Source organism: Xyrauchen texanus, chromosome 9 (assembly GCF_025860055.1).
Source record: "Xyrauchen texanus isolate HMW12.3.18 chromosome 9, RBS_HiC_50CHRs, whole genome shotgun sequence".
NCBI classification, from domain to species: Eukaryota; Metazoa; Chordata; class Actinopteri; order Cypriniformes; family Catostomidae; genus Xyrauchen; species Xyrauchen texanus.
The window spans coordinates 20,268,132-20,340,220 of record NC_068284.1 but is presented as its reverse complement, the minus strand read 5'-3'; the positions used below and the strand labels follow the sequence as shown (position 1 = coordinate 20,340,220).

At 39.9% G+C, this 72,089-nt stretch overlaps 3 protein-coding genes across 4 annotated transcripts; 1 reads left to right on the top strand and 2 right to left on the bottom strand.

Annotated features, from left to right (window-relative positions):
* Nucleotides 1-16,843: 16,843 nt before the first annotated feature.
* olfml2bb (olfactomedin-like 2Bb) lies at nucleotides 16,844-23,835 on the bottom strand. 2 transcript variants are annotated; one of them, XM_052134395.1, is made up of 8 exons: nucleotides 23,431-23,835; nucleotides 22,688-22,954; nucleotides 22,391-22,498; nucleotides 21,836-21,997; nucleotides 19,657-19,849; nucleotides 18,672-19,142; nucleotides 17,841-18,017; nucleotides 16,844-17,750 (listed from the first exon to the last, which is right to left on the bottom strand). In XM_052134395.1, exons 1-8 carry the CDS (start codon nucleotides 23,578-23,580, stop codon nucleotides 17,152-17,154), a joined length of 2,127 nt encoding a protein of 708 aa, XP_051990355.1. In that variant the 5' UTR covers nucleotides 23,581-23,835; the 3' UTR covers nucleotides 16,844-17,151. The 2 variants fall into 2 exon arrangements, with proteins under 2 accessions (XP_051990355.1, XP_051990356.1); XM_052134396.1 differs by having other exon boundaries at nucleotides 18,672-19,139.
* A 4,834-nt stretch (nucleotides 23,836-28,669) lies between these two features.
* LOC127649608 (ADAMTS-like protein 2) lies at nucleotides 28,670-52,529 on the top strand. Its single transcript, XM_052134803.1, has 18 exons — nucleotides 28,670-28,768; nucleotides 31,205-31,347; nucleotides 33,347-33,422; nucleotides 33,658-33,760; nucleotides 34,056-34,201; nucleotides 34,993-35,116; nucleotides 37,137-37,217; nucleotides 37,340-37,515; nucleotides 38,162-38,591; nucleotides 40,290-40,647; nucleotides 41,996-42,099; nucleotides 42,206-42,332; nucleotides 42,668-42,881; nucleotides 44,188-44,343; nucleotides 44,481-44,651; nucleotides 44,742-44,918; nucleotides 51,423-51,567; nucleotides 52,326-52,529. The coding sequence occupies exons 1-18, from the start codon at nucleotides 28,670-28,672 to the stop codon at nucleotides 52,445-52,447; spliced, it is 2,952 nt and encodes a 983-aa protein (XP_051990763.1). The 3' UTR covers nucleotides 52,448-52,529.
* A 1,625-nt stretch (nucleotides 52,530-54,154) lies between these two features.
* Nucleotides 54,155-56,202, bottom strand: si:ch73-14h1.2 (putative defense protein 3). Its single transcript, XM_052133265.1, has 5 exons — nucleotides 56,151-56,202; nucleotides 55,457-55,655; nucleotides 54,814-54,938; nucleotides 54,587-54,681; nucleotides 54,155-54,397 (listed from the first exon to the last, which is right to left on the bottom strand). The coding sequence occupies exons 2-5, from the start codon at nucleotides 55,653-55,655 to the stop codon at nucleotides 54,193-54,195; spliced, it is 624 nt and encodes a 207-aa protein (XP_051989225.1). The 5' UTR covers nucleotides 56,151-56,202; the 3' UTR covers nucleotides 54,155-54,192.
* Between the last annotated feature and the right edge of the window lie 15,887 nt (nucleotides 56,203-72,089).

Below are 72,089 nucleotides of genomic sequence, written 5' to 3'. Positions count from 1 at the left end.
CGCCCTGCATGCGATGGCCCTCCTGCAAGTCCACCAGGCCAAAGCTCTCAGAAACATGCACGAGGGTGGACCTGATCCTGATGTGCTGCAGGAACTGCGCTCAGCGACCGACCTCGCCCTGAGAGCGACGAAGGCCACAGCGCAGGCACTCGGACAGACGATGGCCACCCTAGTGGTCCAGGAACGCCATCTTTGGCTCAACCTGGTCGAGATGCGTGAGGCTGACAAAAACCGCTTCCTGGACGCACCGCCTCAACCCGGGCCCAGCTCTCAGCCCCAGCGTCGAGCACTCCGCAGGCGGCGCACGCCCCCTGTCTCACGAACTCCCTCCAGGACCCGGAAGGCTCCCAAGCGTTCCTGAGACAGCCGACCCAGAGCCGAAGACGTTAGCTCCGGAGGTGGTAAGACCGCTCTGTCCTCCGGTGGAGGGCCGGGAGGAGAATCCTTTGTTTTTCATTTGCCACACCCCCTGACGGGGGCTGTGGTACCCACATTCTCAATAAAAGAGCTATTTCCTTTGCCTCTGGGTCACCTGGCCCGCAAATGCCGTTTTCACGGCAATGTGCTTTCAGATCACAACAGTCCCGGTACACCGGACGCAGCGATCCCGCCTTCCGCCTGCCCACGACTGTCCCCCGGCCGGCCGGTTCAGACGAGTCCAGAGGACGCCAACATCAGACCTCCTCCTCAGTCAAGAACCCGCCCCCTGCCGGGTGCGCGGAGCAAGGTAAGTGCTTTGAGTCTATTCTCAGCTCCTCAGCCATCACGCTGGCTGCACCGGACCATTCGACTCGGTTACGCAATTCAGTTTGCCCGGCTCCCGCCCCCTTCAGGGGCGTTCGCTTTTCCACAGTACACGGCGAGCACGCCAGTTCCCTGCGCATGGAAATCGCGACCCTCTTAGCCAAGGGCGCGGTAGAGCCCGTCCCTCCAACCGAAATGAGGAAGGGTTTCTACAGCCCTTACATCATTGTACCCAAGAAAGGCGGCGACTTAGGACCAATCCTGGACTTGCGAGTTTTCAATCGGGCCTTGTTAAAACTCCCGTTCAAAATGCTTACGCAGAGAAATATTCTGGCTGGCGTTCAGCATCTAGATTGGTTCGCAGCGGTGGACCTGAAGGACGCGTACTTCCACGTCTCAATTCTGCCACGACACCGACCCTTCTTGCGGTTCGCGTTCGACGGCCAGGTGTTTCAGTACAAAGTCCTCCCCTTCGGCCTGTCTCTGTCCCCTCGCGTCTTCACGAAAGTCGCAGAGGCGGCCCTTGCCCCGCTACGAGTAGCCGTCATCCGCATTCTCAACTACCTCGATGACTGGCTCATCCTAGCACACTCTCGAGAGTTACTATGCACACACAGAGACCAGGTGCTCCGGCACCTCAGCCACTTGGGGCTTCAGGTCAACTGGGAAAAGAGCAAGCTCACTCCGGTTCAGAGCATCTCTTTTCTCGGGTTGGAGTTAGACTCAGTCTCAATTCACGAGCGAGCATGCTCAGTCGGTGCTGGACTGCCTCGCTTCCTTCAAGCCAGGCACAGTGGTCCCTCTAAAACTTTTCCAGAGGCTCCTGGGGCATATGGCGTCCTCCGCGGCGGTCGCGCCGCTGGGGTTGATGCATATGAGACCACTCCAGCACTGGCTCCAGACTCGAGTCCCGAGACAAGCATGGCACCGCGGCACGCATCGGGTAAGGATCACCCCCGCCTGCCTCAAAACACTCCGACCCTGGACAGACCTCTGCTTTTTACGGGCAGGAGTGCCCCTGCAGCAGGTGTCCCGACGCGTCCTGGTCACAACCGACGCCTCCCGGTCCGGGTGGGGTGCCGTCTGCAGTGGGCACGCAGCAGCGGGCTGTTGGAAAGGGGCCCCGCTGCATTGGCACATCAATTGCCTGGAGTTGCTGACCGTCCTTCTTGCTCTCAGGAAGTTCCTCCCGTTAGTTTGGGACAAACATGTCCTCGTGAGATCGGACAGCACCGCGGTGGTGGCGTACATAAATCGCCAAGGCGTCACAACTCGCCCGCCGTCTCCTCCTATGGAGTCAGCAGCGACTCAAGTCACTGCGTGCCACTCACATCCCCGGCAAGGTCAACGTCGTAGCGGACGCGCTATCACGACAACGCCTGCCTGGCGGGGAGTGGAGGCTCCACCCCCAGTCGGTCCAGCTGATTTGGGAACGGTTTGGCAAGGCCCAGGTAGACCTGTTCGCCGCCCAGGAAACCTCCCACTGCCTGCTCTGGTACGCCCTAACAGAGGCTCCCCTCGGGACAGACACGCTGGCACACAGCTGGCCCTCGGGGCTGCGCAAGTACGCATTTCCCCCAGTGAGCCTTCTTGCACTGGTGCTGTGCAAGGTCAGGGAGGACGAGGAGCAAGTCACGTTGGTGGCCCCCTACTGGCCCACTCGGACTTGGTTCTCGGAACTCAGGCTCCTCGCGACAGCTCCTCCCTGGCGAATTCCCCTGAGAAAGGACCTCCTCTCTCAGGGACAGGGCACGCTCTGGCACCCGCGCCCAGACCTCTGGAACCTCCACGTCTGGTCCCTGGACGGGACGCGGAAGAGCTAGCCGGCTTACCGGCGACCGTTGTGAATACCATCAACCAAGCCAGAGCCCCCTCTACCAGGCACCTTTACGCCCTAAAGTGGCGCTTGTTCGCAGATTGGTGTTCTTCCCGAGCCGAAGACCCGCAGAGATGCGCGATTAGGTCAGTGCTTCTGTTCCTACAGGAGAGGCTGGACAGGAGGCTGTCCCCGTCCACCCTCAAGGTGTATGTTGCCGCTATCGCCACCCACCATGATCCTGTAGACGGCAAGTCTTTGGGTAAGCACGACCTGATCCTCAGGTTCCTGAGAGGCGCCCGGAGGTTGAATCCCTCCCGGCCAGGCCTAGTTCCCTCCTGGGATCTCTCGGTAGTCTTGGCAGGACTCCAGAGACCTCCCTTCAAGCCGCTCGAATCAGTTGGACTCAGGGCCCTCTCTCTTAAGACGGCCCTGCTGATCGCGCTCGCCTCCATTAAGAGGGTCGGGGACCTGCAAGCGTTCTCTGTCAGCGACACTTGCCTGGAGTTCGGTCCGGCAGATACGTCTGTGATCCTAAGACCGCGACCGGGCTATGTGCCCATGGTTCCTACCACACCATTCCGAGATCAGGTAGTGAACCTGCAAGCGCTGCCCCGGGAGGAGGCAGACCCAGCCCTTTCGTTGCTGTGTCCAGTGCGCGCCCTGCGCATTTACCTGGACCGCACACAGAGCACCAGACGCTCTGAGCAGCTCTTTGTCTGCTTTGGGGGACAGCAGAAAGGGAATGCCTCCAAACAGAGGCTCGCCCACTGGGTTGTCGACGCCATCACACTGGCTTATCACACCCAGGCCGTGCCCCTACCCTTGCGGGTCCGAGCTCACTCAACAAGGGGTGTTGCGTCCTCGTGGGCACTGGCCAAGGGCACCTCCCTAGCAGACATCTGTAGAGCCGCGGGTTGGGCAACACCCAACACCTTCGCGAGGTTTTACAACCTCCGCGTTGAGTCGGTTGCGTCTCGTGTTTTCTCAGGTCCGAGCCCGTAGAACTCGGTAACACGTAGACCGACCGGCCGGGTGGATCGCTTGCGCCCAGCGCCCTTTTCCTGACGTCAAGGTAAAGTAGTGCGCATTCTTCCCAGGGCGCCCCACTCCGAGTCGGGCCCATGGTCGATTCCTCCCCAGCCCTCCGGGTCCGCGGTTCAGCAGAGGAACTCGCCGACCCAAGCCACTGCGGGTACCCTGATGGCTACCCTGTACTGGTATAGGTGCTCCACAGGTAAGGCCTCCTGCTCGGACTCCCCCTGTGTGTAATTCCACGGTTCTGTCCCCTTACGAGCGGACCCCCGTGTCTCCCTTAGGCCCCGTGTCAGCTGCCTCAGTCGCCGTGCTGTAGCAACTCCCCCCTTTCGAGGCTGGATCTACCACCGCACCATACTTTCCACACGAGCCCTAAGACGGCCGTGTGACGTGTCTACCACTTTTCCTCCCCAAGAAAAAGGGCAGGTGTGGTCTCCGCAGGGTCTGGGTAAGACCCCCTTCCCTATATGCATGTAAGGGCCCGGCCGTGATTGCTCTATGCGAGAAACATAGAGAGAAAAGAGGCCCAGCCAGGCTGGCCCGTTCCCATGTTGGCAAACATCGCCTTGTTCCCCTCCCAGGGTAACTAGAAGGACTCCCATGTTCTTATGGGGCATTGGGGAAGGGTACGTGCAGCCAGGTACAGACGATGCGTGGCACTGGATGAAATCCCTGCCCGCCTCTATATCGGCGGTCCACGTACAAGGTTCAGTGCATGGCAAGATTGGAATGGGTCCCCTAGTGTCGCTTCTCCGACACAACGTGGAGAGAGCGACAGAAGGGGAACGTTTGGTTACGTATGTAACCTCCGTTCCCCGAGGGAGGGAACAACACGTTGTGTCTTTCCTCCGCCATGTCGCTGAACCGAGCCACTGTTGTGGCCGGACCATTTCCGGCTCCTCAGAAAAATCCTGAATGAACTCCTGTATTTGCCCCGCTTAAATACCCGTATGTCCGGAGGCGGGGTATGCAAATACTGACTGCCAACTCCCATTGGCCCTTTTCAGTAAGATCAGAGGTGAATATCGGCGCTCAAGAGAGACCCCTAGTGTCGCTTCTCCGACACAACGTGTCGTTCCCTCCCTCGGGGAACGGAGGTTACATACGTAACCAAATGTTATGTCAGAACAATATGAATAAAATATTTTTGGGTTGCCAAATTTGCTTTTTAATTAAAGTTAAAAAAAAACAACAATGTCCCTCCAATTTGTCAGCGATTAGCTTGAATTAAATAAATTAAAATCTATTTGAAGCTTATTATGGTTTAAAAAAAAAAGCTTTTTGTGTTTATAACCTCCACTGCTTAGTGCTAGTTAAAGCATGCCTTCCTTTCAGCCCAAATGAGTATAATTGCATTCACTTCAAAGAATGATCTGTAATGCCTGATCTAATACAGATACAGCGTGTTGAGTTCCCCTCTGAAAGGTCTCCAGGAATGCTGTGTTTGATGGCTGCATAAATAGTCTGATGAGGTTTGGTAAAAGCATTCTCATGATGCTAATCTGATAAATCACCATTCAGTCTGCTCTCTGTCTCACAGTGAAAGGAGTCCTAATGCCATGCAGGGATAACACTCCCACAATTAGCCCTATTCAGACAGCTCCTCTGAAGTTTCAGACCTGATTTTCAATGTTATTTCAACCCGATGACGACTAGATGAGCAGACGAATGTGTTTCTGTCTGATGATATGCCAGAATGGGTCTTGTAGGAACTCGAGAGAAAAGTCTAATGCCTGATTTCAATCTCTTAACTAAAGAAGTCTCCAAGTCTTTCATGCTCAGTTGGTAAAGGCTTGGACCAAAGGGTGCATTTACAGTTTTTCCCAAGAACATGTACCAAATATATTTATGACTCATCTTGCACTAAAGGCCGTATCCAAATGTTTGTCTAATAAAATGATTTGTAGTATGAGAAAAGCTTGCATAATCAATGTTTTCAAACAGGTTTTACCAAACACTCCCCCGTCTTCCATTGGTCAGCAAAAAGATACTCACTCCATTAGTTGAGCCAGTGTTGCTGTGTCAGGTTGGTCGGAATGCTTAAATAATCAGAATAATGATTTGATAGTGCCACAGACACACAGTGTTCACAATTTTGGTGGAATCAACCTACAAATGGCTTACTAATAGCTGTATCTGCATATTAAGCTGGGATAGGAGAAAGTATTTTAACATATATACAATTACACACTTTTAATAAATACTTATGCTCACAAAAAAAAAAAAAAAAAGAAAACAATTCACTCAGTTTCCAACTTGTTTCCAAACTAATGACTCAACTCTAGAACAAGATTGCCCAAAACAATAAAACAAAGTCTAAACTAAATAAACAATTCCAAGTCTGGCTGAACAGCTGTTTTATTTGTGAGTCAGAGTAGACAAGATACTGTTCCTCTTTTTTGAGTCAAAGCTCACTGACGCCACGGTAAGGAAATGAAGCTCTGTTCCCAAAACCTTCATGGGCTGATTTAATAGTCAGAGCACATTCACATATACAGCACTGATGTAGTGATAGAAAGCACAGACGGGACCGCACTGGTTTGGGTATGACCCAGCAGCTGTGGGAAAGAAAATCTGGACCTAAAGGCTTTGTTGGAAAGCATTTGTAAAAAATATGGCAGAATGGAGAATGCTTACATTACCTACAATTTCATCGAAGCCAAATGACTCACTAAGTAAATTAATAGTCATGTTCTAAATTGAGAATAAACAAAAGCATAACTGCTACAAAACATGATTAAGCACAATGTCTTCACCCTGGTGATTTATTGGCTTGTGTTCTTGTAACTCCTTGTAATCGGACGATCATTAGAAAATCTCTTGAAAGCAAGAGCACTAACACAAAAAGGTCAGCAAAACTGCATCAGACTCGATGCCTCATTTAATGTTAACAACCGTTATAAGTAGGGAGGGTTTTGTTATAAAACTCTGCCTTGTTGCAGGAAGGCAGGGTATGGTTGGTGTTGGATGAATGGAATTATATTTAACATACACTGTACTATCCTGATATCAATTTAACAATAAGTGAACAAAGTTACCCTTTCTTAGAGCCTTAAATAGAAGTTTTGTGGCATTTAGTCCATAATCTCTGAAGCCATCTGTATGCAAGTGCACTCTTAAAAGTTGACAAAAACTAACCATAGCAGATGTACACTATTCAAATTTACAGTTTTTCTCTTAAAAAAAATAACTTTTGGACACGCAACTGACGGGCATGTCCAAATTTTTGTCCAATAAAATGCTCTGCAGTATAAGAATTTCCCCTTGCCATAATACAACCAGCCACTTATTAGCAAAGGGAGTTAGCAAATCATGACAGTGATGCAAACTAAAGGCTATTGGCTATTTAAAAAAGGGACAATCCCTTCTATATGTACTGCCCCACATTTCTGTTTTAATAGGAAATACGTCGACACATCAGAAAAATCTGCTAGGCAAGCCATTTCATGGGGTCTTTAAAGAGACGCTTGAATGTTTGAAACCATGTTTTTACATGGCCCATAGTGTTAGTGGTCCATGGAAAACACCTGGTAAAGAGGGTTGAGTAGGCCCAGAGAAAGGACAAGTCAAAACTCTGTGTCCTTGTAGTAGTTCTTGACAGATTTACTGTATGACCCCCTCTTTCATCTTACCTTGTTTTTCTGCACACCATTCTTAATTGAATCCTTCTGGAGTTCATCTGAAGTGTGTTTGAGAATTATAGTTGAATTTGGCCTGTGGGTCACTATCTTTTTGGCATGGACGTGCCATCCATTTCAGCAAGTTAAGCAGTGCATACCTATCAGAAGGGTGAAAAGGAAAATATAGATAAATATAAAATTGATATAAACTACTGTTTTCATTCAAATTCGTCAACTTTTATCTCAGTTGGGCAGCACAAACAGTTATTCATTTATTCGCTCAGCTATAAGCACTTTATGTCATGCTTTTTCTGATTCAAAGCATTGTTTACCTTTCATTCAAAACTGTACGTTCATTCAAATTGAATCACGCCCACAACTACCAGTGGCCAAGGTAAGCATGCTTACCAAAATGAGTAAGCCAATCAGAAGCTCCTTCCTTCAGTCATGCTATATGATAGGCTAGATTTTAGTTTTGTCAACACATACAAGTTCATGTAGCTAATGTGTTATTAAGCACTAAAATGAATATTGTGTTAACATCAGCAACCTATGGGGATTTGGCAAAGTTAATTAAAATTAAAAATCGAGAAAGAGAGGCTATTTAAACTTCAACAAGCAGACGACTTTTACAACAAAGTGACAGAGACGTTCTTTCTCAACGAGAGATGGATTTTGTGTTCAAGTAAAGGTAAGTTAATGTATTTATTAAAAATCTGCGTCATTGATACTAGTCATAGATACTGGATCATTGGTTCTGGTTAGTCTGAGGCTATGAAGTGGTGATCTGGCAATCACGTCCTTCTTGTGTTATGTCTGTGTGGCAGGGCGGAGGGCAGGGCCAGGTCGTGATCATACACACCCAGTCCCTTATCAGGCTAATCAAGCCTCCGAGAGGGATAAAGGCCGACTGTGGAGGATTGTGCGGGAGAGAGAGATCGTTTATGGACATGTCCGTCATGTGTGTGTTTGTGTCTTTTAAGTTTATAATTAAAATATTATTTACACTGTCAAGCCGGTTCTCGCCTCCTCCTTTCCATTGACTGCTTTACAGTCTGTTTTATAGTTCTAACGTTAGGGCGCAGCTGTGTCTGCCTTACATTTGCCTTGTCCATTCAGGTTAAGAATGTTGTCTTTGGTGGTCAGATTAGTTAACTTCTGCTGTCCATTCCAGTGTTTCTGAACTGTGGGAAGAGTGACGTGTGAGGCCTATTTTAGTGAAACCAGTAACTGGCAATTATAATTTTTTTGCTGTATTTCAAAACAAGCTCTTCTGGCACTATGGTTCATTGTACGATTTAATAGGCATAAACATACTCGATTCAATATATGGCTAACTTTAATTTGTGTGACATGAGCAATATTACTGTCCTGAATTTAAAACAATTTGGTCATGAAGTTTGCCACTGTGACATAATTGTTTCCATTGATTAATGGGTTCTAAGGCAACAAATTACGTCTATACCGTTTCTGCAACATTGCACTTACCCATATAATGCATTGTGTATTACAAATCTTAGATGCTTGCCCAGTCTCAAAGCCCACGGAACGTGCCTGCTGTATGGTCTGTTATTAGATGTTTCGCTAGGAGTCATGCCACTCTCAATGTTTAGTGGGGGCATGCTGTTGTGATCCCGTTTGCTCCTAAAAATGTCTTCTTAAGAGGGAGCATGTATGATGGGCTTAGAAATTCCCTGTGGCCGCATTTCTCACTCTGGCTCACTGCATGACATAAACATCCCCTCACTGTATGTTAAGGGTCACCTCTCTGTGGGGCGTTTCAATATGTTAAGAAATCAAGTGAGTTCACCTTCCTATTTCTTTCATCTTGGTTATAATGCCATCATACCCTACCTTCTCTTGAGATACACAACATAAAATGCTAAAAAGATATTAACTCATTAAGGCTATTGTGACATGTTTGACAGAAATCTGTCAAGGATAACTGGGCTTGGTTATAATTTATGGAGAAGAAATTTCAATGTTGGTCTGTACTGTATATGATTTTTAACATTTTACCATTAATCTGGGAAGGAATAGCTTAGAAAATTAGGGATGTTCCCATACCAATATCGGAATCATGTCTGACACCGCACTCATACTCGTAAAAATGCTTCGATACCATCTGACAAATGAATGTCATTACATAAACATTCAGAGCACATGTTAAAATCACGTCATGTCATAGGGAGATTATTAAACAGCAAAAACTGCAATTTAATGTGATGCATATATACTTTGTATGTGCAGCGCATTAAATGTGAGGCTTATGAATGTGTGGAGCCGGTGTTGTGTTGACATTAAGACACAAAGTGCTCATACATTTTAGAGCTTGTAGGCTCATACATGAAAACACATTCATGTGCATCGTATTTTCTTTTTGTAGCAGATTACAGCAATCAGAGTGCTAATTAATTTTTTAGCCTGAGTCATATACAGACTACATATTAATTTATTTATATAGTAACCATTTGTTTAATAATCACTTGGAATCATGTTGTGACTGGCCTTTCTGGTATGGGAAGCTGTTATTTCTTCAGAGTACCTTGGTCAAAACAATACAGAAACACTCCAAAATAAAAGCTAAATTTATAGGCAAAAAGTCTAACAGAAATAGATCACTACTGTATAGTTATGCAATATGCATAGAAAACTACTAACAGTATATTAGCAGCCACACAATAAACTGTACTGTACAACATTTATTTGGACATTTACAGTCGAAGTCAGAAGTTTACATACACCTTAGCCAAATAAATGTAAACTCAGTTTTTCACAATTCCTGACATTTAATTGTAGAAAACGTTCCTTGTCTTAGGTCAGTTAGGATCACTACTTAATTTTAAGAATGTGAAATGTCAGAATAATATTAAAGATAATTATTTATTTCAGCTTTTATTTCTTTCATCACATTCCCAGTGTCTCAGAAGTTTACATACATTTTGTTAGTGTTTGGTAGCATTGCCTTTAAATTGTTTAACTTGGATCAAATGTTTTGAGTAGCCACAAGCTTCTCACAACAAGTTGCTGGAATTTTGGCCCATTCCTCCAGACAGAACTGGTGTAACTGAGTCAGGTTTGTAGGCCTCCTTGCTCACACACAATTGAGGTCAGGGCTTTGTGATGGCCACTCCAGTACCTTGACTTTGTTGTCCTCAAGACATTTTGCCACAACTTTGGAGGTATGCTTGGGGTTATTGTCCATTTGGAAGACTCATTTGTGACTGAGCTTTAACTTCCTGACTGATGTCTTGAGATTTTGCTTCAATATTTCCACATAATTTTCCTTCCTCATTATGCCATCTATTTTATGAAGTGCGCAACATGATGCTACCACCCCCATGCTTCCCGAATGGGATGGATTTCTTCAGTTCGCAAGCCTCAACCTTTTCCCTCCAAACATAACTATGGTCATTATTTGTGTTTCATTAGACCAGAGGACATTTCTCCAAAAAAGTAAGATCTTTGTCCCCATGTGTACTTGCAGTTTTGGAGCAGTGGCTTCTTTCTTGCTGAGCAGCCTTTCAGGTTATGTCAATATAGGACTAATTTTACTGTGGATATAGATACTTGTCTACCTGTTTCCTCCATCTTCACAAGGTCCTTTGCTGTTGTTCTGGGATTGATTTTCACTTTTCTCACCAAACTACATTCATCTCTAGGAGACAGAATGTTTCTCCTTCCTGAGCTGTATGATGGCTGCATGGTCCCATGGTGTTTATACTTGCGTACTATTGTTTGTACAGATGAATGTGGTACCTTCAGGCATTTGGAAATTGCTCCCAAGGATGAACCAGACTTGTAGGGGTCCACAATTTTTTCTGAGGTCTTGGCTGATTTATTTTGATTTTCCCATTATGTCAAGCTAAGAGGTACTTAGTTTGAAGGTAGTCCTTCAAATATATAAACAGGTTCACCTCCAGTTCAGTACACCTCCTTTCAGAGGCTAATTGCTTAAAGCTTTGATATAATTTTCTGGAATATTCCAAACTGCTTAAAGGTACAGTTAACTTAGAGTATGTAAACTTCTGATCCACTGGAATTGTGATATAGACAATTAAAAGTGAAACAATCTGTCTGTAAACAATTGTTGGAAAAATCACTTGTGTCATGCACAAAGTAGTTGTCTTAAACTTGCCAAAACTATAGTTTGCTAATATTAAATCTGTGGAGTGGTTAAAAAAGTTTTAATTACTTCAACCTAAGTGTATGTAAACTTCTGACTGTATCATAAACACTGAACACAAACGTTCAATGTTCTCTGTAAAGCAACTATAAAACAGTATGTATTATTAAAAGCACTGCACAAATACATTTAAATGATATTGAATAAATGTCCACACTGTTTTCCAAATCACATTTTCCCCTTAAGGGAAGACATGCACATTCTGCAAAGACACTAAAAAGGAAGTGAATTGCAGGCAGGAAAAATGCAGGAAAGAGGAAAATCATTTGAAATGTGATAAAACATCTCACTACTGTACATGTCTCATCTATGATGGTCTTTCACTGTAGAATTTATCCATTCAGCATCACAGCATGAAAACTGTTGAAAACATCATCACTACTCACATAGTTCAGGAACAACACTGTTCTATTTTATAATAATGTCATTTCAAAACATGTGAAGCATTCACATAGGCCAACGCTGAATAGAAATGTGCAAATTCTCAAAACTTTTAATGAACTTTCAGCACACGTTCACACACTTTTTCAGTCTGTTTGTTATTCAGTGTGCGGACAGCATCTTTTGTGGATTTTGCATAAATTGTTTTTGTCTCTATGCACCTGAAGTTATATAAGTTGCAGCAATTCTTTCTTTCTATTCTAAACTACTGAAACAGCCCACATTTCTACCGCATATACTGACATAATGGGCTTACCCCAACATTTTCTTACACCTTCAAAGCTCAACAGAAGCATACTAATTTGGCCTCCACGTGAAAAGCATGGCAGAGAGGGACATGAAAGGATAATTTTACAATTTATGACTTTGCACAGAATATCAAAAGGCTGAATTATACTAATGCATCGAACCTACACTGTAGGCTGGCGTACACCTCTTTAAACATTTAACGTAAATGCAATTGGTGCACTTTGTAACCAGAGACCGCCACTCTAGATGATTACAATGATATCTGAGGTAGCTTCTCATTTTATCTAGAATATTTGAATGTCAATGCATCATATCACATTCTATATGGACTTGGGGACCATTAAAGCAATTGTCTCATATGGGAGCATCTGCTGTTTTTATGTTTTGTATGTGTTTCATGAAGTTACAAGTGAAACATAACAAAAGATATCTGTGTACAGCTTAGAAACTTAGAAAATATTTTTTTTCCTTCAGGGCTTTTACTTGATATTAATTTGATATGTGAGTGAAAACAATATGTGTTGTATTCCACTTGTGAACTTTACGATCTGCACGATGATTTGACTGTGTGTTTGACAGTATTGTGTACAGTAAATAATCATATTTCAAAAGTTATGGAAATGGAACACTTATAAGTTGTCAGCAAATTAAAAAGCACCTGAAAAGAGTTGGTTATATTGCCTATTGCATAGTACATTTAAAAAGGAACCAATTTAGTGTTGTTTAGTGATGATTTATTTTTCAGCACAGAATGTCAAAAGTATACCAAAATATTTTTGTATTATTATTTCAGTGAATCAAGAGCAAGCATAGAGTATTTTTCAAATTTATTTGCCCCTGCAAGGCAACATGAATAATAAATAATATTTAACCTACATAACTTTCAACATTCAGATACTTTAAACTGGTTTTTAATGCTACAATAATTTAAGAAATGCTTTTGAATCTACCAATTACATAGATTTTTTGTTATTTATGTATAATTAGTATTTTGGCTGTATAATCACACAACGACACAGACACCAACAGTGTTGGCCACCATGCAGAGCCTACGCTGTAGGTTTGACGTAGAAGTATAAATCAGCCTTGTATTATTCTCTGAATTTCATGATATGCCTTTGATATTGTTGTGACATATAACTCGATGTATTATATAGATATTCACAGGATCACACTCTCATCCATCTTGTTTAAAATTTTGTGCCAGTTTAATGCAATATTCAGTCCCCCTATTGAATCGTGTTTCCCTTGGACCTCAAGGGGTAGTTTTTTGTAATGCCTGATCAGACGTTTCTGTTTCTAGTTCCTGTTGTAGCTGATCACGTAAAGTCAGTAAGCACACTATTACTATATCCATTTACCATATAGAATGAAATTCAATGTTGTGATATAATTACATGAAGTATTTGTGGTGAATATTTGCTTAGTTGGATAATTGAATAGCTTGTTTACCCTAGGAAGTTATAGATTGTTTGCATAGGAGGCTAATCGTTTTGCATGCTAACTGAAAACAAAGAAAGTTTTTATCTTGACCATTTGTTTGGTTATATCTTGTGATATACTGTATATAGTTTACACAGCATTAATTAATGCGTTAAGACTACTCATCTTCAACTACGACTGAAAACAAACGTGAATACAAGTAAAGATATGGCATATGACTTGTCCATTAATAGTTGGTGTAATGCTGTAGCTTGACACTTCACTCTATAGTGTTGAAAACTGCATATGGTAGAGGTGACATTAATAGTTTCTGCAAACTCACAATGTAAAAACAGTCAAATGAGCCTCCTCGACTTTACTGAACCTGTTTATTGTCCACCTGGGATTTGAGTTAGGGGGCCCTATTTTAAGAGGCCACAACCATGCGCAAAGCATTAATGGGCTGGGTCAAGTGCAATTAAATTTTGAGGTTCTTTTCCAGTTATTGCTCTGTCTACATCCAATGCAAATTAAATACAAATGAAGACAACACATTCATAAGAATTTGGTAGTGTAAATGGATTGTATACATTGTACACCCCCTGCTCTGTTTATCACCTGTTCTACTCCAGACCTTGATGTATGTGATGAATGTTCTCTATTGGCCTCTCTGGGACTGATGGCTCTCATCCTGCTTGCCCCTGTCTCACATTTAATGTTTTGTTTAATATCTATACAGCATCTTTGAGCTTTGGAAAATAAATGTATTATTATTAATCCATCATCTGCTGGTGGAATCCCCAAACTGCAGGAAGTGATTTTAGACTTTGTGGCAAAACATTTTAGCCCAATGAACGATTACTCAGGAAAATAGTGTGGGCACGAAAATAGAGCCCAGGGTCTATCTGTAATGTCACTGCAAAACGTTTACTGTTAAAATTTCCTCTTTGAAAAATGCTTACGTATTACTAGATTGTTGATGAACAGTAGATAGTCTAGACGATAAACAACTTAATAGTACAGGTGGCATTGTTTGTGTTATATGCTGATATGATACATATAGTAGGGATTATCGGCTGCTTGTGATGGTCCTTGGCTGTTTTCAGACAGAGTCCATCACTGCTTGGAACTACTCAATGAATGTGTTGGCTGACATTTTCTCATTAGAATGAGCATATGAATAACGTTGACTATAGCGTGACACTCTCAGTCCTCCTAGACAGACAGTGGGCCTGGCCAAAGTAAATCCTGTGTAGAAACCTCTGGGGCTTCCAGCTCTACTTCTCAGAAGCTCTGCAGATGTGGCAGCCATTCAGGGCCCTGTTAATATGCATTTGGTCTGAGTGATTCCCCACAGCCCTGCAGCACAGCAGACATTCACATTCTTATAATGGTTTGGTTTTCAATGAGGAAACAGAGTGCACATGTTTGATAAGAAAAAAGACTGAGCATGCAGTTTTCATTCAGAAATCATTTAAAGGGATCATGACATACTCTTTTATTTTTGTCTTTTATAATTGTATTATTTTCCCAGAGGTCCACTTATAATGTTAGTAAAGTGTTATGGTGTTGTTTGTTTTGTTTTGTTTTTGAAACTCAATCAGAATAGAATGAACAAGCTCCACAAAAATAAAAAACGAATTTTCACGGTTTACACATAATGCACACCCAACACATTGAACCTGACTGTTATTAAACTGTTCACTCAAGCACAGAAGCAACATAAACTATAACTATAAAACAGTTATAGCATATGAAACATTCATGAATGGAATTGGTTACTTTCAATTGTGCAGTCGGGTCCAATACTGTTTTTAACTGCCCCATATTTCAATAGCAGTCCCTTTGCAAATATGTGACTGGTTCACAAGCAGCTTATGCTGATATAAACCAAAAACCCATACATGCTGAAATGAGTGCAACAAACATACAATTCACTCTGAAATATGATTCACGGTGAAACATGTCACAAACACATAACCCAGTGACGCACACACATATCATCCTGTACTGATGCGATCAGGAATTTTTTTTTTTACTTCAGTTACTATTTCATGATGTTAGGATGCTGCAACAGAGGCTCTGGATGAGACAGTGGCAGCAATGGAAACCTCATATTAGACCATATGACCAACAACATAGACCAACAATTAAAAATAGGGCAAATGGGTAATCACATTTTTTAAAAATGGCACAAGATGCATAAAAATAGACAAAGCAGTAAGTCTATTGCATGTTTATGTAGAAAAACATTTTAAAATAGTGCAGATAAAAGTCCCCTTTGGTGTAGAAAAATAGTAGGCCCAACTTGTTTTATCCTCTTAACCTTTCTGAGTGTTACTGAGCGTCACTGAGCGGGCCATGAGTGTGATCATGTAAAAGTTGCCTGTGGTGATGTGGGCATGGCTGAGTGACATCTGTGGAGAGCGAGGCCAGGAGAGGAAGAACATTAAGGATTGCCACTTGTGGGAAATCACCTCTAACAGCCGTTTTGTTTTTCACTGAGAGCTGGAGAGGGATAAAAGGGCAGTCCAGACCACGAGTTGATCTGTGCGTTTATGTGTTGTGCTGAAAAGTAACCATTGTTGTAGACTGAAAGGTTTATGAATAAAAAAGATTTACATTGGATATTTGCCTGGTTCCTGCTTCCTCCTCCACAAAAGAGCTATAGACATGTTACAGCATTTATGTCTTGCTGTAGAGGCAGTCATGTGGTAAATGTATTCGTCGTGTATAAATCAGCTTGGTTTAAATAAATGCTCTTTTTGTACTGAGGAGGACATTTTAAGTTCTGAAACTTAAAATATGTTTTTATAGTACAACGAACTCCTACAAGCAGGCTATCAAGTAATGCAAAAAAAAAAAAAAAAAACTCAATCAACTATTCTAACAATGTAGTTTTAGAACTATTACATAGCTTGCTATTATCACCGGTATTGAGATTCCAGATATCCTAATGTTTTTTTAACCATAAATTAGTTGAGGTATCTAGTTACTTGCATATAATAATACACTTAATCTAGATTAGGTACTATAAAGAACATTTATAATAACTATTACTATTGCTTTCCATAAGCATTTACTTCATGTGTTTTTAATCTCATACAATGTGCTTTGTAATAGTGATTATCTGTTTGTCAAATCCTAAAGGTGCAATCAAGCTCAGAGGCCTTTCCTTTTCTCATCCAGATATTCCAATCTCAGTGGAGAGAGGTATAGAAGTGGAGTGATTTGCTCTGACAACATACAGATGTATCTTCAAGAACTTGACATTTAGACAAAATAAATGACAATTGAAAGCCTACAGGGCTAATCACAAGTTCAGAAGTACAAGTTTATTTTAAATTACATTATATACAACTTACAGTACATATACATTTCAAGTAAGCAGTGAGAACCTTGTCATGAATAGCTTAATTATATTTTTCAACCCCCTTCAAGACATCTACTGAAAAACAACAAAAAGACATGCAACCGACAATGAATGACAAAAAAAAGAAGGCATATTGAAATGTACATACAAATATTTGTCATGTCGACTGATCTACAACCCACTTAGACACAAACATTTAGCTTTTTTTATACAAAAAGTGCTGCACGCAGTACCATAATTAAATGCTCAGTTTAAATAATTGTTAATAAGCAAATATTACATTATAGGTCACTTGATGGCCATTGTCCCATGCATAAAGCATATGGTCCTTAGGGTTGTAGTCGATTTGTGTTGTGTAGGTGTAGTTGTTTATAAAAGGGAGGCGGGGGATCATTTGGGTATGTGTATGGGTGTCAAACGCATAAGAAATATTGGCATGTGTGCGCTCGAAGCTGTCAACTGCATACAGAACACCACAGATAACAAAGCAATTTCCGTAATAGCTCCTCCTCAAGCCAGTCCTCCAGCTCTTCTCTTTCTGCAAGTCAAATGGGCGTAGCTTGCTCAGGATAATCACTTCCTGGTGAAACCCCTCTTCATCCAGAGCTGGGTACACCAACCATAACCCGTTCTCGTCTACACCAAAGTCGACGTCTGAACTCCCTCCCCAACTCCAGGGGGTCCCCTCCTCCTCTAGTACTGCGTCATGAAGGGTGGTCCAGGCGGCTACATACCGGAGACGAAGATCAAATCTGATTATATCACGAGAAAAGGCTCGGTTGTAGAAGAAAGAGCCGCTGTAGACAACATGGCCAGTGCCAATCCAGTTGTAAGGGAGTTTGTAAGAGTTGCTAAACTGCCCTGTGCGAAAAGAAAGAAAAATGTCAGGTGTGCTTGGAAAGACAGTACACAAGCCAAATATGGCAGTTTCTTTTATAAAGTAAGATGTACCCTGCTTAAAGGTGTCCATATCACGAAATTCCAGAAGATTGTTCCCATAGTAGTTGTCTGTAACATAAATTAATTTCCCATTGCCTTTTGGGTCCTTCATCCAAGCACCTTCATTTTTGCCATATGTGTTATGTGTAACAGGATCTGCAATGCTTGCTAGGGTGTCTTTGCAGATCCCTGTTATTAACAACACCAGAGGGGAAGAATCAACATATCAGAGGTCATACCAAAATGTATCTGGAATCAAGCTTTCATTAGTTTTCATTGATATTTGTACTTAACATTTAAAAGTACACTTTCGTACGTTTGGGTGAACAGTGAAGCTGACAATATAACATTTTTGTAAGTATGTCCAGTTTTATAAAAACCTACAGAACAGAACGTTTTGGAACCTTTACAAGGATACTGCTGTAGGTGAAAGATTTCAATACTTGTAGGCACAATCCCATTGTGGGACTTTCATTTAATCAGTGAATGATAAGAAACTTTGCCAGACAAAAACTTTTTAATGGCATATATTGTTATTAATGGCATCCAGATGGGACTAATTAAACTATAACTATTTCCACCCTTTGCATGGCTGAATTTAATTATCTTCAAATCCCAACAAGTTTAAGTGAAACACCATTGATTTTACAGTGTAAAATTAACACATGTTCCACTTGTTCCTAATTTGTGTGCATGCTCTCGCAATTGTTCCGAAAATTCCTATTCTTTGAACCCCAAAGGTTTCATAAACAAGTCTCCAAAGTTGTCCAAAAGTAAAATCTTTCACATTGTAGATGCTGTCTGTGTAAGTCACATATTAATGAAGTGATCACATTAGCTTACCATGCTCTTTGGAGATTTTTGAAGGTTGTGTGCTTGTTTCAGTGGTGGCTTCATCCCAGCGAAGACGTTTTGACTTTTTTGTGGGTGTCGTGACACTGGCCAGCTGTTTTGGCACTATAAGGGGAGTTGCAAAGTTTGCTGTATTGGTACTTGGTGGCATTGTAATAGCTGAAGACATTGAGGTCGGCAGGATTGCCCTTGTTGTGATTGAAAATGTATTTGGCTTCTTGTCTTTTGTAGTCTCTCCTTCAGTTTGCTTTGTCCTGTTTGCAGTAGTAGAGTCTCCATCTGGAGAATCATCTGATTGGTGGAGCTTCTGGAGGTTTATGTCCACTGTGGGAGATTGGGTCACTGCCACAGTGGTTCCAGGTCTTATAACAGGTTTAGGCAGCTTTTGCTCATGGAGCTGGTCCTCAACTATTACAAATACAGAGCCATCACCACTCAGAACCTCATGTGCTGCTGTGGCTACTATTGAGAGAATGAACACAAAAGGCTAAGTTTATCTTCAGCCTACTCTAGTTGGTAAAACTGCACATTTGGTCTGAAAATGCTGTGGACTATGGATAAATGCTTATCAACGCTTAGCTATTTCAGTGACACTGAACTACATCTAAAGGTTTTTCCACACTGAGCACAAACTTTCATATTTCCCTAAAAACAAATACCTGCTGTTGCTCTTTCTCGGTTTTTCTGCAATTCTTTATAACTTTGATATTGTGTACATAAAAGCTGCAATTATATAAAAATGCGATTTTGTGTCCCAATGTCACAACATACACCCTACAGTGCATCTCCAAAAAGCTCATTTTGAAAGCAATTGTGGGGAGGTGTTTTTTGAATTAATTACTTAATTAATCTGACTACATTACGTTACACCATCAAAAGTCATTTTTAAGAGTAAGGTCAAGTTGAAACAGAACCGTTTTTTAAAAAAATTTTTTTTACAGTGTATTCAAATAAAGATGTGCTGTGAGAGACTCACTGTGCTCTTCCCCCTCAGAATCCTCCATTGTATGGACACCTTTGTAGAAGGTCATGCCTCTGATGGTCATGCCATTGGAACCTGCTTTGTTCTTCACAGTTTTATGCGGCTCCTCCTGAATCTCAGATTTGCTTCTCTTCAGCACAGGCTTGCTGGGGGTCTGACTTCCAATGAACTTCTCCTCATATTTCCTCTGGTCAAGAATAAATATAGGTAAAATATCAGTTGAAATATTACTTTCACAGATGTATGTGATTAATCTGATCACTGCACCAAATAAGCAGCATTATGGATCTTTCCAGGCCTCCCACTTTGTGGCCGCATACATCTCTAGCTCCATGAGATGAGGGGGAATTTGTGGTATATTAATGACTTGAACATACTGTGGGAAAGTTCTATGCCTTTGATCGTGTATTTCTCTACTGAGATGTCTTCCATGCTGACTGGAACATTACATTAGACTGATGTTTTCCACAGTGTAGGGTTTGGTAGGACTATGGCAGTACTCTTTGCATGTACATTTTTTTTCATGATGTTTAGTCTTGGTTGTGTGTGTGAACTTTGCAGCCATTGTGGGCCCCAAAAAGTATTTTGACACTTAAGCCACACTTAAAAAATTTATGAACGTCTTTGCGTTATGTAAAAAATTAGCAAACCTTATGATATTTATAAAAAATAATAGTAATAATATATATATATATATATATACACACACAACACAAGGAAATCAAGCAAAGGATTTCACAAAATAATCCATAGTTATAGTTATAGGAATTTCCTGTGATCAGTACAAGTTAATCTCAATCGACATTTGTGGCATAATGCTGATTACCACAATACAATTATTTAGACTTGCACATTTTCTTTAAAACAAATGCAACAACAACAAAAAAATCTAGGTTACAGTGAGGCAATTACAATAGAAGTGATTGGGGCCAATTTTGGAGGATTTAAAGGTAGAAAGGTGAAGCATATACACTCACAGAGTATATTATTAGGAAAACCTGTACAACTACATATTCATATGACTATCTAATCAGCCAATTGTGTCGTGGCAGTGCAATACATAAAATCCAAAATTTACTCAGAATGGTGCCAAAAACAAAAATCATTCAGTGAGTGGAAACGCCTCATTGATGAGAGAGATCAATGGAGAATGGCCAGGAAGGCTACAGTAACTCAGATAACCACTCTGCACAACTGTAGTGAGCAGAAAAACATCTCAGAATGCACAACACCTTGAACCTTGAGGCAGATGGGCAACAACAGCAGAAGACCACTTCAGGCACTTTATTAAGTGCTCAGTGAGTGTAATTTTATAAAGCACTTACATGCATTGATGTAAAATTAGGGCGGCTGTAGCTCAGGTGGTAGAGTGGGTTGTCCACTGATCGTAGGGTTTTACAGCCCACATGACTCCACATGCCGAAATGTCCTTGGGCAAGACACTGAACCCCAAGTTGCTCCCAATGGCAGGTTAGCGTCTTGCATAGCACCTCTGCCATCATTGGTAGGTGAATATGTGTGTGAATGAGATGCAGTGTAAAGCGCTTTGAATACAGCTAAGGTTCAAAAGGCTCTATATAAGTGCAGACCATTTACCATGTAACTTTACATAAAAAAGATTAGTAATCATTTTATCACAACTTAAATCATGTTAACAGGCATATTGTTTATGTCTTGTGGATATACTTTTGAAACAATGAGAATTTTAACATGGATTGGCCCCATTCACTTCCATTGTAAGTGCCTCACTGTAACCCAGATTTGTGCTTTTTTTTAAAGAAACAGAGGGACAAGTCAAAATAAATTTTGGGGTAATCAAGATTATGCCACATGCTGTCGATTGAGTTTAAATTGTATTGAACCCAGAATATCTTCTTGGGCATTTGTGAGGGGAACTGACTTTATACATCCACTAAAAATCACCTTGGCTTGGAAAAGTGAAGTTAGTTCTGAGAAAATCTCTAACATAATTTGATTGCAGATGCCACTTTGTTTGATATTTGATGTTATATAATGCAATATAATTCATACATTAATAAGTGTAACTTAAGTGTCCAAATAGTTTTGCAGTGGACTTTTTTTGTGAAGTGAGCCTAATATGAGCCTAATAAGCCATTTCTAATATATTATTCATAGTGTGTTCTCCTTTAAATGCGTTTTGATGTAGCTGTACCTCGGTGTGAGCAAAAGCAGCTGCCAATTTCTTCTGCAGTGAGGACTCCTGTACATTGTGACGGTTCTTTTTCTCTTGTCGATAGTGGGAGCGAGGTCCCTTCCCCTGAGATTTTTCACCTTTCAAACTCATTCTCTCCTTTGTTTGGTTCCCAGAAAACGACTGTAGGGGCAATTTAAACAATATAAAGATCCAAGAATGGCAGTTCTACCCAACAACCTGAATTGAATTTCCCCTTTGTCCGATGGCAGCATACTGTATGAGTGTAGACCATGATTTCTGTGCTATGGTAATGTAGAATAATGCATAGGAAATAACATTGTTGTTTTAATTGAGACAGACATGTTTAATCTAAATAGTTAATGTACCATGGCTGGTAAAAGAAGCTGAAGTGTACTGTTTTTTACTGGTAACAGGTCATGTATTGACTCAAATGCAGATCACAGCACTGGGTCATTCTGAATCTGGATCAATGTCTGAATCAGAACCTAATTTTTGTTTTGTTTTTTGGATTTGCTATGAATTAATACTGAGTGAAAACACTATTGCACTCACCTTCTCTATATTTTCCACCCGCGCTAGAAGTTTTGTTGTGACGGAGTGAAGCTTTAACAGGTCCATCCCGTAGAATGTTCCCTCGAGCAGGTCCATTATGGTTGAGAGCTGAAAGATCAGTCAAATAACTGACAAATAGAACCTCTAGCTGATTGAACTGCAATGGGATTTTACTCAAAACGTTTATAGAAAATGTCTTAATTCATTTGAGCTGCATAATATAATTGATCTCTAATATCAGCTAATTTATAGCATATAGCAATAGTTTGCTCATGTGCTCTGATTCAAACCATTTACCTTGACATCATCCTGCCCCGCCTCTTGCAGCTTCTTAAACCTGAAATCTCCTTCACAGGGGTTCAGGGCAGAGGGCGGAGCGATGCAGGCACATTTCTTGCAGTTGGGTCCTGCAGTGACTGTCTCCACTGTGTAGAAATCCTCGGCTTTGGCACTGCCCTCCTCAATCCTCTTGCATGCACTCCTACTCAGAGGCTTTACTACACACTTACAGCGGCAGTCTGACCCCTCAGATAGTGTCTTTACTTTGTCATAGTCACCAATGAGCTGTAGGACAGAATAGATGGGTGGAAGGATGACCAGCAAAACAAACACTAACTCATTTTGCTGAACAATTATTTATTTTATTTTTTTTTTTAAGTGTTTCCGTCAATATTAGGATGAGTAATAGTTAAATGTCTGAATTAAATTAAATAATATGTATAATTTAAATAGCCACCATAATAAAAGGATTTTAAATGTTTTAAATATTGTTTGTGCACATATTCTGCTTTGTTTAAATTCAACTAAATATATATATATATATATATTTATTTAATAATTGAACATGTATTGCTAGTTATTTATATGCATATATTACAATAGTTAAATATTTATTTATAATTGTAATATTAATTTATTTAATAATTAAGCATTTACAATAATAATTACTGCAATAATTATAATAATAATAATGATTTGATTTGCCATCACAGGTTCAGTTTTACATTGTTTTTAAACATAGATAACCAAAGAAAAGTTACCTGTGTTAAGATGTTTTCTTGATTGTCCATTTCATCTTCTAGGGTTGCACGGTTGTCTATATTGTCAGAAGTCTGTTGGTCCATCACATTTGCCCGTGCTAAACAAAATATGCCACAGCAGGCAATGAAAAACAGCCTCAATAATCCCATTATGCAAATTCCTCAGACAACAATTTTGTAAGATGCTTAGGTGCAACAAAACTTTGTTGCAATTATTCTTTATTTGGCTAGGCTATGCTGTCCTCCTATATGTTAATCAATAGTCCATTATTTTTTAAGAGTTAAAAGATGTCCCTGATGATGTAAAAGCCCTGAATTATAGCAGTGTTTTATGGTTTCTACAGACAGAAAAGGGGTCTGAAGTTTCTAGGAAAGCTGCTGATAAATGGATATTTGAAAGGTTTGCTGTATGAGCAGAAGTCAGTGGGGAGGAACCTAAACCACAGTTTGAAGACAAGGAGGAGTTCTACAATTAGATAAATGACCAAAACCCACAACTTTTACTTCTCACACACACACACACACACACACACACACACACACGCACGCACGCACGCACGCACGCCCACACACACACAGAAAATAAATACAAACAATTAACATTTAACCATTAACGTGTTCATATTCACAGTATTATTTATATATTAATCTATGGAAAATATTACATATATAACATAATTATGAGATAATCCTTTAAAGGTCTGTGATAAATGCATCAATTGTTTATGAGGCAAAACACATTTATTGTTGCAAGACAACTGCTGAATGAAACGTACATCCACCACTGATGTAGAACATTTACGCCATCTACAGCAATTGAGAAGTAATTGCAAGTTTCCACCAAATAAGCGGGAAAATGTGCTCTTTGAAGGCTATGTGCGACATCTACCTGGGAAACTATTATATAACACTTCTTTAAACGTGTGACCATTTGTTGTTCTGAAGTAATGGGTGACATGTCAGTAAATTGCAAAAGTCAAAACTGCCAAAAATATCCCAGATGCTTTCACCCGATGTAAGGTCACTTCATGATCTCACATCATTAAGCCTACAGTTTATTCAACATTTATGTAGGCTATGTTTTATAATGGTATTTTTTAGCAGAACCCTTCTTTCCAAAGTGACTTGATGAAATGTATAGGCTGTAATTTATTTGTTATGACTACCTGAGCAGGCAGATTAGATACAATACAAATGTCAGGAAGAAGGCAATGAATGATTCTTTATGAAATTTACATTTCATAAACACTTCATATTGGGGAGACCAGGGCTAGTTGTCACAAGAGCTTTGTCTCAGTAAACCTAAGGTATTTTAATCAAAAGTCAAATTACTTAAATGCTTGTTTTCTCTATGGCAGAGGTTTTGTATTGATTTCAAACACATATGTGACGAGGAGGAGGGTGGGGCTGGGCCATTAGGATGGACGCCTGGCGCTGAGCAGTTAATTATCTGTAAATAATCTTTAACATGATTTTTATTTCATTAAACATTTTGAATGTACTTAGCTACAAATGTTGATAGGATAATTTTAAAATTATGATTTAAAATACATTTTATGGCATTTTTTAAGCAAACATTTTCTAAATGGGGGCCCCGGATTGGTCGGTTACTTGGGGCCTCAGAAATCGTAACCATTCACTTGCATTGTATAGACCTACAGAGCTGAAATTTTCTTGTAAAAATATTTGGTTGTGTTCAGCAGAAGAAAGAAAGTCATACACATCGGGGATGACATCCCTTTAAATTGACTTAAAATGTTTAGTGGGGTAAAAAGTGCAACTAGCCCCAGTTTCCCCTATTTTTCGTTTTGTAGACAGTAGTTCAATCCTAGATGGTTGGATTTGTAAAGAAATACACAGTCCCTTCTCATTTGATGGGCTAGGCTTTAAGTATAATTTTTTTAAATTCTGTTTCTATTTAAAAGCATGCCACATATTTACTCCTGATAGCATACAGATTATTGCAAAGGAATGCATGTACTGTATAAATGCTAGTTCAATTAATATAACTGTCAAAATTTCAATCAGAATGATGATAGTCATGCATTTTAGGGATGAACAGATAGCTATTTGTGCTTAGTAATGTTTGATCATTACCTTTTCAATATTTTTTTGTGAGAATATCCTTATATCAGTGTCTGTAGGAGAAAGATCCCTTTAGTTTAGCTGCTCCATGTACACAAAGGTCTATTGTGTAGGTACAATGCCCTTCAGCAGTGTGAACCAACACTGAAGCTGTTCTTGACATTGACACACAACAACAAGTATTCTGTCATAGTTCTTTAATCAAAACCCATACTTTTCATCACAGGTGTCTATTGTTTCATACATCAAGTATCTGCAACAGCCTGGCAATGTTCCAGTGTGAAATTCTCATCCTATGTATGTGAATGATGGACATGAAAACACACGCACGCATACATGCGCAGGGTTGTTTAATGTCAAATATTATGCCATAATTTATAAACTATATTGCTTTGATATTCTGTTTTATTATAATACAAAACATTTATTGAAATTAATAACAACATAATGGAAGTTGTGGTTTGGTTATTCAGCTGTCATTATTCAAGTGGAATGCATAGACAGGGAAACCAGTGGTAGAACATAGAGCCCTTTGGTGGGGTGTCTGAGCACAAGAACAAAGTTGCATTTTTTTTAAAGTTACATGTACATTTAGGAATACACTTAGTTGCAAAAATGGGATTTTCCTCTTACTTTTTGAGTCTTTTAGCTGCTGTTTACTTGAAATATGTAACTTCAAAAGTAGTTCAAATGTATCTACCTATTGAGACATTAATGAAATCTCCCAAATAACAATTGATGTTATTTGGCAGATTCTTTTATCCAAAGTGACTTCCAGGATATGTAAATTATATTCACAGAGCACTTTATTATGAACACTATGGTCCTAATTAAGTGCCTGACGTGGTCTTTCGCTGTTGTAGCCCATCTGCCTCAAGGTTCGACATGTGCATTCTGAGATGCTGTTCTGCTCACAGAGTGGTTATCTGAGTTACTGTAGCCTTTCTGTCAGCTCAAACCAGTCTGGCCATTCTCTGTTGACCTCTCTAATCAACAAGGCGTTTTCACAGAACTGCCACTCACCGGATGTTTTTTGTTTTTGGCACCATTCTGAGTAAACCCTCGAGACTGTTGTGTGTGAAAATCCCAGGAAATAAGCAGTAACAGAAATACTCAAACCAGCCCGTCTGGCACCAACAATCATGCCACAGTTTTTTCCCCCATTCTGATGGTTGATGTGAATATTAACTGAAGCTCCTGACCCATATCTGCATGATTTCATGCAATGCACTGCTGCCACACGATTGGCTGATTAGATAATCGCAAGAATAAGTAGATGTACAAGTGTTCCTTATAATGTGCTCAGTGAGTGTATAGGTGTGTCTCAATCAGCACCCTATTTCAGTAGTCAGGGCACAGATCAGATCGCAAAATTGCTCTAGTGCACTGAAAAGTTTGCTTCCTAACAAATCCAACAATGCACTGTAAAAAAACAGAGAGCATTGTTGCTCACTATGTTCCCTTACCGGAAATACTGTCATGTCTTCTTTCTTTGGAGTGGTGGTGGCATAGTGGACTAAACTGGTAATCAGAAGGTCGCTGGTTCGATCCCCACGGCCACCACCATTGTGTCCTTGAGCAAGACACTTAATCTAGGTTGCTCCGGGGGATTGTCCCTGTAATAAGTGCACTGTAAGTCGCTTTGGATAAAAGCGTCTGCCAAATGCATAAATGTAAATGTATGTCTTAAGTCTGATGAGCACAATGTAAAACTATTAAGTCCAAGCCATCATTTATCTTTAAAAGAGATGTCTTTCATTCATGAAAGTTAAACAATCTTTTAAATATTTGAGTTGTTAAAAGAAGGTTTAAAATACACTCCTATATATTTGTATTTCTTTAATTATGCAATTTATTTGTTATAATAACATTGTACCTTTGAAAATCTTCAAATGAAGGATAGTGTAATTTATACAGCGGTGGTGCTGATTAATAACAGCTGCTCTTGAATGCGCGAGCTCGTTATCGTGTTGCGGGTGATTCAGTGTTCAGTGGATGAACAACCTTCCCAGTGCCTAAATTCGTGTTCACGTGACTGGCTTATTTGGAAGAGAATGTGTCCTCCGTAGGTCGCATTTGTAGGCCGCATACGTCATCGAGTCTGTCTCGTTTCAGAAAAGCGAGTAGGACACTTCGAATGCGACCTTCTTTCACGGGACTTCGGACGATGCATGAGGTGTAGCCTATCCTTCGTGGGCACTCACAACCCACAATTCTTTGCTTCAACGGAAATGTCTAAAAACAAATGACGCCAATTCGCCCGTAAATATGATGTTCAAACGCAAGGAAAGTTGAAGTACCTAAGTAGATGGGTGCAGAGTATATAATATGTATCATTATATTAATATATAATTAAAATTAAGTATTAGACTAAAAGTACACCTGTAAAATCTATTTTCTTTTCTCTTTACATCATTATAACTCTCCTAAAATGTACCTCATATATTCCCTTCCAGAAGGACTTTGTTCTGTTCTCACTCAAAGCGCTCGCGCTTGTTAAAGAGTGGCGTGCTGTCATAGCAACCGTGTTACGTTCCGTTTCCGTTTGTCCTACGAAGGCAGTCTCGTTTAAACGAGGCTTGTTTTAAGGAGGACACTCGGTATACTGCAGCCTTCAAAGGACGCAAACTACCTAGCACGCAGCCTTCCAAACGAGACACAGCCACTGATTCACGACATAGCTAGGGGGCTGATTGAGACACAGGGTCTATTCAACAATAAGACGAGGGCTCAAATAGAGGCATGTGTTTTACATTCAGTGAAAAAATAAAACTGACATGCTATAATCGTAGCGTAGGCAGGTTCTACCAGGTTCTTCAGAGGGAGCAGCAAATGTTTTGGTGTAAAACGGTGCCCACTCTTATTACTTATGTAGTTTACTCATACCGTTTACATTACAAATGTGGCTAAGTTCTGTTTCTGGACTTCCCATTCATTCATCCTCGCAGAGATGGATGCTGTGGAGTCCCTCTACAAGGTCAATCACAGTCAGTCTGACCAGCCCCCTTTTTCTTCTCTTCCAGCAGGTTGTAAAGCCATTAATGCATCAAGGGTTTCGTTCACCGTTAGACCTCAAAGTGCACCCCCCTCTCTCTTTCTCTTTAGTCTTTGGTTAAGGACAGGGGGGCGAGTTCTCCTTGTTCTCAAATGAACCATGTACTGTCTCTGGACTACAAGATTCGGACATATTCTACTTCACTACATTGTCTTACACTTATGGATCATTAATACACCAACAGGTGCAAAAATTAAGGTAAATCGCTTTCATTTTTGTAAAGTTTGCAGTGAAACACACTTGGTACAGGCTACAGTTTTAGCCTTGATATACCAAGGAGCCATTTACACCGAAATCGTTTTTGCGGCCGTTTGTGCTGTTTTCCCAATTGTTTTCCTGTGTAAACATGCGCTAGGCAGTCGCCTTTGACGTTGCGCCGCGACCCGCTGATTTTATTTTTATTTTTGACGTCTCGCGCAGTAGTGATACCTTTTTCTTAAACAACATGTCAGGTTAAAAGGAAGTCGCGAGACCCATGCGTTCTGTTCTATTCGTTGCGTCTAGCTTTTTTTTATTTAAGCGCAAGAGTATGACCGGCCCCTAAAGACGGTGTTCAAAAAAGCGCTCATTCACAAATGCCGGTTACAACGCGGTAAGCGAGAGGAGCATCTGTGGCTGGCCGAACATCAAAGTATGGTTTCGACCACTTCCATGGGTAGGCTACAGCATTGCACTGAGATCAAAGCCCAGTCGGGGTCTTGATGTCTGTGGGATTTCCCAAATTGAAGCTGCACATTATATTTATTATATTATTTTTACGATATTTTACTGTGATTTAGTAAACAGTGAGTACGATTTGATATTTTGATAGATCGCGAGACCGTTTTTTGATGTTCACGAATACATTTTTAAAGCTCTTTTTTTTACATGGCTACTTGGCATGTTCGAGTACAGTGGTGTGAGATGAGTCGAGGTGCATCATCTTCTTTTGGGGGCATTTCAAACCGAACACGTTCTTACTTTTAAAATGATAGACAGCGCAACGAATAGAACAACGCAGGCGTCTCTAGACGCGTTTTTAGAAGTTGCTGTTCTTTTCAGCGAGTCATTTAGGAGGCTTTCAGTGTAGACAGCCTCAACCTGTTGCGTCGCGTCAACAGATGCGTTCAGTGTAAGCAGGTTGTAATCTGACACGGCTTCTAAAAAACGCGGCTCTCCTGCACGAGACGGTCAAGCCAAGCAACGGTCAAAGACGTTTGTCAAGTACATGTTTACATATATTTTTCTAAAACATCGCAGACGTAAGCAATAATGGGTTAGGTGTGACCAACAGCCCCTGACTCGTATTGTAAATATCTGCTATGAGTGCCAATAAATTGAGCATTGCAGTTTGCTTAATTTTTTGGTCCAGTTTTGGGATTTATAATACATGCTGTTTGAGAGCACTGTCATCACTGTTGTTCTATGGTTCAGCGTGTTAATGACCGGTTCATATGGCCCGACCTGACCAGTGTGGTGTTGAAGCATTGGCAGACTAAACTCAACTAAAGTGACATCTCGAAACTTGTAGGGCCCATGTGGTATCCCAAGGGGCTGTTCGATTTAAGGCTGGATTAGAAAGTGGAGAAAAGCCTAATTGTCTAGAATCTAAACATCTAGAGGGCATTCAGAGAAAAAAAAACATTTGGGCATGCAGACTCTTGTTTGGACAAGCTTAAGATCCCCTGCGTTAGGGGCGGGGGACACTGGAGTGGCTCTTGAAAAGCTGTTTGGGTTTGTAGAGGGGGGCTGCCAATCCCCCATACTAGCCTTCTATGCATCCCAATTATCCATTTCTGTAAGCCTGCCGTAATTGTCAGTGTTCTTGCTTGAAGGGCCGTATTCCACTGTAGGCATACATTCTACTGCAGGCCAACTTGCACCTCTAAAGGGACTCAATGTTGAAACAAGTCACACCAGTAGACACCTATAAGAAAATGTCACTTGCAGAGAAAAGGGATTTCATGCTTAAATATAACATAACCTTCCAAATGTCATTAATGGACAGAACAGTGCACCATTCAGGAAGGGTCAATGGGTGTATAGAGCTTCAGAAAGAAAATGGCCTTTTGTGTAAATCCGCCTCCTTTTACCTGAATCCAAACGTTGACCATTAAAGCTGGTTTGAGATCAGTCATGCTGGGCAGCACTTATCTTTGAAAGCTTCACAAGACTTTCCATGAAGCCGTGCCTGTGTTGTGTTAAAGTTCACTGATGCAAGGCTTGAAGAGGAGCGATTAACCTGCTGTCTAGACAACATGAGTCTGCTTAATTTGCCCACAGTCGCTGGCCCTTTCATCTGGCTGGGCCATTAGGGGGGCTTCATCCACCTCTGTCTCCATCTCTTCACTGAAACCACCCTCCACTGTACTCAGAAAGATCCTGTTTTAATGTCTAGGCTTTTGTGGTTTACTTTGAGGAGAAATTCATAGCTGGCCATGAGCTCCGTTTCAAATTGTCTTCACTTGTCTCTACTCTTTTATCTCTATTCTTTTTTAGTGTACTCTCCTATTTTCACGTCAACATGTTACTAATATTAGTGCCTTGATAGTCATGACAGCTTTTGTCCACAATAATTACCATTGTTTACAGATTTTCCATGTTATCATGTTCTTAGTGTGCAGCTGTGAAGCACTGTTTCTCTGTCTTTGCCAGGACAGCAGTGAGGGGAGAGAGGATTTCCAGAGACAGCCAGACGAAGTAGCTCAGTGGTGGGGTGAATGGAGCAGCTGGTCCACCTGTTCACGTACCTGCGGAGGAGGAGTGCGCTCTCAAGAGCGTCACTGTCTGCAGCAGAGGTAAACCACTCTCAACTAGACACAGCTTGAGGGCTGACACAAGCTCACTCAGATCCAGGTCAACCAAGGAAAAAAGACCCCCTATTCTGTACTAATCAGAAGTGACAGGCCTGATTCTTTGAGCAAGGTTCTCCAACATGGGTTGAAAGCTGTCATTTTGACCCTGGTCTGAACCTACTTTTCACACTGGGTAATGTCACTCACGATCAACTTGTTGATTAAAAATTGCATCTAATGTGGCACTAAATGCACAATCCTGTTGAGTGTCTCTCTTTTACCTTTTTACTTAACTGGTTCAAATTTAATTTGGCTCCAAAAGCTTTATTTGCTCCATATATTTGTGCAGGAAATAGAGAAAATGACAATTAAAAAATACACATGAATTATCTTTATTTGGGGGACTTTCTCAGCAAATATTTGTGATCAAGCGGGATTTATTTAATTAATTAATCTGCAACTTCTGTAAATTTCTTTGATTACAAATTGTAATCGATTAACACCCCTAGACATTTTTTACTTGTGATATCCAGGTATCACAAGTTTAGAAGGTCATGGAAATTTCTGAAGTGTATATATATATATATATATATATTTTTTAGTTATGCTCAGCTCTAAAATATTTAATTCGCGAAAATTGCTCTGAGTGTGTTCAATCTCTTAAAAACACTTCTTTTATAAATATTTCTCCAACAAACACAAATGACTTTCAAAGTTATTGAAAAGTCATGGATACATTTTCATCAAAGCATTTAAATAAAAGTAATAATTTCATGGATGACATGCTGAAAATGCACTATGGATGTAACTGTAGTTCTACCATTCATGAAAGATAAGCTGTGGATAAATTACCATTTTCCCTCCTCAGACTCTACTAAAGCATGGACTAATTGTGTCTTCATGTGCTATCGGAATTATCCTACTTCCCACTTCTGAAGTGGTAATTATGAGTATGTCGCATTCAAGTGCTTTTATTGTTGGAAAGAACAGGAAACATGTACGACACCAGGTTCAGTCATGCATATTCTTTAGGGACTTATTATTTTGACTCTATAATACATATTAATGTGCTAGTTTGCTGGCAATAAGGGCATTTTGGTAAAATACAAGCTATTTTCATGGGGTAAAAATTTACATAATCCATCAAATGGTTGCTGATATACATAAATGTATGTGATTCTACTTGCTATATGTGCTGTATTTAGAAAAATGTATAAAACCTGTCATTCGCTACTAAAACTGTACTCTCCTCCACCATGTTGAAAGTTTATGCTTCCTCCCACCTTGGAAACTTGGGTATCAAAATTATCTCAGAGTTTCTCAGTTGTAAGTACTACATGAGGGGTCGTTAATGTGTCACTTCCGAGTGGGAAACTCGTATTTACGTTAATTCCGATAGCACTTGAAGGCAGTGTAACCCAAATGAACCCTCTCTTTAGAAACAAAAAAAGGGGGGTTCAGGGAGAGAAGTCTCCCTCGACTAATATCCTCCAGAGCACACAGATAGGCTGAGGAATGTCATATGGGATGAACATCAATCCACTGGCCCACATGACCCAGGGAATCGTCTTCAGAATGACAAACATATTAATAAAATGGCTTTTAGTGCAAATGGTCAAACATTTTGAGGAGATTCTACTGGAGATAAGGGCCCTAGCTGAGCTAGTCCAGCTGGCTCCTATTAGCACTTCTCAGTATGTTGGAAACAGCGAAAGGTGTGTGAGTGGGGGGAGGGTACAGTGAGAGCTAGAAAGATGAGGAGAGTCATGTATGGAGGAGCTAAGAGGGATCATAGTTGTGAAAAACTGTGAAAAAGCATGGGAATTTCCAACATCTTCAGAGCAGGTACACCTTATTGGAATTCACATGAGCGTATTAAATGTAGCTGCTGTTGCAATGATGTTCTGTGTAATACCAGTTCCAGTAATCCTTTCATGAATAACTAAATAATGTTGAATAGTCAAATCAAGACCATTTTAAATGGACTTACATACATTTTCAGACTGACATCTACCCAAAACATCAACAGTTCCTTCTGCTTTGGACCATCCAAGCAGTATCAGCTATGTACAAATCAGGTATTTACTTAAGTTCATAAAGATTCTTTTGTGTATAATTAAGGGATAACCCATAATAATGTGACTGCAATATTACATTTGTGTTACTCGGTGGAATATTCCACCCAAGCCAACTGGCATAACGACTGTATGCATTCTTATACATGTTGGCTTTGAGCTATAATCTCTGCAGGCTGTTTTACCTGCTGCCTGGCTCACAGGCTGTGTCTTTATTGTTGTCTGAATGTTTGCCTAGCCATGCCCCAACAGCAGAATCAGCTTCAAACAGCACCAGTGCTCTCAATTCAATGCCAAAGCCTTCGGCAGGAAGCACTATGAGTGGGTTCCACTTTATCCAGGTAAAAAAAAGTCCTTCAGTGTTCTCCTTTTGCACCTTTCTTTACTTGCCTTAGTTGACTTGCTTTCCTTACTGGTCTTTCAGTGTTCTAGACTCAGAGCTCTACAAAATTTCTTGTCTTGGCCTCTGGCCAGCTCTATTATAACTCACAGATGCACCTTTAGGATTATTTCCACAGTTCCAAGTCCCCCATGTACAAAAGAGACCTCTCCATGCAATAAAGACCTGTTATCTCTAGAGGAATTCTCTAAAGCCTAGATTGTAATGATGTTTTACTGATGTCACCTCCTGTTCAGATGATTACATCAGCATCTCCAACAAGCCATGTGATCTTCAGTGCACCACAACTACAGGAGAAAGGCAGCTGTTGGTGCCTGCCCATGACGGGACATTCTGCAGGGATGGCATTTACCAGGGGGTTTGCATTGAGGGCCAGTGTCAGGTGCATCAAAAAAACCTCTGGAAAACATGGGTTGTGAAAATTAGACTTGACCTAAGATCTTAAATTGATTTTTCACCCAAAAATAAATATTCTGTCATCTCTTAATTTCATGTTGTTTCCAATCTGTATAGCTTTCGTTTTTCTGTGGAACAGAAAGGAGATGTTTGACAGAATGTTAGCCTTAAGGCCCCGATATATTGTACCTCTGGAGAAGTATCTCGCTGATATTACTGCAAAGATAGGTTTATAAAAGAGAATACAGACAAAAGATGGTATATCTTGGCAGATGTGTGAATGACATTTGCATCAGATGGCATGAATGAATGGGCACTTGAGACTGGTTTAAAAAATATTGCATGACATGTTCTTGTAAATGTCTCTACAGGAATGATCGTATTGATGTTCATGTAGAATACTGACTTAAAAACTGAAACAAAGTAGTAGGAGGAGCTTCAGGTCACACCTAGGGACCTTTTTCTAAACCATCAAATCAAACACCATCAAATCAAACACAAAACACCTTCTTTTTGGCCAGATTTGTTCTAAATGACATCATACCCATTCGTTTTTCAATTTCGTATGAAGTATATCTGGGCCTTTAGTCAAGATTCATTTCCATTGCATCTTTTTTCCATGCAGTGAATGATGACTGAGGCTAAAATTCGTGCGGACTTTATACGATGGCCTTACAGCTTTGTTTTCATTCACATAAAATTAAATATGCCGTCTTTGCTGCCCTGTGTTTGTGAGATCTTGATTAATGCTAACTCTTCTTTTGCCTTGGTTTGCAGGTGGTAGGATGTGATGGGAAACTGTATTCCAGTAAAAACGTAGACAAATGTGGAGTCTGTGGTGGAAATGGAGGTTCTTGTTATCGTGTGTCAGGATCTTACCGGAAAGGGATCACACAGTTAGGTATACATTATGTTAGCATAAAGGGCTGCTTAGACCACCAACAGATCACCTTTCTGTCAAATGTATTATGATTTGTTTATATATTATATAACTTATTGAACAATGACTAATTTGTGGTGTAAGGTCAGTTGTCACATTAAAGGTGCAGTAAGTAATTGTAATTTTTTTGAATACCCTGCATAAAATATCCTTAGTACTTGACAGATATCACTGAAATAGATAAGAAATCATAGTCTTGGTGAAAGCTCTAGGCCCTATATAAACAGCCAAAAAGAATGAGGGAGCCAATCACTCTTCACTTAATGAATCAACAGCCTCTTTGCTAATCTTCAACATGTTTTACATTAAATAATCCTTTTGAAGTGAACTATGTGTGTAATGTACTACAAAAAAAAAGTCTATAAGAAACGTCAGAGATTATTTTGCAACTGGTAGAATTAATTTGAAGAATTCTACATTAATTTCTATATAAAACGCAAAAGGTGATTTAGAGTTATAACACTCTGAAAGCTGCTCATTGACATCAGTGCCAAGAGTAGGGGTGCTTTCACACTTGACTCAATTGTTTGGACCGAACCAGAGTTTGTTTCCTCCCCCTGCCTCCACTGGTCTCTATTCACATCATACTGTATTATTTGGGTCCGAACCGCGGTCCGATTGCATCAATGTGAGTACAAGCTGCAGCTGTTTATCAATGTAACTAGGTAACAACTCAATAAGACATCAGCTTGGCCGTGTTATTAAAGTATTCCTCTCTTTGGAATTACCACTAAAACCTTACATGCACAGAACAACAATTGCGTGTGTCCGCTTCGGATGCATTAAATGTGCATGTGATCAATGTTAGCGTTTGTCTGCCACAAGCCCGCATATGCGTTGCAAAAGATGTGAAGAATCTGAGCTGCTCTCTGAAGGCGATTTATTTGGAGAAAAGCAGGTGTGAGAAATACATTATACCATAATAATTGTGATCAGGAGCCTGCCAAAATGAGAAATATACATCATCAAAAGCGGTTCACTTCCTCGATTTGGTACGATTGCGTTCATATCAGCAGTGAACCACACTGAAGTTCACATGAACTGCACCCCAGACCACCTTTTCAAGTGGACTCGGAAAACAGTGTTGACAACATCATAACAAACTGAACTTTGGCAACATTCAGACCTGTGTTTGCACCAAAAGGGCTAGTGTGAAAGCACCCTAGATTGAGTTTTCTTTAACTAAAATCGGTCTGTGATTACTGAAATTCAACTGTCCCCAGTTTTAGGCATGTGGTTAGGTGTGAGAAAAACGAGATGTGAAGCTATTTGTTTTCAGCTGTACAGGATGTAATACAGTGAAGAGGAGAGCATATATTGTTAAATATAAACCCCCAACCTAAACCTAAACCTAACCATCAGTGAAATATAAATGTAATGTTAGGGGGAAAAATGCAAACTCTGAATTGTGCTCAACTGAATTGCCCAATGCAATTACTTCTTGGTTTCAGTGCAGGATGCAAACCGGGTCTCCCAAGCTGCTGACACAACACGCTTTTGGTAGCGCCACAAGGGAAGGTAATTGCACTTGAGCCGATGCAAAAATATTTTATGCGAGATTACACTTGTCAGTTGGCTTAATGTGGATAATCCTAGGGTACTGGAACTCTCGGAAACATCATGGCAACTTGTATTGCTATATGATTGACTTAGAAGACTAACAATATTCCAGATGACTGTTGTGTTTTTTCCAATGGTAGAGCCAGGGAGGTCGACATCTTCTCATTTATTAGATAATCTCTGGAATTACTTTGTGTGTTTGGTTTTGCTGACATTGTTTTTTTTTTTTTTTACATGTCTTTAGAGGGCTGGGTTTTGGAGAGAGGACCTGCTGTTAATTTTGTGGTTAAGGTAGCGAAATGGCAGAAATGAGCAAAACAGCTGAAATCGCTTACAACACCTTTAATGTGACATGGAATATCAAACATTCTTCATATTTTTCCATTTTTATTTAGATATTATTTTGGCTTTGTGTGTCTAGGTTATGTGTTCATAGCCAATATACCAGTTGGTGCCACAGATGTCCAAATCATTGAGCGACGGAAAACTGAAAATATATTGGGTAAGAGTTTAATAAGTGGATCAATCAATATTTTCGTGTTGAGAGAGAGAGAAAGAGAGAGAGAGAGTGTGTGTGTGCGTGAGAGAGAGAAAGTCCAATTTGTCTTTCATTGTTTTATCTAGCTCTCTCTGATGTAGCTGGTCACTTCTTCTTCAATGGGAACAGTATGATCGACAATCCACAGAACTTCCATGTTGCTGGGACAGTGTTTAAATATAGGAGGCCAGCTAACCTTTTCTCTGATGGCTTTGAGTACATCATGGCTCAGGGTCCCACCCAGCAGGCCCTGCATGTCATGGTAGGTATATAGGTATGTACTACATCACAGCCAAATTTTTATGTTTTCTCATATGTGATTGTCTGATAATTCATAACTCTGCCAGTAGTCCTTGGCTACACACACTACATGGCCAAAAGTATGTAGACACCCATATATGCTTACTGAACATTTAACTTAAAACCATGGGTAACCATGAACCTATAACACCTTCCAATCTTTTGGGAAGGCTTTCCACTAGATGTTGGAACATGGCTGTGGAAATTTGCTCCCATAGAGACACAAGAGCTTCAGTGAGGTCAGGTACTAGCTCAATGGAAATGGCAATGGGGCCTAGCTAGCAATCTGTTCAAACTTATCCCAAAGTTTTTCAATGAGATTCAGGTGTGGGTTTTGTGCAGGCCAGTAAAGTTCTCCCACACCATTTTGTTATGGTCCTATATTTCTGCACAATACACCCCATTCTACTAAAAATTATTGTCTGAGAAGACTGCAAGGCTGTATGTATCTAATAATAGAGTTTGCAGCTGAAATAGACAAACCCATTAATTAATAGGGGCTTTTGCCATGCAGTGTAGGTACAGTAGGAGTTTAAACAGTACTAATTACTGCAGTTTGAAGTTATGCCTGTTTCAAGTAAATAATAGGCTTTTTTCTGTATTTGAAGTATTACAACCTCAATGGAAAGATTCCTTACATCACATATGAGTACACAGTTCCTCGAGCTCCAGAGCTGAGGACGGCACCACCCATGGCCTTTACCCCTGAGCAGCCTCAAATCAGCAACCTGATGTCAAAGACTTCCAACGACCCATCACCTGCAGACCAGAAGGCTAACAACTCTACAGAGCTCTTCTCTACTCATAATGAAATCAAAGCTCGTAAGGAGTTTGAAAAGAAAGGCAATCAGAGTTCTTCGTTCTTCATTCCTCAAGAAAATGTGGAGGTGCATGTGGGCCATGAGGAGCTGCTGTGGGAACTTCAGACCTCTGTTAACTTCAGTGATCTATCTGGCCTGGAATTATTTAGACCTGTGAGTGAGGTCCTTAAGAATGAGCCAGATGGTGAAATGCATCTTGAAACGCAGGGCAGTTTTGGTAAGTACTGTAATCTTTGGAGGGATATTTTTTGTTCAGTGGATGACTGACCTTTCTGGTCATTGTCACACTAGACATTTTGGCATGGTTCAGATGTCCATAAAGTTTGATGTTTGATTATTGTGAAAGAAACAACTGGATTCAGAAGTGTGAAAGCGATATCCATGTCAGAACTTGCTTAGTTGAAATTCAAGTCTGATGAATAATAAGTCTACACATTTGTGCCCCCCCCCCTCCTAAAAAAGGCGCATGTATGTGATTTTCCCGTCCACTTGTGAAAATGTTTATATTTTGCATTTTTCTAATGTAATTGTTTATTTTTAATTACAAATGATATTATCAGCATAAGAGTTTGAGTAAAAAATGTGTGCAAAATCTGATGATTATGATATGATCCTGCATGTGAATTTTCAGAGTATCTTGTGAAAGTGCTTTAATGAAAGAAAACCTGTGCTTTTGTACAAAACGAGTTAACACAGTTAATGTCACAAATTTGCTTATTTGATTACTGATTTTTTTTATTTTTTTTTAAATCGCAAGAGAGGAGCAGGTTACTTTATTTATATGACATTTTTCGCACCTGCATTCCAATCTACATCTTGATGTAATTCTTCCTCATGATCATGCAGCATGTTTTCATTAGCCGAATGGGAGACTAAACAGTATTAAAGTGTGACGATAAATTGTGCATCACATGCCATCTATTTAGCCCTTTTCTGTGAATCACATCTACAAAGATCTAAAACTTTATTTCCAGGTTTAATTTATATTTTTAATTGACTTATATTTTTGAACCACACGATGTGGGTTTATGTGAGAGCACAGAATGTAGACTCTCATCCGCACAGCCTGACCGAAGCAAAGCGGGCGTGTTTTATCATGTGATTAACTGAAAGTGAAGCGCTACCGGCTCGTGATGTGCGAATGCTTGCACGCACTGTACGAGTCTGTTGGGTATACTGCAGTCTCGTCACATTTGAATTTTTTGTTTAGCCTCCCGTTCAGCTCATGAAAACATACTGCATGATCATGAGGAAGGATTTCATCAAGATGTAGATTGGAATGCAGGTGCGAAATGTATATAAATAAAATAGTCTACTCCTCTCGCGCCCTTGCTGGCTTGCCAGTGATTACCTCTCTGCATGCCAATGCTGGCACACGTGCCACAGGTTACCGACCTTGGGCTATAAACTACTGAAGAGTTTTCTATATATTCTGACACATAGCTATATTGTTTATGCAGTTATTAAATTGCTATTTCCTGTTAATTGTTCAGGCTACACAGGAAATGTAATTAATGGCATGACAGATGCAGATATAGAAAGAATTAACACATTTTGGCTACACTGTATGCTAGCACATACTCTAAGAGCCTATTGTTTTGATTGAAATGAACTAGTTTAAGAAAACAATGTTTTACCAATACAATTACATCAGAATATTGTCTTATAGTACATTCAGAATAGTACATCTTTTTACCATGAATTGTAAGGTTATTCACAATTTTCTAAATTAACTTTTTTGTCTCATGTTTACACGTTTAACATTTAATTCAAATATGTATTTTACAGAAAAGCTAACATAATAGCCTAATCTAATATTAAATGACAAACCACATCTTATCTTCAATGTCATCAATCAATAACACTTGACTAAATGTTGATTGATTAAATCGGAATGTGCTTTTCTGTTGTCAAGGCCCTGATTCCAACTTGGTTGAAGGTGACTCGTCTAGTTCCAGTGACTCCAATCACACATCTACAGCTGCTCTGAAGAGTCTCTTTTATGATGGTGCTTCATGGCCCTCAGGCTCCAGACAGCCCTGTAAAGAAGGTTCAGCACTCTTGGGCTGTGCCATACTCAAGCTTAACTCCAGCTCCTCTCTGGACAACAGCCTGACACTGGAGATCTACCCGGGCAGTCTGGACATGGATATGGATGGGGAACCTGTATTTGGGCCTCACGCTGAGCCTTGGACTAATGACACAACAAACCACCAATCAAACCTTCTTCAGCTCCACCAGGTGGAGTCAGTGCAGGCCCCCCACAGCGAGAGGTCAGAGGGAGGGTATAAGACATGAATGAGCCTTTAGATTAATGTTTTGACATATTTATTGACATAGTCTAGCCTGGGTTGTTTTAAATGAAACTTTGCACCGATCTTTCAAAATGTCACTACATACATCACAGATGTGCTAGTTAGTGTAGACAAACTAGGCAAAATATTATTTTCCTGCCTTCACCTACAGAATACCCATAGGGCAGGCTTTTAAGAAAAATAGGTACACATTTTCTTGAAATATGTACATGCAGGAACTTAGTGGATTTAATGTTTCTGCTGTAGTAATTGTACTGATGGTATTGTGGTTCAATGAATTAAATGCAGGTTTAGATTCAAGTAAACATAGAAACTAGAACTTGCTTGGGTGAATTCAAGGTCATGTCTGATGAGTAATGTGCATTTATTCTAAGCTTATTCACTGTAAAAATGGCCTTTAGTTTAAAGAAATAAATACATAAATTAAAAACTGAATAAGGCCAGTCTTAGCTTATTCAATTAAAATGCCTAAAAAGAACTGGAGATTTCATAGGTTTGCATTGTCTGACCAACAATTATATTGTTTTTGCCGTAATTGAATAGCAGGACACACAACATTTCTGCTCATTTTAGCTGTAGATTAGAATATAATTAACTACTATTATATTATTTATATTATAGAATATAAAAACTATTGTCTTGTTAAAAAATAAAAAAGTTATTAATTATATGTAAATAATTAGGTTTAGGTTTATTTATGTTTTTTTTTTTTTATATTATATAAATAAAAAATGTTCAAGGCATAGTTCACCCAAAAATTACAATTCTGTCATCATTTTACTCACCCTAATGTCGCTCCAAATCCATATAATGAATGTGAATGGTGAGAAAAACACACACACACAAAAAAAAAAAAAACCACAGTAAAAGTAATCGAATTGAAATCGACTGCAACATATTCTTCTGAAGCCTGCGTGATGAACATGAAGAAATTTAAGTCTGTGTACTCAGTTTAGACACTATTAAATTAAATCTGGCGGCTACATCAATAACATGGAACCTCATTGGTTATCATTGTGTCGCGTGACTAAAGTCATGATGTCATGTCACAAGAACCATTGGGGTTTTATCTTATTGATGTAGCTCCCATATTAGATTTCAGCACTTTTTTAAGTGATTAATGACTTAAATTCTGTGCGAATCCTTTTAAAAATGTCTCCTTTTTTGCTCCCCGGAAGAGAGAAAGTTTAGTTTGGAGTGACTTCAGGGTGAGAAAGTATTTCATTTTGAGTGGACTATCCTTTTAATTGTGTATGGTATTGTGAATCAGTCATTAGAAACTCTCTCTATTATCGTACTCCCACAGTAATGAGTTTGAGGTGGAATCTCTGGATCATGACATCAGCATGGCCGACATGTACAGATGGAAGGTATCTGCGTATGCACCCTGCAGCTCAACATGTACCACAGGTGCAATTACGAACACAATACACGCAAAGACAGAACACACTCACACATGTTCCTGTGTAATACATCTGCATACACACAAGCTTGACATTATGTTCTATCTTTATAGGTATAAGCACATCTTACGCTTTATGTGTGAAGTATGATGGGTCAGAGGTGGATGATAGCTACTGTGACGCATTGACCAGGCCAGAGCACACACATGAGTTCTGCACAGGGAAAGAGTGCCTGCCCAGGTTTGATACAGGCCACATCATGTGATTATTAGAGCCTTACAATAATTTACATTAGTTAAAGAGTTATATACAATTTCATCTTTATTGAAAGCATCTGTTACAAGCTGTTGATTACTTACAGTGGAATCTTATGGGGCAAGTATACATTATAGTGAATAAACATTTAAAATATGCTACTCACTCACTGTTTTAAAAGTGTAAATCTTAAACATATTTACATTTGAGTTTATTTCAAAATTATTTTCAGAAGTATTCCATGCTGATTCTGTCAACAGATCTTTAGTTGAGTTTAACTGTGAACATTTCTTGAACTTGTATTTTGTGTTCTGAGGCAGGTGGGAAACCAGCCGTTGGAGCGAGTGTTCCCGGACGTGTGGGGAGGGGTTTCAGTTCCGGACGGTGCGCTGTTGGAAGATGATGGCACCGGGATTTGACAGCTCTGTGTATGATGAGCTATGTCAGGCCACAGAGCTCCAAAAGCCCATGACACGCAAAGCCTGCAAGAGCAAAAGCTGCGGCCCTCAGTGGGAGATCTCAGACTGGTCTGAGGTCAGTGCATGAAAGACATCATGAAAATATTTCCCTTTGACACAGGAAGCTGGGCTCTGATCATTTCAATAGGGTTAGGATTTACCCAAACCCTTTTCAATAGCCAATAGTCTTTAGAGAGAGAATGACTAAACTGTAGCTTCATATTTGCAACACCATACAACTTTATATATTACATAAAACACATATAATGTTTTAATGAAAGAAGAATGGATGAGTTTTTACACTGTGCTAATCTCATGTCCATCAAGACATTAATGTTGTAGAATACCCTGATTATTTGTTTTGTGTCAGCATTTATGACTATTTTCAGGCATGAAACTCTGAATGGTGCAAGCTGATAGGTTCTTTGAACTTGTTATCTGTTAGCCAATCATCTTGCTCAGATGTGATATGTTAAGCCAAGTCCTTTGACGTGTAAATGGGTAGCAAATAAACGGCATACTCTCTCTTTGCTTGACATTTACATTTTCTCAGTTCGAAAATAAGCCGGTTTCACTGCAGAACACTGCAAGTTTTCTCTGAAAATTTGCTCAGGTGGTTGCTGGGGCTTTCTGGTCTATCAGCTTGCACGGTAAGGTCTACTTTTGACCATGACACATAGAAGCCTGTCTTTATCAAGGTAAGCCATAGCCAAATCTGTCACTGGCACACACCACTATAATTAGGTTTAATAAATCCACACATATCTATGCTCACTAATTAAATAAGCAATGGGCTTTCCTGGTCCAGGTACACATTAGTCAGGTCACTAGTAATTAAAGCCTTTAGACAAGCAGGCCAAGGCACACATACAGGTTTAGTACATTAGCATAATGCCATTTGGCCAAGGCACACCTAGCTAGTATACACTCGTTGCATGTGGCTCTACGGAGCAGCAGCACACACAAGTCTAGGCAGTAGATCTGCTTGGTGTTGGGGGGTTGTGTTTTGTGTTTGTGCAGCTTACCTGCTTTGTTGGGGGATTGTATTTATGTCTAATTGTGCAGCAGCATGTCATACATGCTTGATGCACTATGTCTTGTGTTTTTCTAATTGTGCAGCTGCTGCAGCATGTCAACATGGTTAACTCTGTATGTCTGTGTATGTTCTTGCATTAGCAAGTCTCTGTACTTGCTCTGAAGCAGCAGCAGCAAATCAAAGACCAATATCCTATCAATATGTCATTACCACATTAACATGCTAAATCTTTCCAGAGTGTTTTAAAATGTTTTAGTTAAGTATGTGGTCTTCCATTTTAAGGATGTGGACTACGTAGTTTTTAATCAGTCTCACAGTCAGATAATAGGTTTTGTGTTTTGTTCAGTGTTCAGCACAGTGTGGTGGCCGTGGGGTGAAGAGCCGTGAGGTGCGCTGCTCCATGGAGGCCAGACTCTGTAATGATTCTACCAGACCAGTCAGCCAGGGAAAGTGTGAGGGGCCACCCTGTGACCGCATGTGGACCGTCTCTGACTGGGGGCCGGTGGGTTTCAGGATTAAAGATCTAATTATGGCAGCATCCTATAAAATATGACATATAACCTTGAAATTTTCCATGAAGATTTGTCCAAATTTTCCATAAAGTATTATATAATCTATGTCTCTTTGTCTTTCACTAAGTGCTCAGGGCCGTGTGGGGAGGGCAGGATGAGGCGCTATGTGGTGTGTAAGAACAGTAATGGGAAGGTGATCTCTGATGGACAGTGTGATCCAGAGCTGAAGCCTATGGCAGTTCATCCATGCGGTGACAAAAACTGCCCTGCCCACTATGTGGAGCAAGAGTGGGAACAGGTGGGAACTTTACTACGCTAATTTCAAGTTTGTGTGTGTTTAACGACTATTTTACGGTATTAATATTTTTATTTTTTTTAACCTACCCAGTGTAATGCCACATGTGGTCGTGGGGTGAAGATGCGTCAGGTGGTGTGTGCTGGGCTGGAGGGCGGGGTGTTTAAGGAGTTCCCCGACTGGATGTGTGAAAGATCTCTCAGACCTGCAGACAGCATGGCCTGTTTTGAGAGACCCTGCTCCAAGTGGTTTACCACATCCTGGTCTCAGGTTAGGAGTGATTATTATAGTTGAACTACTTTGGCTCACTCAATTATTCTTATTAAAATTTTTATGGTCTTTTGAATTCACGGTTTTAATGGCATTTGTGGTTTGTTCATTTGAATGCTTACATTAGGGTCATGCATTGACTTACAATACAGTACAAAATGTGAAATGATAACACAACATACAATGCATTACATGTTTTAAGTATCTTGTATTTTTCATTCTTGAATTTTAGAATTCTTGTTTTTTTTTCAAATCAAGATTTCAGTTAGAGTTAGGGCTGCACGATTATGACAAAAATAATAATTATTGATTATTGCCCTTGATTGTAATCACGATTATTTTCAATTTTTTCAATTTTATCCCCTTTCTTCCCTAATTTGGCATGCCCAATTACCATTAATTACTATGTCCTCGTGGTGGTTACTCAGTTACTCACCTCAATCCGGGTGGCGGAGGATAAGTCTCAGTTGCCTCCCTTTCTGAGATAGTCAATCCACGCATCTTATCACGTGCTTCGCTGTGCATGACACCGCGGAGACAACATGTGGAGGCTCATGCTATTCTCTGGACACACAATTTACCATGCGCCCCATTGAGAGCAAGAACCACTAATCATGACCACGAGGAGGTTACCCCATGTGACTCTACTCTCCCTAGCAACCGGGCCAATTTGGTTGCTTAGGAGACCTGGCTTGAGTCACTCAGCACACCCAGGATTTGAACTCACGACTCCAGGGGTGGTAGTCAGCGTCAATACTCGCCAAGCTACCCAGGCCCTCTAATTGCGATTATTAATGATGATTAATAGATTTAATTACTGTGATGTCACTAAGCAGGCAACTGTGCTTGCAGGTTCTTCAGAACATTAGGTGGTTATGGGCTGCAGTTTATTTTAAGCATTACATACTGTAATAATGTTTGTTAATGTTACTAAAGGTTATTATAAAGGTATATCTATGGTTTACAGTGAAGACATTTATGTAGGCTCTTTCTGAGCTATTGACAAAACCAGTTTTAACTTCAGTCAATGTGCCTGTGTGTCATGTAACAGGTTGATATTTGCCTGAAAAATGTGGCATAAAAAAAACTACCGTCAGACATGCAATATGTGTCTTTACTGCTTAAATTATTGGTCCATATACAGTTAATAAAAATATTTGACATATTCAATAGTCAAACTGAATAGCAGATTTAGACTGAACTTCCTTACTGCATTTAAAATCACATATTGTGATCTTGTTTGCATAAGATCATCAATAAATCATATTTGGCCTTAAACCTGTCACAGCGGTTGCACTTTGGAATGTAAGATCAGCCTGTTTATGATTTTGTGTGATTTGTAAAAATTTTAATCTACCAAAAGCAGTTGTAGGTCAAATAGACATTTATTTGAGCAGACGTGAGAACAATAACGATGATCTGTGAAAGTTCAAGACTTTTTCTATGTCCAAAACATCCAAAACAAACTAATCTGTACTTGTGTTGTGCAGTCAAAAATGCTTTCATAATAAATAAAGCCCTTGGGCCCACCACCCATTGGAGAAACCGCAGGAGTCGGGTGCGCTGCCATATGGGTGGCAGTGAAGGCCGTGGGCCTCGACGGACCAGACCCGGGCAGCAAAGGCTAGCTCTGGGGACGTGGAATGTCACCTCACTGGGGGGGAAGGAGCCGGAACTGGTGAGGGAGGTGGAGCATTACCAGTTGGATCTGGTGGGGCTTACATCAACACACAGTTTTGGCTATGGATCTGTACTCCTGGATAGGGGATGGACTCTATTCTTCTCTGGAGTTTCCCAGGGTGTGAGGCGACGAGCGGGTGTGGGGATACTCACGATAGCCCCCGGCTGAGCGCCACTACATTGGAGTTTACCCTGGTGGACGAGCGGGTCGCCTCCCTACGCCTACGGGTTGTGGGGGGGGGAACTCTGACTGTTGTCTGTGCATATGCACCGAACAGCAGTTCAGAGTATTCAGCCTTCTTGGAGACCCTGAATGGAGTCCTGAATAGGGCCCCAGTAGGGGACTCCATAGTGATGCTGGGTGACTTCAACGCACACGTGGGAAATGACAGGGACACCTGGAAAGGCGTGATTGGGAGGAACGGCCTCCCCGATCTCAACTCAAGTGGATGTTTGTTATTGGACTTCTGTGCTAGTCATGGATTATCTATAACAAACACCATGTTCGAACATAAGGATGCTCATAAGTGTACATGGTACCAGTGCACCCTAGGCCGAAGGTCGATGATCGATTTTTGTATTCGTGTCGTCGGATCTGAGGCCATATGTTTTGGACACTTGGGTGAAGAGAGGGGCAGAGCTGTCAACCGATCTTCAACTCACACCTCCGGCGGAGCTTTTCAGGCATCCCTACGGAGGTTGGGGACATTGAACCGGAGTGGGCAATGTTCAAAGCTTCCATTGCCGAAGCCGCGGTGGAAAGCTGCGGCCTCAAGGTTTTAGGTGCCGCCAGGGGTGGTAACCCTCGAACACCGTGGTGGACACTGGTGGTCAGGGAAGCCGTCCGACTGAAGAAAGAGGCCTTCCGGGATTTGTTGTCCCGGAGGTCTCCGGAGGCATTTGCAAGGTACCGACAGGCCCGAAGAGCTGCGGCCTCGGCCGTGAGGGAGGCAAAGCAGTGGGTGTGGGAAATGTTCGGAGAAGCCATGGAGAAGGACTTTCGGTCCACACCAAAGTGCTTCTGGAAAACCGTCCGCCACCTTAGGAGGGGGAAACGGGGAACCATCCAAGCTGTATACAGCAAAGATGGGACGCTGTTGACCTCAACCGAGGAGGTTATTGGGCGTGGAAGGAACACTTTGAAGAACTCCTAAATCCCAACACGCCCTCTATGCTAGAGGCAGAGCCGGAGGCTGATGGGGATCAGATTCTATTTCCCTGGGGAGGTCACTGAGGTAGTCAAACAACTCCGCGAGTGGCAAAGCCCCGGAATTGATGAGATCAGACCAGAAATGCTGAAAGCTTTGGATGTGGAGGGGTGTCATGGATGACACGCCTCTTCAACATTAGCGTGGAAATCTGGGACAGTGCCTAAGGAGTGGCAGAACGGGGTGGTGGTTCCCTCTTCAAAAGGGGGATCAGAGAGTGTGTGCCAACTACAGGGGTATCACACTTCTCAGCCTCCCTGGTAAAGTTTACTCCAAGGTGCTGGAGAGGAGGGTTCGGCCGATTGTTGAACCTCGGATTGAAGAGGAACAATGCGGTTTTCGTCCTGGCCGTGGAACGACGGACCAGATCTTTACTCACGCAAGGATCCTGGAGGGGGCCTGGGAGTATGCCCATCCGGTCTACATGTGTTTTGTGGATCTGGAGAAGGCGTATGACTGGGTCCCCCGGGAGAGACTGTGGGAGGTGCTGTGGGAGTACGGGGTGGGGGGGGTCCCTGCTTAGGGCGATCCAATCCCTGTACGTCCAAAGCGAGAGCTGTGTCCGGGTCCGGGTGCGGTTCGGTGGGCTGGGGATCTCATCACTGCTTTTTGCAGATGATGTTGTCTTCATGTCATCATCGGTCCGTGACCTTCAGCTCTCACTGGATCGCTTGGCAGTCGAGTGTGAAGCAGCTGGGATGAGGATTAGCACCTCTAAATCTGAGGCCATGGTTCTCAGCAGGAAACCGATGGAGTGCGTACTCCAGGTAGAGAAGGAGGTATTGCCCCAAGTGAAGGAGTTCAAGTACCTCGGGGTCTTGTTCACGAGTGAGGGGACAATGGAGCGGGAGGGTAACCGGAGAATCGGGGCAGAGGGGGCAGTATTTCACTCGCTCTATCGCACGAAAAGAGAGCTGAGCCGAAAGGCAAAGCTCTCGATCTACCGATCAATTTTTGTTCCTACCCTCACCTATGGTCATGAAGGCTGGGTCATGACCGAAAGAACTAGGTCACGAGTACAAGCGGACGAAATGGGCTTCCTCAGAATGGTGGCAGGCTTCTCCCTTAGAGATAGGGTGAGGAGCTCAATCATCCGTGAGGAGCTCGGAGTAGAGCCGCTGCTCCTTTGCGTCAAAAGGAGTCAGTTGAGGTGGTGTTTCAGGCACGTCCAGCTGGGAGGAGGCCTCGGGGAAGACCCAGGATTAGGTGGAGAGATTACATATCCACACTGGCCTGGGAACGCCTCGGGGTGCCCCAGTCAGAGCTGGTTAATGTGGCTCGTAATAGGGAAGTTTGGGGCCCCCTGCTGGAGCAGCTGTCCCCGCGACCCGACTTCGGATAAGCGGTTGAAGATGGATGGATGGATGGATGGATGGAATAAATAAAGCTGTTTAAACAACACAATAAATCACTTATTTAAGCCCAGTCTGTACCTTGATTCTAATGGTCTGGGATCCTTTTAGTTTTGTTGCGTTGCTCGTTTGTGGGTTGTTTACCTAAGATAAATAAAACGGGGCAGCATTTAATTAATTGAAAATAATTCAAAATTGCTCACCTTTGTTCTACAGCTTCTTTTCGAGTTACAGGTGGTGTTTCTTTAGCACTAATTTTCATGTGCCATCACAAACCGAGATGAAATATACTGAAAGCAAATATCTGGACGTCAGACTATTCAAAACTTGAGCTTAAGGATTGGTTGTCATTACTGATAGGACTGTACTGTAGACTCACTGCGTCCCTAATTGGCCATTACCAATTTATTGCTCAACGCACACGTCTGGGATTGGTTAGAAACTCAACCGCTGCAAAAACACGTCCTAAATAGAAACCATTAACGCAACAGGAGTAGACTTAAAGTGAATGCTGTAATCATCAGTTTTCACGATTACATAACCGTAAGAGCTGTTATTGTAATCGTGATTTGTTTTTCGATTAATTTTGCAGCCCTAGTTAGTGTATACATTTTTTCATCTCATTAAGACTTGAAATGGGTCAGGATGGTTTACTAATCATCCAACAACCATCTAGTCAATTACTGACAGACTTACACCTCCTGCTGTGATCACACTTACAAAAAAGTACCAAAAAGTATCATGATAATACAAATTATTTTATTTATTTTTTTGACACTGTACCTTGGTACTACCATAGTTTTTTTTGGACACGGCACATGGTTGTACCATGGTATTTTTGCAAGAAGCTTGGAGTTCAATGCAAATAAATACCTTCAAACAAGAATTTCAGATGGTATTACCATCTCATACATCACTGTTCCATAATACTTTTTTCTAATTCTTTTGCATATGCATATTCTGGGGGGCCTGGGTAGCTCAGTGGTAAAGACGCTGGCTACCCTGGAGTTCGCTAGTTTGAATCCCAGGGCGTGCTGAGTAACTCCAGCCAGGTCTACTAAGCAACCAAATTGGCCCCGTAGAGTCACTTGTGGTAACCTCCTCGTTGTCGATATAATGTCCTATATTGCTATATCGTTCTCGTGGGTGGTGAGTTGAGCGTGGATGCCGCAGTGGATGGCGTGAAGCCTCCACACGTGCTATATCCCTGTCGCAACATGCTCAACAAGCCACGTGATAAGATGTGCAGGTTGGCGGTTTCAGACGCAGAGGCAGCTGGGATTCCTCCTCCGCCACCCAGATTGAGGCGAATCATTATGTGACCACGAGGACTTAAAAACACATTGGGAATTGGGCATGGCAAATTGGGAGAAAAAGTGGAGAAAAATAATATATGCATATTCCGTAGGATTATGATAGTTTTGTGTAATAAAATTTTATAATTACTGTATTTAGTCTTTATTTATTGAGTATCTCTCAGTTATCCTATTGAAGAGTTGTGTGTTCTTGCATTTAGTCTCACTATTATTCAAATGGATGCCTTGCTGTTCACTCAGTGCCTTATGAACATTGTTTTTAAGACATGTCAAATAGAAAATAATTACTTTTTTTTCAAAAATGCGTTTCTGCATTCTGTCATTCCATTGCGTTCTATCCTAATTCTACAGGGCTTCCTTAAGACTGACAAGTTGATTTTGAAAATATGTAGTTTTACACTTCCTTCAAGGGGTAAACTTCAGTAGAGGTACAAGGTAAACCACAGCTAATATTATTTTAGTGTTCCTATATTCTTCAATAGCAAAATAAATAATCCACTATAACATTTCCATGACTTTCCAAAAGAAGAATTTTTCATGAATTACGTCAGAAGAGAAAAAGTTGCCAAATTTACTGTCACTCCCTCAGTAGCTATATTTGAAATCCCATCACAGCAGTACTGACTATTTTTTATTATTAATGCCAGGGTAATAAAACACTAAAATTACATTAAATAATTTTAAAAATTAATATATAAAAAATTATTAGATTTATGCTGCAAAATTAAGAAAGAAATTCATCATCACAGTCTATGAAAATTGTCTGAGACTGCTTTCCAAGTCATCAGTGCAAATAGGGCATGATTCCAAAGTATCTGATTGTATGTTTGTTCGTTTCTTATACCTTTCTGATGTTTTTTTTTTTCTTTAGAAGTCTCTGTTCTTCATAATGGTTCATTAAAAACATACTTGCATTCTTTAGCATGCATGTGTTTGTTTGCCATGCAGTGCAGTAAGACATGTGGTATTGGAGTGCGGGTGCGAGAAGTGAAGTGTTATCAAGGAGAGGAGCTGGGTCATAGCTGTGACTCCACACTGAAACCTGAGGACAGGCAGAGCTGTGAGTTGCAGCCCTGCACCACTGAGGCACCAGGTACAGCACCATACACCACTATTCTAACCACAGCACTGCTGACAAGTATAGACAGATAAAGACAGTGAAACCATATTGAGATCACCAGATTGGCTTGAGACTGTTTAAAGCCTGGATAGACCTAGCAGATTTTCAACAACCTAGGCTTTAAGTGAATTTAAAAGAAATCCAATCTGTCTTATATTTGGAAAGACACTGTAGGACGCACCCTGGCACGGGTGTTATTCGATCATGCCAGTAAGAAGTTTACGCTGTACCTTCTAATGAAACACAGCAATGAGTGCATGTTAATATGGCTGGCTCAATTAAAAGCACATGTGCCTCTATCTTGGCACAACACAAGCTAATTCCTGTGAAATCTAGACCAGATTAATGCTTTGTTGTTTCTTATCTTTGCATGGCAAGTGCATCATGCATGTCATCAATTTGAAAGCCAGTTTTGTGTTTTAGACAGCAATGACATTCCTTGTTCTGAATTGAAGAGTTAGGGAAACATGGTACAGAGCTGCAGTCATTGATGTTGATAAAGATAAGCTTACAGCACCTTTTTCAGCATCTCTGCAAAGAACCACCTAAAATTAAAAGAGTATCCTTCTTGCGCATATTTCCGGTGTCAAATAGAATTGCAAAAATAATGATTGTCACCAAACAGGTTTCCTAAACACTCCTACTACCACTTCAGCCCTCCCCCATCTACCAATTTCATATCTTTTATGTCTGTTAAATGTGTTTGTTTTTTTTGTGTTTTTTTTTACCAGCTGTGGATGCTTGTCAAGATAAAGCAACAGTTAACTGTGCCCTTGTCCTGCGGGTGAAGTTGTGCACTCACTGGTACTACAGGAAGGCCTGCTGTCTGTCGTGCAGTAACAAAAGCCAATAAAGTCTTTTACTGGCTCCTCACTGGTGCCCTCCTCCACATGCTGGATGCACTGAACCCAGAAATGGAACCCAGAAATGTACCCCAGTTGCCCCTGCCTGACCCTAAACCAGCCTCTTCAATCCTACACTGTCAGTATCTCCTCTATAAAAAAAGGTGCTATAACAAAAGGCCATTGGCCCTAACATGGTTCCCTCCTCCAGGGACCTGCTAAAGGCAGCTCCTGTAACTGGACTGTAGAGGAGTTCTTGATCTACAGGTGATCGAGATTGCATACAGTAGCCATCAGTTAAGGGGTTAGTTCACCCAAAAATCACAATTCTCTCATCAATTGCCTCATGGCATCCCATATGTATATGATTTATTTTCTTCTGCAGAACACAAACAAAGATTATTAGAAGAATATCTCAGCTCTGTAGGTTCATACAATGTAAGTGAATGGTGACTAAACATTTCAAGCTCCAAAAATCACATAAAGGCAGCATAAAAGTAATCCATACTCCAGATGTTAAATCCATATCTTCAGAAGTGATATGATAAGTGTGGGTGAGAAACAGATAAATATTTAAGTATTTTTTTTTACTATAAATCTCCACTTTCACTTTTACATTCTGAAAGTGAAAGTGAAGATTTAAAGTAAATAAATATTGGTCTGTTTCTCACCCAAAGTCCTTTAATTACTTCAGTAGACATATAAAACAAAGTTGTATGGATTACTTTTATGCTGCCTTTATGTAATTTTTGGAGCTTGAAATGTCTTGTCACTATTCACTTGCATTGTATGGACCTAAAGAGCTGAGATATTCTTCTAAAATCTTTGTTTGTGTTCTGCAGAAGAAATTTTCATTTTTGGGTTGAACTATCACTTTGAACACGCAGTTATCTGATTAAACAACTGTGCAGGCTCCTCCTCTGTACTGAAAAAAGCCTTGATTCAGCTCACATGAAACTATGAATATAAATGAATATACACTTACAAACCTTTTATGTACAAAGTTTGCTCTGTTTTTTGTTATGTCTTGTTTGAATTTATTGTATTTGTGTCCACTTTTGGTCTAGAAATAAATAAAATAGTGAAATAAAAGTGTTTTTGACATTAGGGTTGAATGGTGTTGATCTTTTAATACAACATACAGACTCTCATATTCACACAAACACTAAACTTATTCATGCTTTTATCATTAAATAATTCCATAATTTTAACATGTTTGACCTGCCACTACATTCTAAAAACCATCTTGAAAGCTGAAGTGTGTAATTCTGTGCCACTAGTATGACCAAACAAAAAACAATCACTGTTTTCACACAGATTCCAGAAAACTAACCTGTCCTCCATTGGTTGTATTACATTTAGGTGACATCAACTTACAAATGGTTTACTTATAGCTGGGAACTTATTAGTCTGGGATATGAGAAGAAATTTTAACATCAAAAATATAACATCAGCTATATTTAGCTGTTAGCTAAAGAGCTGAGCTATAAAGACCATAATAGCTGTTTTGTTGCTTGTATGTTCTACCGGGTTGGACCAGCTAGAAAACAGCTACTGTTTTCCAAAACACATTAGGCTGTTGATGACATTTTCACATCAAGAGTACAGTAGATAATAAGTCTTAAAATAAGCTTAAATCTGACACTAAAAACACATTAAGCAGTGTAAATAACAGTGACAGCCATAAAACATATTTTAACATGCAACTAAAAGTTAAAAGTCAATTTAAAATGAGTGATTGCACATTGAATTGATTTTAAGGATTTTCTCTTTCTAAGTTCTTAAATAATTGCCAGCATGGGAGAAAAAGAAGACACACTGCAAGAGATGTTGATGGACAACAGTTAGGACTTTCAGTGGTAGCGTTGGCTGTGGTGTTTGGAGGATTAGTGGCCATGAATCTTACAGTTTCACTTTGAACGCCAACCCAGAAGAGAGAGACATTCTGTACAAATGTTGCCCTGCAAAAGCCATTTACATATGCCAATATCAGAAGAAAAAACTTAACAAAGAAAGTACTAATTACTTATTGTATAATTATGTTTAAACATCTTTTAACATGCAAATTAAGAGATAAATGAGGAAAGGTGAGTTTAACTATTTTAAAAAGTTGCAGTGGATATATGAGGATAGAAGTGGAATAAGTTTACCTGAAATTAATATCTTTGTTGCCGCTGTCAGGAGCTTTCCACTGAACTACAATTGTTGTCTTTACATCCTTTGAAGTATGACTGACAGCTGAACCCTGCAAGAGATTGCCACGTCACATCAGTTTTTACAGTCCTGTAGTATGCATTCGGCTATATCATTTCTTTATTGTAGGAAACTTTGACAAAATGTCTTATCTAAATGTCTTTAATGTTAATAACTAACTTACCATGCCTCCACAATTCAGTAATTGAGTATTGTTTCCCATGACTGTGAAAGTACCAACTGGACCTGTCCCATAACTGGTCTGAAGAAGAAAACCCTTGAATCCAGTCCCGTTTGCCTGTAGTGTCACTGTCAATAAATAAATAAATAAAAATCAAACATTAATGACATTGAGCATTGGATAAATTCGTTCAATTGAGACAATTTTTTTTCTCTTGACCATAAAGAATACAAATATTTGGTGCTGGAAAAGTTCAGAATATACCATGATCCCAAAAGTATTTGTGAATTTAAACCACACTTAATAAGATAAATTAGACAATACATTTCAAACCAAGAATTATTTATTTTAGCACAAATAAAGTACACTTTTAAAGCAAAGCATTTATTTATTTTTGCTAGGTATTAATTTATAAACAACTAAATATACTGTTAATTTTTAATACAATTGGAAACTTTCTTGTTGTCAGTATTTAGTTGAACATAATCCAGTTTGTGATTTAATGAAATTAAATGAATACAGTATGTGAGGATTGTGTTTCCAAATACTTTCTGGGTCATGTATATTTTAATTTCATACAAGATATTAAGTACTGCAAGGATTACAATTTTTAGTTGTATCCAGAACAGCGTGTGCTTTTGCTAACCCGTAATCTTCTGGCCATTTGTGTAGGTTGACACATTTGAGGTGACAGTATATGGAGCCTGTAACCTGGAGGTGTTGTAAGCACCATGTTGGGGAGTCATAGATGTACATGCAGACGTCACTATTCCATTGGGATATGCGGTTACTATATGAGGATTTATCCCACAGACCAGGACAACAAGAACAAACTGTGCATGCATCTAAAATAGGACAAATAGGAAAGATGAATTGGTCCCACTTTATATAAGGTGTCTTTAACTATTATGTACTAACATTAAAATACATACATCACAATGTATGTATATTGTAAATACATGTTGTTCTGCAAAATTCCCACAAAATTCCCATTTGATGCTACTGAGGTTGAGGTGTGGGTAGGTTTAGGGTAAGGGTTGGATTAGGGTTAGGTTTAGGATGTAATTAAATGCAGTTACTTTAAATGCAATGCAACAACACATATGTACATAATAAGTACATTGTATCAAATGCTTAAGTACATAGTAGTTAAAGACAACTAATGTAAGCAGAACTGATGAATTTCCAAAGAGGAATATAGGCTACCATCATAAAAGCACAGTAATAAAAACAAAAACAAAAATGTAACAATGGTAAAACTAAGGGACATAGATTGGAATACTGCAGATGAAAAACACTAAAAAGTTTCAGTAAAATTACAAGTATTATTTGGTACATACCTTCACAAAATCAAACTCAGCAATTGTTGTGTTGCTTTCAAGAATATGCCAGAACAACTGATGTATGTTTGTAGGAATAAGGAAGAGTTTTATATGCTCCTGATACCACAACTGTAAACAATGACGATTGCAAAATAACATCCTTGTTATGGAGAAAACATAAATCATTGTATACGGAAATTCATTTATTTTTATCTAATCTGACATTCAGATGTGATTAACAAGAAAATAAACTTGGCCATAAACATGGAAAAATTATTTTAGTTTTATGAAGTCTTATTGATCACATAAAGTTTTCAGGTTTCATTACCTACTTTAAGTGAAGTATCACACTTTGTTGTATTGTGTGTAATAAGAGAGGATGTTTTGGAGATTAGTTACTATAACTATGTATTATTTTCTGATAAAACATTTGAATCATAACAAGACACATGTGTTGTTGCTATTTTTACATTTTGCACTGTAATGGGTAAAGCGTTTTTATGCCTACTCATTTCCTTGTAAATGAATGAAAATTCCAGAGCATATCTGAAAATGTTTTTGATCAGTGGGAATTATATTTAGATACTAAATGAGAAAGAATACCCCGATTACAGACTAAATGAATTTGCAAGGAAAATCCTGAACACTAGAAAATAATCGAGAAATGGACACTTGAGATTCATGACAAGAACATGAAATGCAATCAGTTTGTATTCATGGGTAAGAAATTCCCTTACTCTGTCAATTAGTCCTAAAAACAGCCTTCAAACAACTATTTGCAGCTTCTTGAGGAGCAAACATCTCACTATTAAACATTAAGTCTCTAATTTTGTTTTACCATCATAACCATGTTAGCATTGAATCACAATATAACAGCTGCACATGTGGTAGCAATTTAAATGTTTAACCCTTCTTAGTGTATATGTATAACCCCCCTTATTCTATTTACAACTTGTCTTAAATATAACTGTTATTGCATTGTTTGTCTAGGCTGTGTGAGTGTATTGTAAATTGCCAAAGGATACACTACAAAACCAGTTTCCCTATGGGGAGAAATAAACCTTCTATTATATTCTATTCCATTCTACTTTGTTTAGAAATAATGACAACTGTGCTGTTCGGGTCAAAATTAGATTTTCAGTAGATTTACAGCACACTTATATATTAATTATGAACATGAAAATGAGCATATATTTACCTACATTGTTTCACATGGCTTACACAGTAGCATTTTAACTGGAAAGCGCGCCACCTACATGTCAGTTGTGGTACTATTTGTATGCAGATGATATTCAGCAAGTCCTCAGCTTTACTTTATGGATTTACAGTACTCAAAAGAAGCTGATACTTGTTTTTTTTTGAAAGAAATACTGTATCATGGTTTTATTCTGCAACATTACAAACATAGGAATATTGCAAAAAGAATATATTTGTTATATATTATTTTCCAGCCAAGCTGAATCCCTAGAGGGCCATCAGAGGTCACCCTCGCCCAGGTATCAATTGACTGTTCACTCACCTGCTTCTTGTTAGCTCATTAAGCATGGGATTATATAAACACTATGCAAAATCTTCTTTGCCCCACAAACACTACTGAGCTTTGTCTACATTTCTGCCTGTGACTCTTGCCTGTTACCCATTTATGGATCATTGCTTGGACTGCTTAACTGTGTTCAACCTCTGCCTGTCTTATCATTTGTGGATATACGTCAAGTCAAGTCAAGTCAAGTCAAGTCATTTTTATTTGTATAGTGCCTTTCACAACTTTTTGGAGCTGGATCCAGCCGGTACTGGTGACCTCAGGAAAGGAGTCCCGAGGATGAGGCCGGGATACAAATAGAATAATATTAGCATAGTTAATCCCAATGTGTCATTCTGATTATCTGTGTGAATGTTGAAGTCACCAACAAATAAAGCTCTATCTACAGAACCTACAAGATCTGATAAAATATTAGCAAATTCACCAAGGAAATCAGAATAAGGACCGGGTAATCTACAGTATATACTGATGCAAGGGCAAAAGATGACAGTTTTTTTATTTATATCTGACGGTTTCGCATTAAGCATTATTAGTTTAAAAGACTTAAACTTACATCCGGCCAGCTGAGTAACACCTAAAACTTCACTGTAAATTGTAGCAAAACCTCCTCCTCGACCCTTCAGACAAGGCTCATGTTTATAACAATAACCTTGGGAAGTAAATTCATTTAAACTGTAGCATCTGGACCAATCAGACACACAATTATTCATTATTTAATGAATAAGCTAACAGATGTCTCAAGACCATAACAAGCAAAGGTCCAAGTAGGCCCAAGCCGACTCCATTATGTCTGCTCCCCCACAGATCATTATCAAGCTTTTACACTGTCTTTACTGCCACTGGACCAGCAAATAGTGGACTCCCATTGACATTCCAAGCGGGGGGAGGCTAGAACAAAGAATGCAGAAAGATTGATTCACTCCTTCCCCCATAGAAAATGGACATAAAGTCCAGAACACATACTTTTCTTCAATAATTTATAAACAAACTATAAATGAACATGTATATAACCAGGACACTGTGTATAGGATCATTGCTGTCTTGTATAGTGTTTTTTTAATTACTGTATACTGTTTTTATGCAGGCCTTATGACAGAACAACCAGATAATGTACAATTAGTTCTGCCATGTTTCTTATCAAATTAATCCTTGTGTGACACACTGCAAAGTATTCACAGCGCTTTTTCCACATTTTGTTATGTTACAGCCTTATTCCAAAATAGATTGTTCATTATTTTCCTCAAAATTCTACAAACAATACCACATAATGACAACTTGAAAGAAATTTGTTTGAAATCTTTGATAATTTATTAAAAATAAAAACAAAAACAATCACATGTACATAAGTATTCACAGCCTTTGACATGAAGTCCAAGGAATTGTCTGTAGACCTCAGAGACAGGATTATATCGAGGCACAGATCTGGGGAAGGGTAAAGAAAAAGTTCTGCAGCATTGAAGGTCCCAATGAGCACAGTGGCCTCCATCATCCGTAAATGGAAGAAGTTTGGAACCACCAGGACTCTTCCCAGAGCTGGCTGCCTGGCCAAACTGAGTGATCAGGGGAGAAGGCCTTCGTCAGGGAGGTGACCAAGAACCCGTTGGTCACTCTGACAGAGCTCCAGCATTTCTCTGTGGAGAGAAGAGAAACTACCAGAAGAACAACCATCTCTGCAGCTCTCCACCAATCAGGCCTGTATCGTAGAGTAGCCAGACAGACACCACTCCTCAGTAAACGGCACATTACAACCCGCCTGGAGTTTGCTAAAAGGCAACTGAAGGACTCTCTGACCATGAGAAACAAAATTCTCTGGTCTGATGAAACAAAGATTGATCTCTTTGGCCTGAATGTCAAGCCATGTCTGGAGGAAACCTCATCACCTGGCCAATACCATCCCTACAATGAAGCATGGTGGTGGCAGCATCATGCTGTGGGAACTTTTTTAGCGGCAGGAACTGGGAGACTAGTCAGGATCGAGGGAAAGATGAATGCAGCAATGTAGAGACATCCTTGATGAAAACCTGCTCCAGAGCGCTCTAGACATCAGACTGGGGCAAAGGTTCATCTTCCAACAGGACAAGGACCCTAAGCACACAACCAAGATAACAAAGGAGTGGCTACGGGACAATTCTGTGAATATCCTTGAGTGGCCCAGCCAGAGCCCAGACTTGAACACAATTGAACATCTCTGGAGAGATCTGAAAATGGCTGTCCACCGATGCTCCCCATCCAACCTGATGGCGCTTGAGAGGTCCTGCAAAGAAGAATGGGAGAAACTGCCCAAAAATAGGTGTGCCAAGCTTGTAGCATCATACATAAAAAGACTTGAGGCTGTAATTGGTGCCAAAGGTGCTTCAATAAAGTATTGAGCAAAGGCTGTGAATACTTATGTACATGATTTGTTTTTTATTTTATTTTTTTTTAAATTTGCAAAGATTTCAAACAAACTTCTTTCACAATGTCATTATGGGGTATTGTTTGTAGAATTTTGAGGAAAATATTGAATTTAATACATTTTTGAACAAGGCTGTAACAAAACAAAATGTGGAAAAAGTGAAGCGCTGTGAATACTTTCCGGATGCACTGTATATATAATTCTGATAGCATTGTATGCTTGCTATATTAATCAGAGCATAAAGGGGTACACATTAAAAACTAACCCCAATCATGCAAATGAGTCAGCTTCCAAAAAAAGAAATATTTCCCGCTTGGAAATTGCACCTTTCTCATTGGTCATGCCAGACTCAAGAGGAGGGACCTCCAGCAGAGGTTAAAAGACACGTCCCGCCTCTTACTCACTCTCTTTCCCCTGGATCTTTCCCCTGCCCCTCTGCTGCATGGTCATGCTGACCATGAGGTTGCAGGCTGGCAGGACTCAAAACCTCAAGACATGTGCAACTACCAGGACCAGGAGTCAATGAACACCAGAGTTCATCCTAATTTCTTCATTCAAAATGGAAGAAATTGATTGCAACTTGAGCACCATCGACTCGAAGAACCATCAAGACGTTCTCCTGCGACAGCATCCGGGCTCTCTCAACAGCCAAAGCAATTGTAAGTATCGTACCAGTAGCTAATTGAACATAGGTTTAGTATAAGACATGAAAACCCCTTTGTAACAAAGGTGCTTTTAAATTAAGAAACAGATGGTTCCCTCAGATGGTTAAGTGACTCTTTTCATAGCTTAATTTCCTTTATTTTGTTCCAGTTTAATTTTATTTTCACTTTTCCCTTTCCCATGTATGAGTGATTTGGTGTGTATGTTTTAGTTTAGATTAGTTATGTGTTCGTATTTTAGTTGAATAAACCTTTGTGTACATTCTTGCGAGTTGATTCTGTTCTGCTTGTAAATCAATGTAAATTGATCTCAAACTGATCTCAGCTCCATGCTAAGAAAGAGTTATTTTTGTGTAGCCACGAAAAATATCCTTTCTGAGAATTGATAGAAAATCAATATTGAGTGTTCACTGGATGAACAGAATTAAGAATTAGAATTAATCATAATTCTCTTATTAAAGCTGATTCCCTACAGAATAAATTGTGAGCTGATGCAACAAGACATTGTATTAAGATTTTAATGGTGGAGAATTTATTCAGTCAAATATTCTAGTTATTTGTCATTTATCTAAATTATAACAGTTGTCACCATGCGAGTGGTGGTGGCGGCGTAGTGGCTAAAGCACAGGGCTGTTAATCAGAAGGTCTCTGGTTCTAACCCCATGGCCACCACCATTGTGTCCTTGAACAAGGCACTTAACTCCAGGTTGTTCCGGGGGGATTGTCCCTGTAATAATTGCACTGTAAGTTGCTTTGGATAAAAGTGTCTGCATAAATGTAAATAATGGTTATGTATATGACATTAACCTGTGCAGTGAACATTTATCATACCAAATTCTCTACATATATTGGTGTGAGAATCTGGGCACTTTAACTGATTACTGTTTGTTTGTGCACTTTGGAATGCGCTGACGTACATGCAACTGTTTTCATTAGTGTTGACCCAGATCACCAATCAAATTGGTGTTGGTTGCTATGGCGACGAATGTTCACAGGAAGTCCAAAAGAGACTCTTCCGGGGCAATCTACAGCCCATGCGCAACCTACCGACACCATATTGTAAACAAAGTACAGATAAGCTAATAGCATAACACAACATTGCCAAACTAAACAGTAAGTGAACTTTCTTTAAAACCCCTACAAAAGTAATATATTCACCCGGTTTAAGCCAGATTTTGGCGAAACAGAGTGCATCCAATCTATGATCTGTAAAAATTTAATTTATAATTAGTGCTTTGGTAGAAAGAGATCTAATGATTAGTAGCCCTACCTTCATATGATGTTTATCTTTAATTTAGTTTTTTATTATTATTTAGTGAGAGTTTTGTGTTTAGTAGTTCGGTGGAACAGACACAGTCTCTATGAGATATCTAGGTGATACAGTCACCTAGATACATGTGTTGTAGTTTATGTGACCTGTGTGACGTCTCAAAGCAGCTAGCAGATGTTCGGATTAACCAGTTTGTCTGCTTCCTGACATGGGCCCCAGTTAGTCAGATACTATCAATATTAAGACTATGAGCCAAATTATTAGAGAGGAGAGTGGCACCTTACCTGGAGGGATTTCTTTCTTTAGTAGGGCAAGTCCATCCCGGTAAAATGACAAAGGATAAAATGATGAATGCATGAGAATAAGAATAAGTAATGGTAAGCAGGCTAGAAGGCTACAAACACTTGTGCAGCATGCCGTATACCTGTGGATTGTTTGCCTGTGTAAGACCTTCACCTCTTTGCTGGTTTATGGATTAATGTCAAGATTGCATAATGTCAACTGTGTCTTATTCTCCTGATGCTGGTCTGGGAAGGCGAGAACAATATTCAACTTTCGTTTGAACTGTTTCAAGCACAATTTAGGTGTTTGACCCCTGGTGAAACCTTACTGATGCTCAAATAAGGTAACCATGTTGCTGCAGATTATGCTCTGGAATTTTTTACCATTTTGTTTTTTACCATTTTGTTTTTTACCCTGTTCGACTTCACAATCACATTCCGACCAGGCTCTAAGAACACTAAAGCCAATGCATTATCTCAAATACATGCCAAATTGCAAGAGACCATCAACAACAAACAACAAATCCATAATACCCTCTTCTCTGGTGATGGCTCCTGTGCACTGGGAAATTATGGATTACTTGATCCAGGCCAATATCCAAGTTCCACCACCTACTGAATGTCCAACAAATAAGACCTATGTTCCTGCCAACATGCAACCACAAGTGCTCAAATGTGTTCAGACATTGTTGAGTTATGGTCACCCAGGCATACAGGCCACCATCTGTCTTCTTCAAAACAGATTCTGGTGGGAATCACTCACTCTTGATGCAACAACCTACGTAGGTTAGTGTCAAATATGTGCCACATCCAATTCGTCGAAGCAAGTTCCTGCAGGTCTTCAACAACCTTTGCCCCTTCCTCAACACACATGGTCACACATTGCTCTTGTCTTTATTGCCGACCTTCCCAAATCACAGGGACAGTCATTCTCCTCTTAATCTACCGATTCTCGAAAGCCTGTCACTGCCCAAACTCCCCACTGCACTGGAAAACAAGTTTTTTATTTATGTTTTCAGACTGTACGGCCTCCCCGAAGATATCATATCTGACAGAGGATTCCAATTAACCTTTCGAGTGTGGTCGGCCTTCTTCAAAAAAACTCATTGTCAACATTTGCTTAACCTCTGGTTCCCATCCACAATCCAATGGTCAAACCAAACACCTCAATCAGAAATTGGAGCGATACTTATATGCATATGAGCAAGTCCGATTGGAGCTGGTACCTTCCCTGGGCAGAATATGCTCAAAACTTGCTTGTCAAGCCTTCCACTGGTCTCACACCATTCAAATGCATACTAGGATACCAACCCTCTCTACTCCCCTGGTCTGGTGAACCATCTGATGTTCTCGCCATTGATGATTTGGTACGACGAAGTGAACAAGCGTGGGATCAAGCCTACATGCACCTCCAGAGAGCCATATGTCAGCAAAAGGAGCAGGCCGATCATCACCATCGTCCAGCTCCTGCCTATTAACCAGGGCAATGGGTCTTGTTGTCTGCCATGGACCTTTGTCTCTGGTTACCATGCCACAAGCTCAGTCCCAGGTATGTATGTAGGTCCATTCAAAATAATCAAGCAAGTAACACCAGTGTCATTTAAACTTCGCTTCCCTACTATTTATCACATCTCTCCCACTTTCCATTTTTACCTTTTAAAACCTGCTGGTGGTCCAAGGAGGGATGATGAATCTGGCACCCAGTGACCACCCCCGACAGTGGAAGGTGAGGAGGCGTTCTTGGTCAAAAAGCTCCTGGATTGCCATTGTCGAGGTCGCTTACTATGGACCAGAGGAGCGTTCTTGGGATAATACAGAGGACATCCTTGATCCTTCCATCATCTTGGAATTCCATCGTGACCACCCAAACCACACAGCACCAAGAGGTTGGGGTATACCCTGACGCAACTTGCCTCCGCATCAGGGACCTGCAAGCCAAGCTGATTCACTAGAACGCCACCAGAATTCCCTCTCGCCCAATTATTGACTGTTCACTCACCTGTTTCTTGTTAGCTCATTAAGCATGGGACTATTTAAAAACTTTGTAGTATATGCTCAGTGTGAAGTCTTGTTTTTCCCTGCAAACACTACTGAGCATTGTCTACCTTTCTGTCTGTTACACATTTATGGATTATTGCCTGGACTGCTTTATTGGGTTCATCTCATCGTTTGTGGATATACCTGTGGACTGTTTGCCTGTGTAAGACCTTCACCTGTTTGATGGTTTATGGATTTATGTCAAGACTGCATAACGTCAACTGTACTGTTAACTGTTTGTATTCTCCTGATGCTGCTACCTTAATTACTTCAATAAAGCTGCACATGAATTCTAACCAAAGCTTCCAAGCCTCCGCATCACAATATTGTACAACAATTACACTGTTAGCATTTTTTTTTTTTTATAAATTCTTCTCTCTGCCCAGTAGGTGGCAATATGCATGAAGAATGAGAATCACCAAAAACACAAGAAGAACAATGTGAAATTTAAAGTGGAGATTCACTGAGCAGGGAGGAGAAAAAAAAAAGTAAAAAAAAAGAATTAAATATTGATCTGGTTCTCACCACATCTATCATATCGCTTCTGAAGGCTTGGATTAAACCACTGGAGGCACATGGATTAGAATACTTTTATGCTGATTTATGTGATTTTATTAGCTTCAACATTTTAGCACTGATTCTCTTTCATTGTATGGACCAAAAGAGCTGAGCTATTCTTCTAAAAATCTTAATTTATGTTCTGCGAAAGAAAATCATTCACATCCAGGATGGCATGAGGGTGAGTAAATGATGAGAGAATTTTCATTTTGGGGGGAATTATTCCTTTATGAGCATGATGTAGACTATGTACCAAATAACTTTTCCCATTTCTGCTCTACCTCCTCTATTGTGCAGGACATGACGTGCCAAGAGATCCCACTTATTTAGCATTTTTTTGCTTTCCTTTTGAAAATGTTTTATACACAACAATAACTCTGTTGGCATTAAGGGAAATTTAGACCCTACACATAAACTGATTTTAATGTAATTATTTCATACATTATGATTTAAAATGGTGATCAGTGTAATGAAAATAACTTTTTAATCTTTTTATATCTGTTATCATGTCTCCCTATTATTTTTTGGAATCAGATTCATGTAGTGCTTATTAGGGATGGGCATTCATCAATAATTTGGTATTCAAATATTTAAGCTCATAAAAGACATATATTCGAATATTCTATAATTTAAATGGAGGTAATTATAATTTAGACATTAATTTTGTATTTGGTAATTTTAGACATAGTGAAATCATTTTATTTAGTCATAAATGTTGCGTCACCATTAAAACAAAACAAGCTTCAAATTATATTTAAAACAAATTTCTTTTTAAATGAGCAATGCGTGAAAACAAAAGCGAAGAAAAATAAACCGCTAATGAATTAGACTGATCCAGTAAACATACAGGACGAATATAAACACTTGACATATAATAGTTATGTTTATATTGTACCTAATTTTTTGGTTGAGAAAAACAAGCATATCCATGTGCTTGGTAAACTATACTCATTTGTAAACACCAGTTTAAATGATTGAATGTCCCTTACCTCAGCAAAGTCTTTCTCGGATGCCATGTTTGTTGTTTACAGAAGCTGAGGGATTATGTTGCTACTGGGGACGCTGCTTTCTAATTTATTGCCCTGATGATGGAAATGGGTATTTTCTATACTATAAATGAGAGTAAAGTGTACTCAGCTTATCCAGTACATTTAAACAGGATCCCAGCTTTCTCACAGTAAGCCACATTCTCACAATAACCCCTTGTCCATCTAAACGTACTGACAGATCGGTTTGCTCATCAAATGTGATTAAATTGTGTCCATACTCAACAGCGCCACCCAGTGCATTCTGTTATAACTATATGGCCAGCAAAGCACAACTTTGCGAAATTCAAATAGTATTTTTACTATTCGAATAATTATTGCATAACGAATATTCGACGACTCGTGCACATCCCTAGTGTTTATAATAGTATGTGTGTGATGTATTTTAAAAGTTGGCATACAATGTTCATTATAATGGGGCATAGGTTTTGCAACTCTGTACTCAATACTCACTACTCATGAGTAATTTTAAATGAGCTACTCTTTTACTCTATCTTGAGTAGTTTTTATGACAGCTACTTTTACTCTACTCATACTACATTTTTCGCTAAGTAACAGTACTTCTACTTGAGTAGGATTTTTCAGTACTCTTTCCACCCCTGGATTTGACCCGAACATAAAAAGGTGGAGACAAAAATTATAAAAACATATTTTTTTTACATATTCATTTAGTCAATGTTGAGGATAACAGAAAGACATTTTGACCAAACCTAAGATTAAGATTAGTGTTTCACTGCTTTTAACTCTTAAACCGGTCAAAAACGAGGGTTAAAAAGATCAATTAGACAAAAAGAGAGATGTTTTTTGCAAACAATCAATTAATTAGTTTTTTTTTTACTTTTTCCACTTAATCAAAATAGTCAACTGAGTTAGGGCCTTATCAGAAGCATAAATCCCCATACAGGATACATTTAACTTGATGTGGTATTTTTTTAGTTGAATGCTGGAATTCTCCTGCTATTGTGTGTGTGGTGTGTGAGGAGGGTCATGGCTTATGGTACTGTGGAAGTTTCTTGTCAAAGCATGATCCCCAATCATACCTGCTTTGGGCCACAAACAAGCAGCTCTCCTTATAGAGTCTCTGTGAACAATGCCACAATCAGACCAGAACAAAGCATAATTAGGGAGTGAACTGCAGGTAATTCTTCAGAGATATTTGTTTGACATAGTTAATTGTAGTGCTGTCACTTGATTAAAATACTTAATCACGATTATTTGCATGATTATTCATAGTTAATTGTAGTGCTGTCACTTGATTAAAATACTTAATCATGATTATTTGCATGATTATTCATAGTTAATTGTGATGAATAGCAGATTTTAAAAGTGCTGACATTTGGAACCCTATGCAGTATACTTGGTTATTTTTCTGTCAAAATGCATAATGTTCCTTCTTAGAAAAAAAAAAACATGTAAAAAAAACTATGATTTATAAATATTTTCCAAACAAAGATTTCCATAATATATCAAGACAGAAATGCAATGAAATAGCACAAACTCAATTAACATTAAATGTTTCTCAAATTAAGTAGGTTCACAAATGGAAAGAACTAGTCCCCATGGGTCATTGCAATTTACTCGAATTCATTACAATGGACCTTAAACCTCTTAAACCCCCATTCTCCATAATATTAATCAACTGGCAGGCTGTGGCTATCCCCTTTGCTACAGCAATCATGAAGCCCCATTTATATGATTCTCGACGTTTTTATACCTCCAAAACTGAAAAGAAAAACAAATTAAACCAGCCTTATCTGGTTTGCTGGTCTCCAAGCCTATCAGTTGGTTTGATTGGCTGGTTTTAGAGGAGATTTGGGCTCTTCTCAGCTGGCCAGGCTGGGAGACCAGCTAGATCTACTTAACCAGCTAAGGCTGGGGGTTTTGTTCCCAGCAGGGATGATTGTATATTTTTAGAGTAATTTCATGGTCTCACATTACTCCATTTCATTACCATTGTTGAATCCTCAAAGAAAAGCTCATGATTATCTAAGAAGCAGAGGTCAAATAGAGTTACACTGGCAGTCCATGGGAGGTCAAAACATATCCCTATGTTTAAAACTCTGTAACCCTGCAGGCAGTAGAGAATGCCTCAGAATTCCAGGGCTTCATGTTACAGGTTCGGAAGGTGGGTGGAAAACCTGCTGTTGGACGCTTGACATCAAAAATACTGTCCAATCACGGCCCCTGAACTGCTTCAACATAGAGGTACTTTATTGTTATTTTCAGATGGAGTCAATGCAACACATTTCTCAGACAGTTGTGGCCAAAAATATTGGCATCCTTGGTAAATATCAGCAAAGGCGGCTATGAAGAATATGTCTTTATTGTTTATCCTTTTGATCTTTTATGGGGAATCTCATAATTATATAAATATTTTTCTCCAAAACACGTTTGCCACAATTATTGGCACCCTTAGAAATTCTTATGAATAAAATATATATGAAGTATATTCCCATTCATATTTTACTTTTTTAGTGCACCTGGGAGACAAGGAACATGAAATTGTTCAGCCATGACGTCCTGTTTCACATGGGTATAATTATGAGGTAACCCACATGCCAAATTCTCTTAGTCATCTATCACAATGGGTAAGACCAAAGAATAAATGATGTGCATCAAAAGGTTGCTGAGCTTCACAAAATGGGAAGTGGCTATAAGATAATAGCTTAAGCATTGAAAATACCAATTTCCACCATCAGGGCAATAAATTAGAAGTGCCAATCAAATGGAGATTATAAGAATCGGCCTGAAAGAGGACATGTGTCATATTCTGTGTCCAGGCATGGTGAGGAGGATGGTTTGAGTGGGCAAAAATTCTACAAGAACCACAGCTGAAGATTTGCAGGACTTATTTGGGTCTTCGGCTCAGAAAGGCTCCAAAACTACAATCAGACATCTCCTACATCACCACAAGTTGTTTGGGAGGGTTTCAGCCTCCGCTCTCATCCAACAACAAACTCAAACATCTTCAGTTTGCTAGACACTACTGGAACTTCAAATGGGACCAGGTTCTATGGTCAGATGAAACAAAAACATAGGTTTTTTTTTTTCTTTCTTTTTTTTTTTTTTAAATATAGATGAGTTTGGCGCACACAGAGAGGTAGCCATATGGAAAGGTACCTCATGCCCACATTTAAATATGGTGGTGGATCTTTAAAGTTGTTGGGCTGTTTATATTCCAGAGGTCCTGAACATCTTGTTTGGATACATGGCATCATGGACTCTAAACCTGAATCTAAAAAATCGAAACCTGATTGCCTCTGCCAGAAAGCTTAAAATGGGCTGTGGTTGGATATTACAGCAGGACAATGATCCAAATCACACATCAAAATCAACACAAAAATAGTTAACTGACAACAAAATCAAGGTTCTGCCATGGCTATCCCAGTCCCCTGACTGAACACCATAGAAAACCTGTGGGGTGAACTGAAGAGGAGAGTCCACCAGTGAGGACCTCTGAATTTGAAGGATCTGGAGAGATTCTGTATGGAGGAATGTTCTCTGAGCACTTGCCAGGTGTTCTCTAAACTCATTAGACATTATAGGAGAAGACACAGAGTTGATATCTTGGCAAAGGGAGGTTGCACAATGTATTGAATACAAGGGTGCATATAATTGCATCACACATATATTTGACAAAAATATTTTTGTGTTGTGTTTGGAATTGTTTGATATCTATTTGAGGATAGATTTTGTGAATATTTTTAATCAAAGACCAAAAGGATAAACAATAAAGATAACATTTTCACAGCCTTCTTTTCTCATATTTACCAAGGGTGCCAATATTTTTAGCTACAACTGTATTTCTATCATGAAGACTCACAGACTTGGTTAAAATTTAAGTTGACATTTATTTGATGAACAAAAAAAACAGAAATGTAATGTCTCTCTTTGGCGTAAGCCCCATCTGGTGGTCCGAAGACGTTGTACTCAGAACCATAATATCCTGCCGGAGAAGAGAGGTAGAAGGCGAGAAGCCTGACGTGACTCCTCTGTTGGTGGTGGTGGGGTGGTGGAGGTTGCCAGGCTGGCACACTGAAAAGCAGTGTGATAGATTGTGAGCAGGCTTCTAAAGCGATGGCTGACGCATGATTGGCTAGGAGTAACCTAGATAATTGTGCAATGATGTACAGCTGTGAGTCTTCCCGCTAGAACTATACGGTGCACTTATATGTATTCAATGTATACATTTAAATATTAGCTGTAATATTTCCTTTAATTCTAAATTGAGGCATGAGTCATGGAAAGGGATTCTGGCCCTCAAAACTCCACTTCCAGCCAAGCATCTGCTCACAAGAAATCCCAGTTTGAGACTACATGGGAAGCACTGGCAAACTTCTCCTTGGGTGATATTCAGTTCTGGAGTTTCTTTTACGCTTGGCTGAAGTGTCAAGTTTTCATCCTTGTTGATTAAATAAAACATGATTCTTTGAATGTAATCTCTGTTACATGCTTTTGCAGTGGGACTTTTGTGAGCGACTATACAACTTTCTGGACCGTGGTGAGCAGCTATGCAATTTGGTCAATTGACAATCTGTCATCAAACAATAGTACACTTACAATACAAAAATTTCACCACCAACTGGTTCTATTTTTTAGCCAGTTCTTTACCAGTGAATATACACAAGCTACTCAATTTCTTTAAAGGGGCTCTCACTTGATTCGCGTCAGCACTGTAGAATACATAGAAGTTTATGGAATAAAGCGTCAGCTTTAGTGTCCATATACATCACGTTGTGCTTCTGGTAAGCACTGTAACACAGCACTCAAAGATCAAACAATTGCAACTTTGACACTGTTGCCGCAGACCTTTCGAAGCATCTGCCAATGATTACCTGGCAATTTGCATACATGCATGTATTTGCAATGACAGACCCAACATTACATCAAAGTGATTTTCACACATGCTTTTGTGCCTCACTAATGATGTTCAAAGCAACAAGAAATATTGAAAAAAAGATCAATTTTATTGATAAATATATACCTGATTGCAGGAGAACTCAATAGGTTGACTCCGGTCCGGATCTGAGCTGAGATCTAAATCTTTATGCTAGTTATTTGACACATGGCTAAGTGATTGTGTTAGCATACATGCACTGTATTACACATTGCTTTGTTTTCTTTCCTAAAATGGAAAAAAATGCATTTTGATAGGAAAATAATTATATTTAGAGCCAAATTTTAGCACTGTCAAAATCTGCGATTCATCGCAATTAACTACGAAAAATTATATTTTGTAAGAGCCCAAATAATTAAACCAATTAGATTATGAAAAACCTGAGCATGAAAATGTTATTTAATAAAGGATACATTCATGATGTAAAATGCTTGCTTTTTGCAGATGTATTCATAATAATAGCCATAACAAATGAACAAAGTTGACCCTATTAACTTTTGAAAAATATATCATTATTAAAATGAGTCTTGAACATTGTTTCATGTTGACTTTAATATAAATATATGGAAGGACACACATACTCTAGAGGCTGAAGGATAATCTGTATGTTCTTCTGTAGACATTGACCTTGACATTTGTTTTAATGTCACATCAAGGGCAGTTGTGTAAGCCCCAACCAGGATGGCATCATAGTAACAAGGGACGAGGTAGCGAGGGATGTGTTTCAAGTAAGCAAACATAGTCTGAAACCACTGACCCACCTAAGGACAACAGAAACCCAATTTACCCATGTACTCACCTTAATGTTTTTCCAAACCCATATGACACTCTTTTCTTCATTGGAACACAAAAGCAGAACAAAAACAGTCCATTAAATTTTATAGTATGGGGGGGTTTCAATGTTGACTGAGACTGTCAGTCCTTAACATTCTGCCAAACATCTCCATTCATATTCCACAGAAGACAAAAAATCATATGTGTTTGGAACAAATACTGAAAGACTTTTCATTTTTGAGTGAACTAACCCTTTAAGCCTTTGCGTAGCTACAACTTATCTAATGGATTTAAGAGTTGGTAATGGATAGGGGCAGCAGTTTTCTCTGCAGAAATGACGTGGTTTGTTTTGACTTCGTGTAGACGGCACTCGTGTCATTAAATCTGGCTTTTCCCAAAGCTCTTAACCTCAAATAAATCCATGAGATTAGCTGCTACATATAGTGTATATTTGGAGTTTTTATTTCTTATTTAACTCTGCCTGTGAGTCCCAGCAT

Bases quoted from the DNA above. Each gene is read 5' to 3' on its own strand.
- olfml2bb (XM_052134395.1), bottom strand. From the start codon at position 23,580: ATGGGATTATTGAGGCTGTTTTTCATTGCCTGCTGTGGCATATTTTGT. The intron at 22,499-22,687 runs GTAAATGGTTTG...CTGATCTTTCAG, and splicing joins CGGGGCAGGATGATGTCAAG to CTCTCAACCATAATGGACCT. The intron at 17,751-17,840 runs GTACATCTTACT...CTTTTCGCACAG, and splicing joins TATGGACACCTTTAAGCAGG to GGCAGTTTAGCAACTCTTAC.
- LOC127649608 (XM_052134803.1), top strand. From the start codon at position 28,670: ATGTACTGTCTCTGGACTACAAGATTCGGACATATTCTACTTCACTAC. The intron at 33,761-34,055 runs GTAAAAAAAAGT...CCTCCTGTTCAG, and splicing joins GTGGGTTCCACTTTATCCAG to ATGATTACATCAGCATCTCC. The intron at 42,882-44,187 runs GTCAGTGCATGA...TGTTTTGTTCAG, and splicing joins AGATCTCAGACTGGTCTGAG to TGTTCAGCACAGTGTGGTGG.
- si:ch73-14h1.2 (XM_052133265.1), bottom strand. From the start codon at position 55,655: ATGCATGCACAGTTTGTTCTTGTTGTCCTGGTCTGTGGGATAAATCCT. The intron at 54,939-55,456 runs GTTAGCAAAAGC...ATTTATTGACAG, and splicing joins AAATGGCCAGAAGATTACGG to TGACACTACAGGCAAACGGG. The intron at 54,682-54,813 runs GTAAGTTAGTTA...AATCTCTTGCAG, and splicing joins TACTGAATTGTGGAGGCATG to GGTTCAGCTGTCAGTCATAC.